The 72,089-nt window shown below is 37.7% G+C and overlaps 1 protein-coding gene across 11 annotated transcripts; it reads right to left on the bottom strand.

Annotated features, from left to right (window-relative positions):
• Nucleotides 1-16,652: 16,652 nt before the first annotated feature.
• On the bottom strand, nt 16,653-67,536 carry RRAGB (Ras related GTP binding B). Of its 11 annotated transcripts, none has more exons than XM_027096750.1 (11): nt 66,859-67,516; nt 66,003-66,036; nt 62,865-62,964; nt 58,426-58,509; nt 56,436-56,502; nt 30,770-30,992; nt 27,985-28,080; nt 25,697-25,819; nt 19,267-19,358; nt 18,094-18,209; nt 16,653-17,189 (listed from the first exon to the last, which is right to left on the bottom strand). In XM_027096750.1, exons 1-11 carry the CDS (start codon nt 66,948-66,950, stop codon nt 17,092-17,094), a joined length of 1,125 nt encoding a protein of 374 aa, XP_026952551.1. In that variant the 5' UTR covers nt 66,951-67,516; the 3' UTR covers nt 16,653-17,091. The 11 variants fall into 11 exon arrangements, 10 of the variants coding, with proteins under 10 accessions (XP_026952551.1, XP_026952557.1, XP_026952558.1 ...); XM_027096756.1 differs by having other exon boundaries at nt 16,660-17,189; nt 67,453-67,518; XM_027096757.1 differs by having other exon boundaries at nt 16,660-17,189; nt 67,472-67,490.
• Between the last annotated feature and the right edge of the window lie 4,553 nt (nt 67,537-72,089).

The following is a 72,089-nucleotide window of genomic DNA, read 5'->3' as shown; positions in this document are numbered from 1 at the left end:
TTTACTTTGAAGGTGTGATCAGGGAAACCTTCATAGAGCAGGGTGACACCTGAGCTGAGCCATGAAGGAAAAGCAGGAGGTAAAGCCAGATGAAGACTGAGGGAAAGGGAGTTTCAGGAAAAGGTGAGTTATAAGGCATGGAAGATCATGCTGTGTTTATGAAAGTGCAAGCTATCCAGTATTGCTGGAGTATAAACTGGGAAGCAATAAATGCAAATAAATAAAGCAAGAGAAGTATGAAGGGGCATAATACGCCATGAGAAAAAGCTTGAACTTTATCTACCAGGTAATGGGAAGACATTGCAGAATTTTTAAAAAATAAGTAGCAGAATGAAAAACAAAAGTATTTCGGAGGGCTATACTTGGAGAGGAAAATCAAGCCTGGAAGCTGGGTTACAAGTTAGGAGGCTAATGTAGTAGGACAGGTGAAGGATTACGAAGGTCTCAAGCAAGATAGCAATAGTAGGAAGAGAGAAATATTAGGAAATCCAAATGGGATGGTTTAGTGATTGCATGTGGGAATAGGAGAAACAAAATAGAAATGCCTTCATGTTTTTTACTTTTTTGGCATTCCTAAATCGATGGTTAACCTGCTAACTGAGAGAGGGAAAGCAGGAGTAGGAGTTGGAAGTTTCAGTTCTGGACATGTTGAATTTAAGCTGTGGTATGTCCAGGCAGAAATGTCCAATAGAAGTTTGATATCTTAGTCTGGATCTCATAGGAGAAATGAGGGCTGGACATATAAATTTGTGAATCATCATCAAATACATAAGCACATATAGTTGTGCAGGTTGTGTACTATGCATGGTGCTTGGTTGAGGGGCTCACTTGAGGCTGAAGTTCAGTCCACATGCTGCACACTAACCTGTGCACTCCAACAAAAAACTAACTGCCTAGAGGAAGATGTGATTTTTTAAAAATTGGCACAATATTGTTATTCACTGTCCAAGCATTGTGCCCACAGCAATGGGTCCACAAGAGGGGGGACCTTTTTTCATATTCTCACGAAGGTGCCATAAACATTAGTGGCAGCCCTGAACTTATTGATGGTCATTAAAGCTGTGCAAGTGGAAGAATTCTTCCAAGGATAATTTGCATTTCAAGAAGACCAATGAGCTGAGGATGAAACCTTGAAAAAAGCAGATATTAAGGCAATTGGTAGTGGAAGTGGAATAAATGAGTAAATAAATATTTGGTGAATGAATGAATACATTAATGAATGAATGAAATAAACAGAAAAATGATGAAAGAGGTCTAAGATAAACAAGAAGATATTTTATAATCTGGAAACAAGATAATTTCCAAATGCATGTGGTAAAGCTAGGGGGTGGGTCCGTGGATGTCTGTTACCTTATTTTCTATATTTTCTTTCTTGTTTGACATATATAATCAAAACATATAGATTTATAAATTCTGTTACATATTATGAAGATATCTTGTAAGATAAGACTAAAACTGTTACTTGTTTGCATTTTTTTCACATTATCTGTTAAAATGTATGCCTCCTCCAGTAACTCACTGTGAGCTACTTGAAGCCAGAGCCTTGTCTTGATCATCACTGTATCCATGGAACCTAGAAGAGTATATGGCATAGAGCAGGCACTCAATAGTGTTTTTTGCGCAAATAAATGATTACCCTTAGTGTCCAGCACAGGGCATCACACAGAATAGACTCTCCAAGAGTGCTTATTAATTGTGCAATTGATTGAGTCAATAAAACATGCTTCTTTTTCTTAAGGGCTCAGGTGAATGAGAAACTCTCTTTCTCCACTATGGTAGGATCATTGTTCTTACATGTGCTGATTCAGGAGTCAAAACACATCAGAATCACCATAGACCCAGACTGGCTGTTATCCCAAATTAGTGAGTGATAAATGTATGGAACATGAAGAAAAGGTACTCTTGTCTGGCGTGTATTGTCATACTTCCTACTTTCCAGAAAAATATTTCTAGACCTGGACAGAATTCACTGAGTACATACTGATGCCAAGAGAGAAGATTTAGATACGTTAAAGGTGAAGTTATTATAGAGAATTTCAAAAAATAAAACAATATTTTCTGGAGATTGGTGCTCCTAGGATTAGTAATTCTTCAAGATAGGTTAGAAGATTTTACTTGTTCATGTTAGCAAAAACCCTCCCAGTCAGAGAACTCACTTTTGTTTATGTTGCTTTGATATTCCCTTTCTACTAAATTGAAGCGGATGCCCATAGCTTATCAGAAGTCAATTCAATTTAACTTCTTAATGATTTTTAAAGAGTTTACTCTAGTTAGTGAAAGGTTTGGCCTGATGCTGGGTATATATATAGTGGATGATTGGGACTTACCTTCACTTAAACTTAAATTAATCTTGGAGAGGGAGAGAGGATGGGGTTAATTGCTCTGAATCATGGGTGAAGTTCTTGAGGTTACCCTTTTCCTTTTTTGAGATGTGTGTGTGTTGTGTGAGTGCATGTGTCTGCACCTCTGTCTTGTTGCTGGGCATTTCTTGGTCTACTTTTGTCTTTTTCTTGTTGGTTAACAGCTCGTTATGGTTGCTACTACTTCCTTATCAAAACCTGGGTCAATGAAACAGAGTGCTCAGAGGGGCATGTATGTTTTACGAGCTCAACTCACTCAGATTCAGGCTGAGGCTGGAGAAGGAGAAAAAACCTTTCCTCATATCACAATCGCCTGAGCAAATCATGGGTGCTGAACCTATAGGTTCCTCTGCCAACCTTTGAGAACACTTTACAAGGGCTTTATGCCTCTCCTGCTCCTCTGGGGACACATAGGCCAATCCTCTGCTTAAGGCCAAAGCAGTAGCATAAACAGCACTGAGTTTTCCTGGCACTTGCTCCTCAAGACTGCATGACCTTCTTGGCAGGTATAGTCCTCCTCTGAACATAAGCTGCTTTCAGACCTAGACCTGAGGCCCACAGCAGTGTGAGATGCAAGGCTAAGAGTTCATATTTCTTCTTGAGTGGGGATCCTTAACCTGGAATCCATGATTGGGCTTTAGGAAATTACAGATCCCATGAAACTGAAAAAATACTTTTTATTTGTGTACATTTTTCTAGGTAGAGAGTCCATGACTTTCATCAGATCATCTAAGGGAGTCATGACTCCAAAATATTAATGATCGCACATCTAGGGAAAGGGCAAGGTGGCGAGGTACAACAGCAGTAATGGAGTGGAGTTTGGAAGAAAGGATTCCACATTTTGGAGGAAAGATTTTTTCTTTTAACATCTTTATTGGAGTATAATTGCTTTACATTGTTGAGTTAGTTGTTGCTGTAGAACAAAGTGAATCAGCTATACATATACATATATACCCATATCCCCTCCCTCCTGCATCTCCCTCTCACCCACCCCCCAACCCACCCTTCTAGGTGGTCATAAAGCACCTAGCTGATCTCCCTGTGCTATTCGGCTGCTTCCCACTAGCTATCTATGTTCCATTTTGTAGTGTATATATGTCCATGCCACTCTCTCACTTCGTCCCAGCTTACCCTTCCAAATCCCCGTGTCAAGTCCATTCTCTACATCTGCATCTTTATTCCTGTCCTGCCCCTAGGTTATTCAGAACCATATATATATATTTTTTAGGTTCCATATATATGTGTTAGCATATGGCATTTGTTTTTCTCTTTCTGACTTACTTCACTCTGTATGACAGACTCTAGGCCCATCAAACTCATTACAAATAACTCAGTTTCGTTTCTTGTTATGGTTGAGTAATATTTCACTGTATATTTGTGTCACATCTTCTTCATTTATACATGATATGATCTTTATGATTTCTTTCCTTCTGCTAACGTTGGGTTTTTTGTTGTTCTTCTTTCTCTACTTGCTTTAGGTGTAAATTTATGTTGTTTATTTGAGATGTTTCTTGTTTCTTGAGGTAGGATTGTATTGCTATAAACTTCCCTCTTAAAACTGCTTGCTGCATCCCATGGGTTTTGGGATGTCGTGTTTTCATTGTCATTTGTTTCTAGGTATTTTTTGATTTCCACTTTGATTTCTTCAGTGATCTCTTGGTTATTTAGCAGTGTACTGTTTAGCCTCCATGTGTCTGTATTTTTTACAGTCTTTTTTCCTGTAATTGATATCTAGTCTTATAGCATTATGGTCGGAAAAAATACTTGATACAGTTTCAATTTTCTTAAATTTACCAACGCTTGATTTGTGACCCAAGATATAATCTATCCTGGTGAATGTTCCATGAGCACTTGAGAAGAAAGTGTATTCTCTTGTTTTTGGATGGACTATCCTATAAATATCAAAAAAGTCCATCCTGTTTAATGTATCATTTAAAGCTTGTGTTTCCTTGCTTATTTTCATTTTGGATGATCTGTCCATTGGTGAAAGTGGGGTGTTAAAGTCCCCTACTATGATTGTGTTATTGTCAATTTCCCCTTTCATGGTTGTTAGCATTTGTCTTAGTTATTGAGGTGTCCTATGTTGGGTGCATAAATATTTACAACTGTTATATCTTCTTCTTGGATTGATCCCTTGATCATTAGGTAGTGTCCTACTTTGTCTCTTGTAATAGTCTTTGTTTTAAAGTCTATTTTTTCTGATATGATAATTGCTACACCAGCTTTCTTTTGATTTCCATTTGCATGTGATATCATTTTCCATCCCCTCACTTTCAGTCTTCATTTGTCCCTAGGTCTGAAGAGGGTCTCTTGTAGACAGCATATATATGGGTCCTGTTTTTGTATCCATTCAGCCAGTCTATGTATTTTGGTTGGAGCATTTAATCCATTTACATTTAAGGTAATTATTGATATGTATGTTCCTATTACCATTTTCTTAAATTGTTTTGGGTTTGTTATTGTAGGTCTTTTCCTTCTCTTGTGTTTCCTGCCTAGAGAAGTTCCTTTAGCATTTTTTGTATAGCTGGTTTGGTGGTACTGAATTCTCTTAGCTTTTGCTTGTCTGTAAAGGTTTTAATTTCTCCATCAAATCTGAATGAGATACTTTCTGGGTAGAGTAATCTTGGTTGTAGGTCTTCCCCTTTCATCGCTTTAAATATGTCCTGCCACTCCCTTCTGGCTTGCAGAGTTTCTGCTGAAAGATCAGCTGTTAACCTTATTGGGATTCTGTTGTATGTTATTTGTTGCTTTTCCCTTGCTCTTTTAATATTTTTCCTTTGTATTTAATTTTTGATAGTTTGATTAATATGTGTCTTGGCTTGTTTCTCCTTGGATTTATCCTGTATGGGACTTTTTGTGCTTCCTTGACTTGACTATTTTCTTTCCCATATTAGGGAAGTTTTCAACTATAATCTCTTCAAATATTTTCTTAGTCCCTTTTTTTGCTCTTCGTCTGGGACCGCTATAATTCGAATGTTGGTGCATTTAACGTTGTCCCAGAAGTCTCTGAGACTGTCCTCAATTCTTTTAATTCTTTTTTCTTTATTCTGCTCTGCAGTAGTTATTTCCAGTATTTTATCTTCCAGGTCACTTATTCATTCTTCTGCCTCAGTTATACTGCTGCTGATTCCTTCTAAAGAATTTTAAATTTCATTTATTGTGTTGTTCATCATTGTTTGTTTGCTCTTTAGCTCTTCTAGGCCCTTGTTAAACGTTTCTTGTATTTTCCCCATTCTTTTTCCAAGATTTTGGATCATCTTTACTATCATTACTCTGAGTTCTTTTTCAGGTAGGCTTCCTATTTCCTCTTCATTTGTTTGTTGTGGTGGGTTTTTACCTTGCTCCTTCATCTGCTATGCATTTCTCTGTCTTCTCATTTTGCTTAACTTACTGGGCTTGGGGTCTCCTTTTCGCTGGCTGCAAGTTCATATTTCCCATTGTTTTTGGTGTCTGCCCCTAGTGGGTTGGTTCAGTGGGTTGTGTAGGCCTCCTGGTGGAGGGGACTCGTGCCTGTGTTCTGGTGGCTGAGAGTGGATCTTGTCTTCCTGGTGGGCAGGACCATGTCCGGTGGTGTGTTTTGGGGTGTCTCTGAACTTATTATGATTTTAGGCAGCCTCTCTGCTAATGGGTGGGGTTGTGTTCCTGCCTTGCTAGTTGTTTGGCATAGGGTGTCCAGCACTGTAGCTTGCTGGTCGTTGAGTGGATCTGGGTCTTAACGTTGAGATGGAGATCTCTGGGACAGCTTTCACCATTTGATATTATAAGGGGCTGGGAGATCTCTGGCAGACTAATGTCCTGAACTTGGCTCTTCCACTTAAGAGGCTCAGACTTGACATTCGGCCGGAGTACCAAGACCCTGTCAGCCACTTGGCTCAGAATAAAAGGGAGAAAAAAAAGAAAGAAAGAAAGAAAATAATAATAAAATTTAAAAAGTTATTAAAATAAAAAAATTATTAAAAATAAAATAATAATTAGAAAAAGGAAAGAAGAGAACAACCAAACCAAAAAATAAATCCACCAATGATAACAAGCTCTAAAAACTATACAAACAAACCAGAAAAGAAACAGACAGACAGAACCCTAGGACAAATGGTAAAAGCAAAGCTATACAGGCAAAATCACACAAAGAAGCATACACATACACACAGAAAGAAAAAGGAAAAAATGTACATTTTAAAAATAAAGGAATAAAGCAACCAAATCAATAAACAAATCTACCAATGATAATAAGCTCTAAATACTAAACTAAAAGAAACATAAAAGCAGAAACAAATTAGATGCAGAAAGCAAACCCCAAGTCTGCAGTTGCTTCCAAAGTCCACCACCTCAATTTTGGGATGATTTGTTGTCTATTCCGGTATTCCAGAGATGTAGGGTACATCAAGTTGATTGTGGAGATTTAATCTTCTGCTCCTGGGGCTGCTTGGAGAAATTTCCCTTTCTCTTTGTACAGCTCCTGGGGTTCAGGTTTGGATTTGGCCCCGCCTCTGCATGTAGGTCGCCTGTTCTTTCTCAGGCAGGATGGGGTTAAAGTAGCAGCTGATTAGGGGTCTCCAGCTTACTCAGGCCGTGGGGAGGGAGGGGTTTGTAATGCAGGGTGAGCCTGTGGCAGCAGAGGCTGGCGTGACATTGCAACAGCCTGAGGCATGCCATGTGTTCTCCCGGGGAAGTTGTCCATGGATCACAGGACCCTGGCAGTGGCATGCTGCACAAGCTGCTGGGGGTGTGTGGATAGTGACCTTTGCTTGCACACAGGCTTCTTGGTGGCTGCAGCAGCAGCCTTAGCATTTCATATCTGTGTTTGGTTTCCATGCTGATAGCTGTGGCTCACGCCCATCTCTGGAGCTTGTTTAGGCAGTGCTCTGAATCCCCTCTCCTCTAGTACCCCAAAACAATGGTCTCTTGCCTCTTAGGCAGGTCCAGACTTTTCCCGGACTCCCTCTAGCTAGCTGTGGCACACTAGCTCCCTTCAGGCTGTCTTCGTGCAGCCAACCCCAGTTCTTTCCCTGAGATCTGACCTCTGAAACCCCAGCCTCAGCTTCCAGCCCTCACCCACCCTGGTGGGTGAACATACAAGCCTCTCAGGTTGGTGAGTGCTGATCAGCAGCGATCCTCTGTGTGGGAATCTCTCCGCTTTGCCCTCCGCACCTTTGCTGCTGTGCTCTCCTCCGTGGCTCTGAAGCTTTCCCCCTGCCACCCCCATTTCCACCAGTGAGGTGGCTTCCTAGTGTGTGGAAACTTTTCCTCCTTCACAGCTCCCTCCCAGAGGTGCAGGTCCCATCCCTATTCTTTTGTCTCTGTTTTTCCTTTTTTCTTTTGCCCTACCCAGGTATGTGGGGAGTTTCTTGCCTTTGGAGAAGTCTGAGGTCTTCTGCCAGCATTCAGTAGGTGTTCTGTAAGAGTTGTTCCACATGTAGATATACTTTTGATGTGTTTGTGGGGAGGAAGGTGATCTCCACGTCTTACTCCTCTGCCACCTTGAATGTCCCTGTAATTTATGTTATATTAATCAGGTACTAGCAATATTGATTGAAAAATTGTTCTCAACTACTCTCAATGCCTTTTTTGCTTTACAAGTGTTTTGTTTAGTTGCACATCATTTCTTTAAGACCCTAATCCTAAGTATTTGGGGTTACATAAATAAGTAAGGCACAGTTTCCACCAATGAGCAGCTGAAGTTCTGGTGGGAAAGATATAAATACCTCATTTCAATATAACTTGGGAAGCACAATGCTAGAGACATGTAGCAGGTGCTGTGGGAATTCCCATAAAAGGATAGGTTCAACGAGTTAATGAGATAGATGTTATTAGCCCAGATTATCATATGAGGAAATTGAGGCTTGAAGAGGTTAAGTGACTTGCCCTTTACCTCTCAGTGGCATGACTGAGCAGTGCACTAGGACCCAGGTCTTTTGACTACAAATATAGTCCATTTTTTTCCCCTTGTGTCTATAGAAATGTTGCTATTGACAGGAAAGCAGTGTCCAGGTGGTAAAACAGGTAAGTGTGTTATCAGTGTGATAATAAAGTCTTTATATATTTTTCTCTTTAGAAATAGCTGTTGATCATATTAACTCAGAATGAGAGTGGAGGGGAAAAGTTGAGGCCTAGGGCAGTTCCTCAGTTTTAAAGGTACAATGTAAGCCCTTCCTTACCTCATCTTTTATCAACAGTTCTTTTTAGGGATCTACCAGAGTTTCAGGCCTCATTAACTGCATGTTGTTTATTATCCAGATCTTTATAAGCACTTTAGATAACTTAGGTCTCAGCATAATATTTTTAATTTAACTATGGAAATATGAATGTGTATCTCTACTGCCTACTGCTGAAGTAGAAAGAACATTCAAATGGAAATTGAAATTAAAAAAAAATCTCACTCATCAGCACCAATTAATTAATCCCCAGATGAATAATTTTGCAACACACACTTGCAAACTGCATTGTGAAGTTATAAGGTTGGATCACCAACCTGAGACCAATCAACTGAGAGTTGTCTAAAGTTGGTAGTCTAAGTCAGATGGAATTGTGAAACCAAATAGTACTTGATGTATATTGTTCACTGGAAAAAAGAGAGTTGTTTTATTAGCTGAATATTATGTCTCCTTAAAATGTATTCCAAGAAGTTGTCTGATTTTAGAACATTATATGTAATGAATACATACCAAATCCTCTATTTTGAAATAAAGAGATGTAAAAGTATATTAGTAGAAAAACTGATTATAATTTCAAAAATGCTGAATTAGTGTTTGAAGACTATTGGTTTTGGTGGGGAACTAAGTAATTACCTTGCCTGTGTTACACACGTGTCTGACTTAAGTATGGCAGTAACATTTCCTGGGACTTCATTTAAGAGCCATGACAATTACTTATACTTCAATTAAGTTCTCTTAATGAACATTTGAGAACTATCATTCCCCATGGACTGCTTTAGGTGTTTTAGGATATAACAGGGAACAAGACAAAGTCCCTGTCCTCAGAAAAGTCACAATTTAGTGGGATAGACAAAACATAAACAAGTAAACAAAAAATGTTTATTACCATTTCAGATAGTGATACGTACTTTTTAAAAGCTGAAAAACAGGGTAAAAGGCTAGAGAGTAACAAATGGGAGTGGAGTTATCTTTCAAAGTCAGAAAATATTTCTCTGAGGAAGTGACATTTGAGCAGAGACCTGAATGAAAAGAAGGAGGAAGGTAAGAGAATATTTGAAAAAGGAGTGGTCCAGGCAGAGGGAACAAGTGCAAAGCCCTGATACATAGGCAGGCTTAGCATATTCAAAGAACAGCAAGGAGAACAGTATGGATGGAATTCAGCAGGCCAAGGGGAGAGTGGTATGAAATGAGATCAAAACATGTCATGTAAGTCCCTGTAAGTCTTATTAAGCAGTATTTGTACTGTGTGATGACAGGCCATCTGAGAGAATTTTTGTTTATTTTTGTTTTGCATATGTGTGTCTCTTTTACTTTTCTCTTTAATTAAAATATATTTATTATGGAAAGTTTCAAATATATACAAAAGTAGAGAGAATAATATAATGAACCCCTTACACTCATCACCCAGCTTTAATAATTATCAAGTCATCAAGTCATGGCTTCTCTTGTTTTATCTATACACCTACCTACTCCCCACACAACTTCAGATAATTTTGAAGCAAATTTCACACTTACTATCATTTGGCATTTATGTCTGAAAGGTAAGGACCATCTGGAAGTTTTATACAGGGGAGTGTTAAGTAAGGAAGATTACTTTGGGGATGAAACAAAATCATATAAGTAAAGAGCCCATTACATAGTAGGTGCTCTCAAAATAGCAGTTATTATCACTATTACTCTGGCAGGATGCTGATGAAGTTGCAATCTTGAATGAGATTGAGACCAGAATGACCAAGAAGAGTAGAGACAGAACTGAGGATCAGATTGTGGGGGGGGGGAAGCCAGCCAGGAGCAAGGTATGGTAGAATAAGGATGGATATGGATAAGGTAAAGGAGCTATTGCCAGCATGGCTATCAAATCAGAGCCAGGTCTGTAGAGAGCCACAGAGAGTCAGGCACACCTCTGAGCTAAGCTCTCTCACTACCACAAGTAGTATCTCTGCTCATGTGAAGCCTTAAGAAGGCTAGTGGCCCTGTCCAGGCTCAATATTGCCAGAGATTTGTAGGGACTCCAATGCCTCATGACATTTCAGTGGTACAGAACTCCAGTTTATGGGGAGTTAATCAAGTCATCTCCCCCTTAACATCCTCCTGAGTCAGGTATTCCAGCTTCATCTCACTATGGATCTACCAACTGAATGAACTTTTATTATTGCTGTTATTATTATTATTTACTATTGTTGAGTACCAAATATACACCAGGCATTGTTAGGGATCTTTAGGTACATTATCTCATCTCCTCTCATTCTACATACAGCCTTGTGAAGCTGATGTTGTTACTACCATTTTATTGATGAGGAAATTGAGGCTGGGAGAGGCTAAGAGACTATCCAAAATAATCCACCTAGGAAGTAAACACCTGGTCTGAATTTAATGCCCAATCATTTACTTCTACACCAGGATACCTTAGAGAAAAGTCACTGTCTTTCATATTCGGACATCTAGGTAGTTCTTGGCAACCTGAGCCACTGAAAATTGCACCCCACCTATCCCCTTGAGTCGGTGGAAGAAGGAAGACAAGACATCTGCTCTTGGGGTTTTCAGACCCCAGTCCCTGAGAGTTCTACCTAAGAAAGCATGGCTGGAGGCAGAGAAAGTGTCTGGAGTGGAAAAGTATAAAGTATGCATGATCTTGGCCATCCTTTTCCTCGTAGATACCAATGAGAATAGCCTCAAAGTAAGACGATGTCTCCTTACCTCAGATTATGTCACAAAGTGTGAAAAGAACTGATCTTATTCTCAAAGGTCCACAGCAGCAGAATGCCTTTATGTTGCCCAAAGTTTCAGGATGTATTTTAGCAGTCTGGCTCAGAAAAACACCAAGCAGCTTGCTCAGGAATTTGAACCCTGCCTCCAAAGGAAAACCTAAAAAAAAAGTCTGACTATACAACAATCTAAAAGCTAGTAACTAGAGCTAGATTTATTCTTGACCTCAATTAATCCAGCCAGCATTGCTTGCTCCCTCTCTAGGGGCTGTCTAGAATGGAAGCTTTATTCATTCATTCATCAACTATTTATCGAATGCTTATGACATGTCAGGAATTGTCCTATATTGTGGAGTCAGTGTGGAAGGAAAATAGACATGTTTATACCCTCAAGGAGTTTCCAGTATTGTGGGAAAACCTGTTTTTGCGAGCAGACTGTCTGTCTTCTTAACCACGTCTAAAACAGCTGAATATACAGGGCTTCTCAGTCAATGCTTACTAGCATATGAAGGGAAATTGGAACTGATACCCTATGGGGCTATTTAGATTAAATCTCATCTAGAGATAGTGTGTCTGTCCAGTTCTATCTACCTTATTCTGAAGTTCCTGAGTAATACAAGGTGCAGATATCTCCTTCTCTAAAATCTGTTCTGCTACTCAGGCAGTACAGCAGGAGAGGTTAGTGGCACACACTAGATGCCTAGATTCAAGTCCAGGCTCTGTCACTCACAAACCATGTGAGTTGTAGGCCAGTAACCTAACCTCTCTGTGTCTCAGTTTTATCATATATAACAGTACCGAATTAGTGGAATTTTAAGGACAAAATGAATTAATATATATTAACAATATAATTAATATACTTAAATAATTGATTAAATAATTAATATAAATATTTAGAAGAGTGCATAATATATGGTAAGCAATCAATAAATGTTGGAAAGCATAATTGTTGTTCTGGAGCTACAATGAAGGGAGCTACCAAAAGTTAGTTGTTTTCAATTGAGCTACTCCAAAGAAATTCAGTTTCCTGTTTTTTATGGGGTGAGAATTTGGCTACTTTCTCTTCTACACTGAGTTTGGTCTTTCCAGTTTCAAGAAGTGCTCAAGAGGAGCATATATGTGGTGTTGAAAATAGATTATAAATGAGGCAATCTTTCACTCAGAAGCTGCTGGTCAGACTTTGAGAAATTTCTTTTGGGATGAGACCAGCCTAAGGAAGAAATTCTTCAGGAGTTATGAAAAAATACTTCCCTGGACATTGCTGCCATCCTCTTTTCTTCCCTACATAACTATACTTCTTGAAGCAGTTGTCACTGCTTTGCTTCATCACCATCCACATACTCTTCAGGCCCAGTGAGTATGGTTTCTGCCTCCTTCACTCCAATGTAACCACTTGTGACAACACAGACTGACCTTGAGGACATAATGCTATGCAAGATGTTAGAGAAAGACAAATTCTGTATCATCTCACTTATATGTGGAATCTAAAAATGTCGAACTCATAGAAGCAGAATAGCATGATGGATGCCAGGGGCTGAGGGGTGTGGGAAATGGGGAGATTTTAGTCAAATAGAACAAATTTCCAGTGATAAGATGAATAAGTTCTCGGGATCTAATTACAGCATGGTGGCTATAGTTAAGAATACTGTATTGTATACTTAAAACTTGCTAAGAGAGTAGATCTTAAGTGTTCTTTACCAGAAAAATAAAAGGTAACTGTGTAGGGTGATGGATGTGTTAATTAACTTGATTGTGGTAATCGTTTCACAATGTATTTGTATATTAAATCATAATGTTGTACACCTTAAAAAAACATCACATTGTACAACCTACACATATACAATTTTTATTTGTCAATCATACCTCAATAAAGCTGGAAAAAAATGCTGATTATGTTCCACTAAATCACATGCAGTGAGGACATTTACATGCAATGAGGCTGGAAATTTTGTTAGTGAAGACTGCAGGAAGACCCTGACTGATTTCCTGCTTTATAAGGAAGTCAGGAATTTAAGTGGGAAATCATAAGCTGGCCTTTGCAAAATATTGCTGTGGGAGATCCAAAAGAGTTACAAACTTTTTCCCTCCTATTTTTAAAAGGCCTCAGAGAAGTAGAGGCTATAACTAACTGCTCACAGTAGTCCAATTCTTGGGGAAAACCCACAAATACTGAAAAACTACTTAGATTTGACCTAAATCCTTCAAGCTAGAGATTTGTTTTCTTCCCCCTCCTATTCGACTCTGCTTTTCACTGCCAACTGTGGTAAAGCTTCTTATTCCATGTGGCAAAGCCCCAATGAAAACAAGAGTAATACAGGTTCACAAGCATTTGGCTTACTATTTCCATAGTAGCCAACACAGTGGTAGTCTCACAGCTAGGTACCATACCTGGATGCACCTCAAACTCTCCATCCTGAGAAGGCCCTTAAATTCAGGAAGGCCATACAATTTCAAGGTTAAGTTTAAGTGCACAAGCTCTGGAGTTAGAATACCTGAATTCAAATCCCAGCTCTACCACTACTGTTTAAATGTGGGCAAGTTTTTTACTTCTCTGGGCCCAATTCCCCCATCTAAAAAGTGGGATAGTGATAGTACTTACCTAATGGGGTTCTTGTAAAGACTAATGAGACAATCCTTATAAAGCATTTACAACATGACACTTAGTAAATACTGAACAAAAGGTAGCACTGTTTTCATTTGCAACCCACCTACATTTTCATGATATACTATTAAGTTAGCAAATAAAGCTGGTTGAAACTGGAAAAAGTTAGGTCCCTACACAAATCACTAACCATATTCTATGCTAGCAATGGTTTCCATTTGCAACACATTACTTATGAAATAGGAGCTACCTAGTCATTGCTTTTATCTAAGACAGTGTTTTACAAGCTTTTAGATTACTTTGAGAATCAGTGGTCTGATTTATATATATCTTTTTTTACCTCTTTTTTATATGTATCTTTTTTTAACCTCTTAACGTGTTTATTTTTTTAACATCTTTATTGGAGTATAATTGCTTTATAATGGTGTGTTAGTTTCTGCTTTATAACAAAGTGAATCAGTATGTATACATATATCCCCATATCTCCTCCCTCTTGTGTCTTCCTCCCACCCTCCCTATCCCACCCTCTAGGTGGTCACAAAGCATGAACTGATCTCCCTGTGCTATGTGGCTGCTTCCCACTAGCTATCTATTTTACATTTGGTATAAACTACATATATCTCATTTGGTATAATGCCTTCAACTTATCCTTACAAACCTGGTGAGCACATGTTTTCCCACTCCTGCTTCCAGGTCTACATTTCGTCTTCTTTTCCTTAAAGCAGTGGTTCCCAAAATATAGTCTGTGGACCAGCAGGATCAGTATCAGCAACACCTGGGAACTTGTTAGAAATGTAGATTCATGGACCCCACCCGAGACCTACTGAATCTGAAACTCTCAGTGGTAGCAGGTGGGACAGCAGTGTGTGTTATTATTACTATTTTTTTTTTTTTTTGCAGTACGCGGGCCTCTCACTGTTGTGGCCTCTCCCGTTGCAGAGCACAGGCTCCGGACGCACAGGCTCAGCGGCCATGGCTCACGGGCCCAGCTGCTCCGCGGCAAGTGGGATCTTCCCGGACCAGGGCACGAACCCCTGTCCCCTGCATCAGCAGGCGGACTCTCAACCACTGCACCACCAGGGAAGCCCAACAATGTGTGTTTTAACAATAACCCTCCAAGTGGTTCTTATGCATGCTCAAGTTTGAGAACCATTGCCCTATCCTACTGACACAGCTAACATGACCTGTAAAAAGAATCAGTTCATTGTATCACTGATCTCGTAATTTCTACACCTCTGGTTTTGATTTCTTCTAACTCATTCTGTGTACATGCCTTCACTGTCCACTTGTGTTTACTTCAGTTTCTAAGCAGCTCCATCTTTGGACAAATATCTCAAAATAGTTTTTTTTTTTTTTTTGTCTTCAGTGGCAAAGACGACCGGCTGCTCATTACCATAAGGATTAAGTCAAATCATAACCTTATTTTTCTAACCTTTCATACTTTTATACGTCCTCTAAGTCCAAGTTATAACTAGAATCTGAGAAAGGGCTGGACCAAGAGTAAACAGAGTAATTATATAACTTTTATTTTTTTTGTGCTTATCTAATTGAATATATTATCTATATCTATCCACCTTCCAAAATACAAAAAAAACACTTTCGGGTGTTTTCCTTCAAACCTCACCCCAGATAGAGGATAAGGAGAACATGCCAAATCATTAGTCACAGAACAGACCGCCCCCCCCCCCCACACCCGCCCGGTTCATTTGCTCTTTTCATTTTCCTATATGTTACTAGGATAAAGAATCTGGAACACCTACTTAAAAAACTCTCCTTCTGTAGAAGATTAATACAACTGTTGATAAAATTAGTCCAATGAGATTCTTTTAAGAATTGATATTTTTAATCTACATAATGTTAAACTGCCTAAAAAACAACATGTTCTTTGTTGCTCAGTAAAAACTCTATCTCAATTGGGGACAATAAGATGGGGAAAGGTGAGGTTCTGGCAGTCTGGAAGAAGTTTCTTTATGACATAGAGACAAGAAAATTGAGATGAGTCTACTCTGCTGTAGATTCCCTAAATGCTTTTGTGCTCTGTTTCAGTTCTATGGAAACTGAAAAAGGGCTTTGAGTAGTTCTAGTCAGTGTTGTCAAGCTCCATTCCTCCTAGTTCACAATGCCTCATCTTTTCCTTAGGGGATGAAGTCAAATAAACTCCCAGCCTGAAAGAGGTTTTTGTTTGTTTGTTTGTTGTTTGTTTTTTTTGTTTTTGGCCTCTCCCGTTCGGAGCACAGGCTCTGGACGCGCAGGCTCAGCGGCCATGGCTCACGGGCCTAGCTGCTCCGCGGCATGTGGGATCTTCCCAGACCGGGGCACGAACCCGTGTCCCCTGCATCGGCAGGTGGACTCTCAACCACTGGGCCACCAGGGAAGCCCTGAAAGAGGTTTTAATACTACTTAACTAGTATAATGAAGGCACATCCCACCAGGTGTTACGGAATATATAAAACTAACCATTCCTGGACCTCATAGAAAGAAGACTTACATCTCATAGACACTATTTTCCCTCAACTTTTTATTCATTCCTTCTCCAGTTGCATCCTGAAATAGACTTTCAGTACACCTCAGGCCTGGATTACTACCACAGTTTCTCCGACTGCCATCAGTCAGCCTATAGGTTAACTTTCTTTCAACATTCCTTTGTCGTTTCCTATCACATTGTACCAAAACTCTTCTGCCTAGCTTTAAGGCTATCATTTGGCTCATCCTTCCTATCCAACTTTATTTTGTACTATTTCCCAAATAGAAGGTCCCCTTCCCCTAGGATAACTGAAATTCATTTGCTCTTTCTTAGGGAAAAGTTGAAGAAACAAGGAAAAGAAAAACAGACACTGACATCCCTAACAGCAAAAGTTTATTTACAATTGTAGTTAAGGAATATTTTTAATGCATGCTGAGAAAACAGTAATATTCCAAACGTATAGGTTACTCTCTGGTAAGGAATACAAGATGACGCTGGGAAAGGCTTTGGCATACACAACAACTGGAACCAGGTTAACAGAACACCTGCACTATTAGAACGTTGTTATCAGAACACTTATATATCACCTATTTATATGTCACACCAACTTCATAAACAGCTCATCTTCTAACTCCTCACTGGCTATTTGAGTAAATAGCATTCAAGGTTAAACATTAAGACTGGGGAGTAGGGAAGAAATACAGAAGTGATAAGCATCACAACATTTCAGAGCCTATATATACTAATACAACATTAAGATTAAGAAACAGTATTCCAATTTTTTTCTGAAACAGTATTTGGCAATGTTTTAGCGCATAAGAAGACACTGCTTTGGTCCATCCACTCTTTCCAGCTTTTCAAAGTGTTTCCTGGCATTGCGGATATTGATCAGAGTAGCTGCAGAAGCTGAGGGTGGGGTAGGGAAGATAACCAACAGACTAAGTACAAGCAGCCAAAGGAATAATTGACTAGTAAAAACAAATAAACAAAAGAGAGCCAAATCCCTCAATGTATGTCACAGAGAACATAAGTCCCAAGTTAACCAGAGTTTAATTTTTCTGAATAAATAAAAGATTTGTTTATATTCTAAACACAGTATTTTCAAAATAAATTTTCAAACTCTTTTGGTTTGGAGCTAATAGTAAAAAAGAACATTATCTTATGTTGTATTCTAATATTAACCTAAGATAGATAACTTAAGAGATAATTTAAACTTCTGGGAGCATCCTGGAAATACTGCTAGAACCTTTATTTCAATGGTTGTGATGGATATGGCTATTATGGCATGGAAGCACCAAATATCTCTCTTTATGCTCATAACAGAAATATGGGAGTATGGTACTTAGGAATATACAATGACATATAAAATGGTTCAACATTTAATAGTTCAGAGCTTAGATTGACTGGTCTTTTAAAAATCTACCCCACATGGAGCATAAGTCATACATTTGGGTTCTTTTTCTTTAAAATCCTTAGATGTAATAACTATACGTAAGTAATTTTTAAAGTTCCCATGAAGAAGATATAATACCCTAGAGTCTAAATTATCTTTAAGTTTCAAAATATGTCTATTAAATAAAAAGTATTTACCACTAGTACTAAATTTTTTTTTCATTGTGGTAAAATGCACACAAAATGAAATTTACCATTTTAACCATTTTCAAATGTATAGGTCAGCGGCATTAAGTACATTCACAGTGTTGTGCACTACTAAATAGCTTTTCAGTATCTTTAATAATGTACTACCTCTAGGGAAATTAGTTTAAAAAATACGTGGCTTTGAACCTATGTCGGCTAAGTTTAAACTTACGAATGGATGGATCAGACATCACGACCATCACATAAGTGTTGGATGTAAAGATGTCAATGAAAGCAGCAAAGTTAGAGTTCCTGACTTCCATGCTCTGGAAAGAGGCAGCCAGCTTGCTATAGGAGAAAGGAGAAAAGTGAGTAAAGAACGTAAAATAATAGCAACATAAGACATTCTTATTTTTCACGTTAAATATTTTCATAGCATTATATCTCAATCCACCACCTCATTAAGACAGTTAATCACTAACCCACTTTGCTTTCCAAGGAAACTCTAATGACAAATTTAACACGTGCTGGAAAGTGACTTAGAAAGTGGATTAGGACTTGATACTGACTGTGAAATGAAAAGTGGGCTTAGACCTAGATTCATATTAAAAATCATGTTACCAAAGATTTCTCTAATATTTAAGTTTATTCAGTTGAAATTTCCCTATCATTGAGATTAATAACTGTATCTTTTGAATGTTAGTTATGCTGAAATTCTAGAAATGATCCCATTTCTTTGAAAACAAAAAGGGTAATGATATTTATATGCCATTTGCTATTTCTTCTTAAAAATGTTAGAATAAACATGCCAGAAAGTCTCAAAGTGTGCTATGACATAAAAGGGAAAAAAATTACACTTATTCTATTGTCTGGGCATCAAAGTTTTACCAGGATAAGAATTTTGATTATTAAATCTTTACTAGATTATGATGTTCAGCCATTCCTTCTTCCTATATTCACAATGCTAAGATTCAAATTGTATTTAAACAAAGCTGAGACAATATGATCAGATATTTCTAGACTCTCTACTTTGTACCATTCTTGAATCAGTCCCTCACTATTTTAATTACCGTAGTTTTATAGTAAATCTTGGTATTTGGTAGGGTAAATTCTCCTTTCTTGTTTTTCAAAACTCTCTTGGACATTTTCTGTTTATTTTTTTCCCAAATAGTATCAAACATCTTGAAGGGGTACTCTGCTTAGATATTTTTCATATGCTTCTTCTGCATCAGTTGACTTTGCATTAAAGATGTCTTTCACTTCTGTCAACTGTAGGCTCCCTTAGAGTTTAGCTTTATTTTTAATATAAAGAAGAATATAGAAGTACAGTCTACTATAGTTATTTGAATCTCTCAAAAAATGACAATTTGTTCCAGAGATAAATACATCACATAAGATCTCTTACCTGCAGCTCAGCTTAAATTGCTTAATAATGTTGCTGATTTTCTCAAATCTGTGGACATCACGCTGTTCTTTACATTGATAGTGAGAAATCACCTATGAAAAAGAGCAATGCCCTTTAAATTCATGCAGCGTTGTCATATCACCCTCTACTACTCTTCAAGGCAATACATTTGTCAGTCTCTTGGTCACCCTGATTTTCAGGGTAGACTTGGCACCTGGCTTTACTGCCTCTATTCCTCTGTCCCATATCCTGTTAACATCTGCATAATTTCAACATCCCTACGGATGACCCATCCAGTACTGTTTGGTTATAAATTTATTAGATCATTTAAGTATTGTATTATCTATTTTGGTTCATTGCTGTCCTTTCTCACTTACTTTAATCATTAAATATTCATCTTATTTCAATTTTTTCAAATTATTTCTAATTTTTGATTCAAAAAAAGTGCAAATCAAAAAGGAAAAATAAAAATTCTTAGCTGTTTTTTTAAAAATATTTTATTTATTTATTTATTTTGGTTGTGTCGGGTTTTAATTGCAGGCACACAGGATCTTCGTTAAGGCATGTGGGATCTTTTCGCTGTGGCATGCAGGCTCTTCGTTGCGGCACTCAGGCTTCTCTCTATTTGTGGCACGTGGGCTCCAGGGCATGTGGGCTCTGCAGTTTGCAGCATGCGGGCTCTCTAGTTGAGGTGTGCAAGCTCAGTAGTTGTGGTGCACAGGCTTAGTTGTCCCGTGGCACGTGGGATCTTAGTTCCCCGACCAGGGACTGAACCTGCATCCCCTGCACTGGAAGGTGGATTCTTTACCACTGGACCACCAGGGAAGTCCCTCTTAGCTGTTGCTGAGGTGTACTTAATGTATTTAATTTTAATGAAGTCTATAACCAAGTGGTTTTTGGTATCATATTTAAAAATCTTAACTGAACGATTCTGACCTCTGAGGATTTACTATTTATAAATGAACCTATTCATGATGGACACCAATGCCAGCTGAAAATACTTCCCCTCACACTTTCAGATTAATAAAACCACACAAGTATTTCCCATAGGCTGATGTAAAGTTTCTAGTAGGAAGCAAAACTGAGTCATTTGCCAGAAGAAAATTCACAGGGCAATTCCCTGAAACCATGTGAAAATTTCAAAACATAATTCCTAGACCAATGGTGGAATAGGTTCCTGTTGATTGACTTCAAGAGCTATAGTGAAAATGGTCAATCACAACGAAACTTAGTCCTCAAGAGAAAGCAAAAGCTACTTGTCACTGCCAGTGAAAAACAGAGTTTATATTAGGTTAACCTCTATGATCATGTGCGGTAGATGTGGCAGGAGAATACTGCTGAAGCAGGATTCTACCATGCCACATGTCTCAAGATAGACAGAAGAGCTCACCTGCTTGTTGCTATTACCACTAGCAGGAAAGACAGGGCTCAGGGTAGTGAACTTCCAAGCAAGTGATCCCTGCCTATGGGCTGAGGCAGAAAGACACTCTAGTTAGGACTCCTTGCCTCAGCTGTACCAGTTAGCAGGAAGGATGACTCCCAAATATGCTACCATTAAAAATAATGTTTCCACAAAGGAAGGAGAAAAAAATTGCACTTTGAATTCTCTGCCCTCTGTTGGCTGCAATAGCAAAAGAAATCAACGTTAAACAGTTTGCCAACTGTATGCTAAACTTTGTGCTAGGGCTTAATGCTACCTTGTCCCATTTTAATCCACACAATAAACCTATGATATAGATATTATTATCTCCATTTTATAAAAGGGGAACCAAACTCAGAGAGATTAAGATATGTGTCTACCATATATATGCTGTCTACAAGAGACCAACTTCAGATCTAGGGCCACATACAGACTGAAAGTAAGAGGATGGAAAAATGCATTCCATGCAAACAGAAATCAAAAGAAAGCTAGAGTAGCAATACTCATATTAGACAAAATAGTTTAAAGAATGTTACAAGAGACAAAAAAGGACACTACATAATAATCAAGGGATCAGTCCAAGAAGAAGACATAACAATTGTAAATATATATGAACTCAACATAGGAGCACCACAATATATAAGGCAAATACTAACAGCCATAGAAAGAAAAGTCGACAGTAACACAATCATACTGGGGGACTTTAACACCCAATGTTCATCAATGGAAAGATCATTCAGACAGAAAATCAGTAAGGAAACACAGGCCTTAAATGACACATTAGGCTAGATGGACTTAATTAATATTTAGAGCATTTCATCCAAGAGCAGCAGAATACACATTCTTCTCAAGTACACATGGAACATTCTCCAGAATTGATCACATGCTGGGCCACATAGCAAGCCTCAGTAAATTTAAGAAAACTGAAATCATATCAAGCATCTTTCCCAAACACAACGCTATGAGATTAGAAATCAACTACAAGGAAAAAGCTGTAAAATACACAAACATATGGAGGCTAAACAATATGCTACTTAACAACCAATGGATCACTGAAGAAATCAAAGAAATCAGAAAGTACATAGAGACAAATGAAAATGGAAGCATGAGGATCCAAAACCTATGCGATACCCCAAAAGCAGTTCTAGGAGGGAAATTTACAGCAACACAATCTTGCCTCAGGAAACAAGAAAAATCTCAAATAAACAACCTAAACTTACACCTAAAGCAACTAAAAGAAGAAGAACAAACAAAACACAAAGTTAATGGAAGGAAAGAAACCATAAAGATCTGAGCAGAAATAAATGAAATAGAGAGAAAGAAAACAACAGAAATGATGAATGAAACTAAAAGCTGGTCCTTTGAAAAGATAAACAAAATGGATAAACCTTTAGACAGACTCATCAAGGAAAAAAGGGAGAGGACTCAAATCAATACAATTAGGAATGAAAAAGGAGATGCTACAACAGACACCACAGAAATACAAAGGATCATGAGAGATTACTACAAGCAACTATATGCCAATAAAATGGACAACCTAGAAGAAATGGACAAATTCTTAGAAAGGTACAATCTCCCAAGACTGAACCAAGAAGAAACAAAAAATATGAACAGATCAATTACAAGAATGAAATTGAAACTGGGATTAAAAAACTCCCAACAAACCAAAGTCCAGGACCTGATGGCTTCACACATGAATTCTATCAAACATTTAGATAACACCTATCCTTCTGAAACTATTCCAAAAAATTGCAGAGGAAGGAACACTTGCAAACTCATTCTATGAGGTCACCATCACCCTGATAACCAAAACCAGACAAAGATACCACCAAAAAGGAAAATTACAGGCCAATGTCACTGGTGAACATAGATGCAAAAATAGTCCTCAACAAAACACTAGTAAACTGAATCCAACAATACATTAAAAGGATCAGACCCAATGATCAAGTGGGATTTATCCCAGGGATGAAAGGACTTTTCAATATCCCCAAATCAATCGGTGTGATACACCACAGCAACAAACTGAAGAATAAAAACCATATGATCACCTCAATAGATGCAGAAAAAGCTCTTAAAAAATTCAACACCCATGTATGATAAAAGCTCTCCAGAAAGTGGGCACAGAGAAAATTTACCTCAACATAATAAAGGCCATAAATGACAAACCTACACCTAACATCATACTCAATGGTGAAAAGCTGAAAGCATTTCCTCTAAGATCCGGAACAAGACAAGGATATCCACTCTCACCACTTTTACTGAACATAGTTTTGGAAGTCCTAGCCATGGCAATCAGAAAAGAAAAAGAAATAAAAGGAATCCAAATTGGAAAAGAAGCAAAACAGTCTCTGTCTGCAGATGACATGATACTACTATACGCAGAAAATCCTAAAGATGCTACCAGAAAACTACTAGAGCTCATCAATGAATTTGGTAAAGTTGTAGGATACAAAATTAATACACAGAAATCTCTTGCATTTCTATACACTAACAATGAAAGATCAGAAAGAGAAATTAAAGAAACAATCCCATTTACCAGTGCAGCAAAAAGAATAAAATACCTAGAAATAAACCTACCTAAGGAGGCAAAAGACCTGTACTTCAAAAAACTATAAGATGCTGATGAAAGAAATCAAAGATGACAAAAACAGACAGAAAGAAATACCATGTTTTTGGATTAGAAGAATCAATATTGTCAAAATGACTATACTACCCAAGACAATCTACATATTCAATGCAATCCCTATCAAATTACCAAGGGCATTTTTCACAGAACTAGAACAAAAAATCTTAAAATTTGTATGGAGACACAAAAGACCCTGAATAGCCAAAGCAATCTTGAGAAAGAAAAACGGAACTGGAGGAATCAGGCTCCGTGACTTCAGACTATACTACAAAGCTAAAGTCATCAAAACAGTATGGAACTGGCACAAAAACAGAAATATAGATCAATGGAATAGGATAGAAAGCCCAGAAATAAACCCACGCACCATGGTCAATTAACCTATGACAATGAAGGCAAGACTATATGATGGAGAAAAGACAGTCTCTTCAATAAATAGTGCTGGGAAAACTGGACAGCTACATGTAAAAAATATGAACATTCTTTAATACCATACACAAAAGTAAACTCAAAATGGATTAAAGACCTAAATGTAAGACTGGATACTCTAAACTCTTAGAGGAAAACATAGGCAGAACACTCTGACATAAATTGCAGCACGATCTTTTTCAATCCACGTCTAGAGTAATGGAAATTAAAAAACAAAAAAACAAGAAACAAATGGGACTTAATTAAACTCAAAAGCTTTTGCACAGCAAAGAAAGTGCAAAGACAACCCATAAAATTGGAGAAAATATTTGCAAATGATGTAGCAGACAAGGGATTAATCTCCAAAATTTACAAACAACTCATGTGGCTCAGTATGAAAAAAAACAAACAACCCAATAAAAAAATGGGCAGAAGACCTAAATAGACATTTCTCGAAAGAAAACATACAGATGGCCAGGAGGCATGTGAAAAGATGCTCAACATTAGTAATTATTATAGAAATGCAAATCAAAACTACAATGAGGTACTACCTCACACCAGTCAGAACGGCCATCATCAAAAAGTCTACAAACAATATATACTGGAGAGGGTGTGGAGAAAAGGGAACCCTCTTGCACTGTTGGTGGGAATGTAAATTGATACAGCCACTGTGGAGAACAGTATGGAGGTGCCTTAAAAAACTAAAATTAGAGCTACCATATGATCCAGGAATCCCACTCCTGGGCATATATCCAGAGAAAAACATGGCTTGAAAGGATACATGCACCCCAATGTTCATTTCAGCCCCGTTTACAATAGCCAAGACATGGAAGCAACCTAAATGTCCATCAACAGATGAATGGATAAAGATGTGGTACATATATACAATGGAATATTACTCAGCCATTAAAAAGAATGAAATAATGCCATTTGCAGCAACATGGATGGACCTGGGGATTATCATACTAAGTGAAGTCAGACAAAGAAAGACAAATATCATATGATATTGCTTATATGTAGAATCCAAGAGAAATGATACAAATGAACTTGTTTACAAGACAGAAACAGACTCACAGACTTAGAGAAGGAACTTGTGGTTGCCAGGGGCGAAGGGTGGGGGTAGGGATAGATTGGGAGTTTGGGATTGAGATGTACACACTTCTATATTTAGAATAGATGGCCAACAGGGACCTACTGTACGGCATGGGGAACTCTGTTCAATATTCTGTAATAACCTAAATGAGAAAAGAATTTGAAAAAGGATACATGTGTATGTAAAAAACAAAAAAAGCAATAAATGTGTCTAAAATCATGAAGCACTGGTAGAGCTCAGAAACCAAAATTACTTACTGTGAGCTGCTCTTAGAGCTATATTTATTAAGCTGATCAGCAATTACTTAAGTGGTGCTTTGTGACAGCTCAAGCCAATTTTTATTAGTTATTTAAAAATTTTACTTATAAATATAATATTGGGTTTTGCCTACCCCCTCATGGCCAAATACACAGTAGGTGCTATTATCATCGTTAAGCCGAATTTATAAGAAAAATAAAAACACCAACATACCTCTTTGCCCTTTCACCTCCCCATCTGAACTCTTAGCTACGTCACTGAGTTGACCATTACATCTCTTCCATGTTAAAAGCTTTAAACTCAAAGAAAAATACCCATCATTTCATAATAAAAGTCAATAGGAAATAGGAATTCTTTAACACAAATGAACAATTATTCACAAAAATAATCTAAACTCTATAGTAAGGCTTACCTGCAAACATCTAAGTTTTACTAATTACTAAAGATCCACGCACCAACGAACTTCTTTCAAGTTACTTGCTGACAATACTACTTTACAAATAAGGCTATGCATGGTGAAGTAATGACAAGAGGGAAAAAGGTTCTTTCTCAAAGTGGCAACATATTCTCCATTGCTGAATAGAAGAAGGTGAGTGTGAAGTACATCTGCAGAGCAGAAAGTTCTCACCAGAAAAGTGGCTCTCTCAAATAGAAGCACTTCATCAGCCTCAATAATTTCAGCAAAATTCCTTAGGTTCATTTCCAGCTGCTGAACATTGGGAATCAGCTGATAAACAATGCTGGACCAAGCCTAACAGAACAGAAGCACAGTGTAATATTACTAACAGGTAGCCAGTCCAGATCTTTGCAAATGAGTAAGTATACTATAACATACAGACAGCAAAATATGGTGATAATTGAGTCCCAAACAAATTCTGGCAACAAGTATAACACAAACGAAGTGAGAAAATGAAGATAATATTTGATTTTTATCCTTCAGTTGGATTTTTTAAAGTTTCAAACACTTTTGTAAAATACTTCTTTCCATTGATAATTAAAAATAAACAAATATTTAATTCCATCATATTACCTTAGGGAAGTTGAAAACTCTGATATACTGGGCTAAAGAACTTCTAATCCAGCCATTCAAACAGATATGTAAGTCCAATAGTGTAGATTGCTCTAAAGATCAGAACCTAATAATGCTATATTTAACATACATCTAACAATCAATTTTATGAAAATATCAGAGCCACGTAGAAAAATGGCCCCTCCCCTCAATGGGATAACATACAATAGAAATTACAAGAGAAATTAGTGGCATTATCATTCCAAAAGGCTTATTGTCAGCTTTATAAATTATTGATCCAATTGAATTAAAAACAGTCCACTGCGTGTTTGCCTAAAACTGACTTCATCCAGAGGAGTATGACTAAAATAAGGAGTTGAAATTAACCACACCCTCCCTCTATTCTCTTAAGGCTCTTTTATTTGAATTTTCATTATAATATTTCTTTCAATTTTGCTCCAATTTGTCTGGTAAGGTGTACAATGTTCTTCTCTCCCCTACTAGAGGGCAGGAACCTGGTCTTAGCCATCTGTGCGTCCAACAGCATCAAGCAGATTGCAATGAGTGCTTTTAGAATAAAACGTAATATAAAAATTTATGTCAGCTCTATGCAATATTGATGTAAGAGAGAGTAGAGCCATGTCTCTGTTCCAATTAGTTTTATTACTTAGGCATGGGGGTTCAGGTTCCAAGTTCCCAGGTCGGTGTTAATGTCACTGCTGAATTTACCTTGGAGAAGGCACCAAAGCTAACCACAGCAGAGACATTGTCACTCACAGCAGTGTTGTGATTAGCCAATTGTCTTTGGTCGTGTTATGTATTGCCATCCTTCACACCGCAGTTGGTTCTTATCAGTGCGTCATGTCCATCCTTATTCACGGTTACCTGTTCTATGGGAATAAGGCTTTGAGAGAAATTCGGCCCAAATTAATCTAGAACAGTATTTCCTAGATAGGTATCTCAAAATGATCTGTTATTAGAGCGAGGCTGGGTCAACATATTGGGGAAAAAATGAATTAGTTAAAAAAATAAATCAGTGGCTATGTTTAAAGTCCAATTGTTTTTCTCCTTGGCAAATCAGGTTTCTGTGCTTTTGGTTGTAGATACTTGTCAGATGGAGTTGATACTGAGGCTGTAGCTACAAGTCACAGAGAAGGATGCTTTCCTTCCCAGACTTGTCAATGGATACCAGAAGCAGTCTGACCACAGGAGGACCCAAAAGGAGCCAGTCTTTCAAATCACTAAATCAGTGGGAGAAAGGGAGGAAGCAGGATAAGGAGCCTATGTACCAATAAGGTAATTTCAGTTTCATCCATAACACAGCTATTGTTTGTAACCTCTACAACTACTACAAGCAGTGTGGCATCCATTCCATCAATGGGAACAATCTCTCTGGTTGAAAGAATGCTAGTCTCTAATTTGGCATGAAAGTTGAAGCTATCATACTCTAGAAATAACATATCCCATTCTAAGACTCCCTTCTCCAATCTCTCCCCTAAATATTGTTCTTCTATTGCCATCCAAACTTAGGCAGACTAGCTTATATCCTGTAGAGGTACCTGAATATTAGATACAATTCCAGTCAGCACTGAGACCACAACAGGTCAAAATGGATGATGGTCAGTGAAACCTCTACTGTCATGAAGATCTGTATCAAATTAATCAGGACCAAACTGGGTTAATTCAGTGTGATCTGGTAGGTATGTCGACACAATCTAAGATCAAAACCAAAATTTCTTAAGGTTAAATTGGGTATTTTTCAAACAATTTATTGTAGATTATTTCTTCTTTTGGTTCAACACATCTAGATGGCTATGAAAGAGTTTAAAATCTTTTAGTTTTGATAATACCCTTCTAGCTTTTTTTTCATGCTCTTTAAATGAGAGAACTCAGGGAAACATACACACCTTATAGAGAGTTTCATCCCAGATAGATGTTCGGAAGCAAGAACATTCCAATGGGCGAGACAAACGCCTCAGATCTTCTTCTCGCTCTTTAAAAATCTGAAGTAAATAGACCAACATACTGATCAGCATATAACTAACAGCTCTCCTCTCTCACTGCAAGATCTGAGGTGTAATATTTTAGCATATTTTAAACAGGGGCATTTCGTTTTTCCTCAGGGGAATTTTTAAATGTGTACGTTACTTTACAGACTAGGATGGCAGAAATGATTTCAAGTCAGGTCTACAAAGTACAATGGCTACTAGAATTCTTAAGGACTGTGCTGCTTGTTTTGAGTACTCACTGAGAATACTATGCTGAAAAATAAAATTTACCGTACAGAGGAATCTTAATAAAATACATCTAACATTCCAAATAATCCAATCTGGGTCATTTTTAAGATATGCATACCAATATCAAGATTTTATAAATCAAAATACTTCAACTTTTTGTAGATATCTTACTCTCATACACACATGCATACACATATATTATTTCTGTATGGACTGTATTTATTTGGCTACATAGATATAACAACCCCTTACACACAAATATCTATTCTTCTTGGCTATGTATCTATCTATATATATGCCCATATATACATGGAAAAATATCTATTTATACAAATATAAACACATACACAGATATTTTCCAGGACTGGGTGGGCTTATAGTGAATGCACTGTTCACACTGTGATGGATAATTTTATGCAACAACTAGGTTAGGCCACAATACCCATTTGGTTAAACACCAATTTAGATGTTGCTATGAAGGTATTTTTTAGATGAGATTAATATTTAAGTCAGTGGATTTTTAGTAAAGCAGATCCCCCTCCATAATATGGGTAAGCTTTATATAACCAGTTGAAGGCCTTAAGAGAAAAAGACTGCCATTCCCCAGGAAGAGGGAATTCTGCCTTCCAGACTGCCTTCTGACTCAAGCTGCAACAAGGGTATCTAGCCTATCAGTCTGCCCTGCAGATTTCAGACTTGCCAGCCTCCACAATCATATGAGTCAATTCCTTAAAATTAATCAGTCTCTCTCTTATTCTCACTCTCTCTCTCTTTCTCTCTCTCTCTCCACACACACACACACACACACACACACACAAACACACACTTCTTATTGGTTCTGTTTCTCTGAGGAACCCTGACTAATACACACACATAGAGGGAAACACCTATCTTGCTTGAAACTGATATTCAGGGAAGCACCCTAGCCATTTTATTCCAAAACCTCCAAGTCTGAAAGTTTAATGAAATAGAGTATACTTTTCTTAATTAAGCTTAAAATCCCACAAAGAACATTAATGTATCTTTGGGGATATTTACATAAGCATTTAGAAAACAATATGTCGATCACTAAAAATGACAAGTAATTTAAAAATCCATAAGGAGGTCATTTATTGGAATGCTCTAAGTTTTTCTGTTGCAAATTGGGCCAGGGAAACAAAACAAAAAACAGTAATAACAAACCCCTCACAAGCTCAAGATCAAGCTACATAAAGAATTTTCTGCTGAATTAAAACAGAATTGATATTTAGTGAGAGGGAGAAGGAATTAAAAAGAATACTCAAAAGTCCTTTTCAGAGTCAAATACGGAACCCTGTCAAGTGGTTTCTGAAAGCCTGTAAGCTAACCTAGAAACACCAAAACATACTCAAATACTGGAACACTGAAGGCAATCCTGTAACTAATTACGGGAAAAAAAAGTATTCCTGCCCACAGTTATTACCAAAAAATTCTTAAGTTATAGGGGATCCTTAGACTCCTAGGTTCCAACCCAAAGAGGAACTGTATTCTTCTACATCACCAGTATATTCTAAAACTGCTTTCCTCAACTTTACCCTTGGAAATAGAGGATCTTCTCTTTCAGCTTAGACTTTAAAATCCAATCCTCTTATTTTATATGGAGCAAACTAAAGCTAGACTCTATTTGTGACTTGCCAGTCCTGGGGTATCATAGCTAGCTAGGGGTTTGCCCTTTCTACTGTGTCTTTTCTTGTTTAAATTTATGTGTACTAACTCCCATGCTAGAAAAGAAGATAAATATACCATATCAGTGCAATTATGAGGGCCTTGGCATTGTGCCTAACAGTATAGTTGGCATTTGAATTGGTGCATACCAGTTTTCTAGGTCAACCTAGTGACAGCTATGACCTTTCTTTATCTCACCCCTGGTGGGTCTTCTAGCCTTGAAAATAACTGCCTGCTCTGAAGGACAGTAAAACAGTGGTATCAAATATATTTTAAAAGTACATAAAGCTGCTTAGTGATAACACAGTCAGGATCCTTTCCTAAATTTGAAAATTATTTGCTAAATGAACATTATATTTCCCTTACCATGGAACATTTGTTTATAAGTGTTTTTTTGTTTGTTTTTGTTTTTGTTTTTTTTGCGGTACGCGGGCCTCTCACTGCTGTGGCCTCTCCCGTTGCAGAGCACAGGCTCCGGACGCGCAGGCTCAGCGGCCATGGCTCACAGGCCCAGCCGCTCCACGGCATGTGGGATCCTCCCGGACCAGGGCACGAACCCGCGTCCCCTGCATCGGCAGGCGGACTCTTAACCACTGCGCCACCAGGGAAGCCCTGTTTATAAGTGTTTTTAAAAACAAATGTCAACTTTAGTTTGAAAGCTTATGCTGAGATTTTTTTTTCCTAAAAAAGAATGGTACAAATTTACCTATATCTCTACAGAAGTCTACAAAGTATGTCAATTATTTGGTGCACCACCCATTCTATTTCTTACCAGGTCTCGTTGATCCTCCTGTACCAGATCCATTTTATGCACCAAGCAAAAGATTTTGGCATCTGGAGAATTCTGTAGAATGGCCTCCAGGCATGACTGGTAATAGTGCATGTCCTTTTCCAGTTCGCGGCTTTCCACATCAAAGACATAAATCAGAACCTCCACATTACGGAAGATGTTGTCTCGTTGGCTGGTGAAATAATTTTCCATGAAGGTGTCCTGTCTAGTAGGAAAAAAAATCTAGGTAATAAGCAAGTCATCACTTAATCACTCCTATTTACGATCTATTTTTGTTGGCTTAATCAGTGTGAAAGATAATCCTAAAGCTTCAAATTAAAGGGAAAATGATAGCAAATTAGGATGGCCTCACCTTCTTACTTCTTAAGCACATCTAGTGCCACCTTTTGCTCCTCTCCTTGTGTTCCAAATATACTTTGACCTTCCCTCAGTTCTAGTGGCCCATGGTCTATCCACTGAGGGGCCTTTACACATGCTTTTCACTCTGTCTCACATGCTATCCCCTTACTTTTATACATAATTAACTCCTACTTGTTCCACTGGATTTCAGTTCAATTCATACTTCCTCACAGAAACTATCCCTGACCTCACTGACTTGGGCAAATCTAGTCACCATAGGCAATTATACTAACACATTGGTTTTATTTTTAACACTCACCACAAGTGTGATATTATACATATTTGTGTGAGTTTTTAATTAATGGCATTCAATCCCCTAGATGGCAAGCTCCATGAAGGTAAGGACCATGTCTGTTACAGTTTGACATTGTTTCCCAGCTTTTAGCACAGAGCTTGCCACAGAGTAGTTGCTCAATGAATATTTACTGAATAAAAAACTAGTCAAACACTCTAAACTATATGAAAATGGCTCCAAGTTAACATTTTAGCAGAATGTTGCTCTTTGCTCCTTAGGCTGTGTGCTGCTTCCCAAGAAATTCTCAATTGCCAGCTGGATAGATGAATACAGTAGTGTTCTGTCCTAAACAAAAAAATCAAGGGGTGGCATCAACAACATGGTGGAATGAAAAGCTACCTCTGTCTCTCCCCTTCAATCTACAACCAGTAAAACATTCACAACTCAACAAAGGTACTTTTGTCCAACACACCAGGATGCTAGAGAATTCCACACACCTGTACATCTAAAGATGGATGGACTGGAACAGACAGAGGAGGCAGAACTGAAGGAACAGTAGAGGTAGTGCCTATAATCCTGGCCCTCTGGCCATGGCAGCTAAGCCTGTAGCCCCAGAGAACCTGGTAGCAGCAGAGCAGACAGCACACACAACACCAGCCTCCTGGCTGCAGTGGCACCCATGGCCACATCTAACTGTACATCTGTGGGAATGGGGCCTGCGGCCCTGTCCCTCCAGCCACTGAGGTGCCCAAGTCTCCCGTTCCTATGCTCTCCCACCAGCAGTGGCAGAGCCTAAGAACCTTAGAAAACCAGATAGGGAAGAGGCACTGGTATGACCCTGGCTTCCCCCACCCCTTCCCCCTGCGGTGCCTGAGCCTGTGAGCCTGTGACTCAGAGGATCCTGGAAGCAAGGGAAGAACCCACCATCCAGGTGAACCAGGCAGCTTCTGCCAGTGACAAAGGCAGAAGCAAGGTGCCAATGACCAAGAAAACACCAGAAGTGATCATGAGAGTTGGGACAGGGGGCACACCTCTGACAGAGGCAGCTCAGGTAAGAGAAACCAAAAACTTGTGCTATAGTACCACCTATGGAAAAAGAAAAGACCCCTAATTTCTAACTTGTCTCACTTCACATGCTCTGGCAGAAGGAAGTACCATGAAGAAGCACAGTAACACCGCACCACAAAAAGAAAATGACAATTCTCCAGAAACCAAAGTTAAAGTCACATAATAATGTGATCTGATAGAGAATTTAAAATAGCTGTCATGAAGAAATTCAACAAGCTACATGAAAACTCAGAAAGGCACATCAATTAGCTCAAGAATAAAATTAATAAACAGGAATGCTTTACCAAAAAGGTTGAAACTAAAAAAAAGAACTAAAATTCTGGAGCTGAAAAACTCAATAAATGAGATAAAGAATGCATTAAAAAGCACTGGAAATAAGGCAGACCATATGGAAGAATCAGTGAGTGTGAAGACAGAAATCTAGAAAAGATACAAGTAGAAGAGGAAAGAAAAATAAGATGCAAAAAAATGAGGAAATTCTACAAGAACTATCTGACTCTTAAGTAGGGCAACATTAGGATAATGGACATCACCGAAAGAGAAAAGAGGGAGAAGGGAGCAGAGAGTTTATTTAAACAAATAATAGCTGAGAATTTCCTAAACTGTGGAAGGAACTGGATAGACAACTCCATGAAGCTAAAAGAACACGTAATTACCTCAACGCAAAAAGACCTTCTCCAAGACACATATTAAAACTGCCAAAAGTCTATGACAAACAATTTTGTAGGCAGCCAGGGAGAAAAAAATGGTAAACTACAAAGGAACCTAAATTAGGCTATCAGCAGATTTCTAAGCAGAAACTCTATAGGTCAGGTGGGAATGGAATGACATTATCAAAATACTAAAAGATAAAAGTTGTCACCCAAGAATACTGTATCCACCAAAGTTATCATTCAGATATGAAGGAGAAGTAAAGACTTTCACAGACAAACAAAAACTGAGGGAGTTCATCAACACTAGACCTGCCTTACAAGAGATGTTGAACAGAGGTCGTACACCAGAAACAAAGACAAAAGTACACAAAACTTGGAGAAAGGTGATAGACAGAAAGAATCAGAAAATTGCAACTATTTATCAGAAAAGGTTCTTAAACTCTTTATTACAGTATAAAGATTAAAAAAGGGAGAAAATGCAGAAAAAATAACTATAGCTATTTCAATTTGGTAACAAACTTACAATGTAAAAAGGGAACGTTTGAGACAACAAAAACACAAAAGGGGAAGAGGAAAACCATACAGTTAAATGAAGATAAGATGCTATCAGCAGAAAAAACTATTTATCTATGTGACATTTGATACAAACTTCATGTTAAGTACAAAACATAAATCTAGAACGGAGATACAAAACAAAATGAGGAAACTGAGAAAAATACCATAGAAAACCACCAAACAAAAATGGAAGACAAAAACGCAAGGAAAAAGAAACAATGAGCCCGTCCTTATGAAAGGGAAGTTGGAGACTGAGTTGGTCACCACATTGGGACACTCCTGGCAGGGAAGCAGCACAGAAATGACCATGTGGCTGACAGGGTCTTGGTGTTCCACCTGGGTGTTAGGCCTGAGACTCAGAGGTGGGAGAGCCAAGTCTAGGACATTGGACCACCAGAGACCTCCCAGCCCAATTTAATATCAAATGGTGAAAGCTCTCACAGAGATCTCCATCTCAACGCAAAGACCCAGCTCCACTGAACAACCAGCAAAATACAGTGCTGGACACCCTATGCTAAACAACAAGCAAGTCAGGAAAACAAACACAGCCATTAGCAGAGAGGCTGCCTAAAATCATACAAAGTTCACAGACAACCCAAACCACACCACTGAGCATGGCCCTGCCCAGCAGAAAGACAAGATCCAGTCCCACCCACGAGAACACAGGTACCGGTCCCCTCCACCAGGAAGCCTACAGAAGCCACTGAACCAACCTCACCCACTGGGGGCAGACACCAAAAACAACGGGAACTACGAACAGGCAACCTGCAAAAAGGAGACCCCAAACACAGTAAGTTAAAAAAAGAAAAGAAAAGACAGAGAAAAATGCATGAGATGAAGGAGCAATGTAAAAACAAACCAGACCAAACAAATGAAGAGGAAATAAGCAGTCTACATGAAAAACAATTCAAAGTAATGAGAGTAAAGATGATCCAAAACCTTGGAAACAGAAGGGAGAAAATACAAAAAACCTTTCACAAGGACCTAGAAGAATTAAAGAGCAAACAAACAATGATGAACAACAACACAATGAATGAAATTAAAAATTCTTTAGAAGGAATAAACAGCAGAATAACTGAGGCAGAAGAATGGATAAGTGACCTGGAAGATAAAATAGTGGAAATAACTGCCACAGAGCAGAATAAAGAAAAAAAAATGAAAAGAATTGAGGACAGGCTCACAGACCTCTGAGACAACATTAAACACATGAACATTCGAATTATAGGAGTCCCAGAAGAAGAGAAAAAGTAAGGGTCTAAGAAAATATTTGAAGGGATTATAGTTGAAAACTTCTCTAACATGGGAAAAGAAATAGTCAATCAAGTACAGGAAGCACAGAGAATCCCATACAGGATAAATCCAAGGAGAAACATGCAAAGAAACATATTAATCAAACTATCAAAAATTAAATACAAAGAAAAAATGCTAAAAGCAGCAAGGGTAAAGCCACAAATAATAATACAACGGAATACCCATAAGGTTAACAGCTGATCTTTCAGCAGAAACTCTGCAAGCCAGAAGGGAGTGGTAGGACATATTTAAAGTGATGAAAGGGAAAAACCTACAACCAAGATTACTCTACACAGTAAGGAACTCATTCAGATTCAATGGAGAAATTAAAATCTTTACTGATAAGCAAAAGCTAAGGGAATTCAACACCACCGAAACAGCTTTACAACACATGCTAAAGGAACTTCTCTAGGCAGGAAAGACAAGAGAAGGAAAAGCCCTACAATAACAAACCCAAAACAATTAAGAAAATGGTAATAGGAACATACATATCAATAGCTACCTTAAATGTAAATGGATTCAATGCTCCAACCAAAACACAGAGACTGGCTGAAGGGATTCAAAAACAAGACCCGTATATACGCTACCTACAAGAGACCCACTTCAGACCAAGGGACACATAAAGACTGAAACTGAAGGGGTGGAAAAAGATATTCCACGCAAATGGAAATCAAAAGAAAGCTGGAGGAAGAATTCTCATGTCAGACAAAATACAGACAAGAGACAGACAAGAAGGACAAGAGACAAGAATACAGACAAGAGACAAAGAAGGACACTACATGATGATCAAGGGATCAATCCAAGAAGAAGAGAAAACAACTGTAAATATTTATGTACCCAACATAAGAGCACCTCAATACAAAAGGCAAATACTAACAGGCATAGAAGGGGAAATTGACAGTAACACAACAATAGTAGGGGACTTTAACACCACACTTTCACCAATGAACAGATCATCCAAAATGAAAATAAATTAGGAAACACAAGCCTTAAATGACACATTAGATAAGATGGACTTAATTGATATTTATAGGACACTCCATCGAAAAACAACAGAATATTTTGTTCTCAAGTGCTCATGGAACATTCTCCAGGATAGATTCATATCTTCGGAAAAATCAAGCATTGGTAAATATAAAAAAATTGAAACCGTGTCAAGTATCTTTTCCAACCACAATGCTATGAGACTAGGTTTCAATTACAGTAAAAAAAAGAAACTAAAAAATACAAACACATGGAGGCTAAACAATACACTACTTCATAACCAAGAAATCACTGAAAAAAATCAAAGAGGAAATCAAAAAATACCTAGAAACAAATGACAATGAAAACATAATGACTCAAAACCTATGGGATGCAGCAAAAGCAGTTTTAAGAGGGAAGATTATAGCAATACAACCCTACCTCAAGAAACAAGAAACATCTCAAATAGAGAACCTAATGTTACACCTAAAGCAATTAGAGAAAGAAGAACACAAAAATCCCAAAGTGAGCAGAAGGAAAGAAATCATAAAGATCAGCTCAGAAATAAATGAAAAAGAAATGAAGGAAACGATAGCAAAGATCAATAAAACTAAAGGCTGGTTCGTTGAGAAGATAAACAAAATTGATAAACCGTTAGCCAGACTCATCACGGAAAAAAGGGAGAAGACACAAATCAACAAGATTAGAAATGAAAAAGAAGTAACATCTGACACTGCAGAAAGACAAAGGATCATGATTGATTACTACAAGCAACTATATGCCAATAAAATGGAGAACCTGGAAGAAATGGACAAATTCTTAGAAATGCACAACCTTTCAAGATGGAACCAGGAAGAAATAGAAAATATAAACAGACTAATCACAAGCACTGAAATTGAAACTGTGATTAAAAATCTTCCAACAAACAAAAGTCCAGGACCAGATGGCTTCACAGGTGAATTCTACCAAACATTTAGAGAAGACCTAACACCTAACCTTCTCAAATGCTTCCAAAATATAGCAGAGGGAGGAATACTCCCAAACTCATTCTACGAGGCCACCATCACCCTGATACCAAAACCAGACAAAGATGTCACAAAAAAAGAAAACTACAGGCCAATATCACCGATGAACATAAATGCAAAAATTCCCAACAAAATACTAGCAAACAGAATCCAACAGCACATTAAAGGACCATACACCATAATCAAGTGGGGTTTATCCCAGGAATGCAAGGATTCTTCAATATACGCAAATCAATCAACGTGATACACCATATTACCAAATTGAAGGAGAAAAACCATATGATAATCTCAAAAGATGCAGAAAAAGCTTTCAACAAAATTCAACACCCATATATTATAAAAGCTCTCCAGAAAGCAGGCATAGAGGGAACTTACCTCAACATAATAAAGGCCATATATGACAAACCCACAGCCAACATTGTTCTCAATGGTGAACAACTGAAACCATTTCCTCTAAGGTCAGCAGCAAGACAAGGCTGCCCACCTGCACCACTACTATTCAACATTGTTTTGGAAGTTTTAGCCACGGCAATCAGAGAAGAAAAGGAAATAAAAGGAATCCAAATCAGAAAAGAATAAATAAAACTTCCACTGTTTGCAGATGGCATGATACTATACATAGAGAATACTAAAGATGCTACCAGAAAACTGCTGGACCTCATCAATGAATTTGGCCAAGTTGCAGGATGCAAAATTAATGCACTGAAATCTCTGGCATTCCTATACACTAAGAACGAAAAATCTTAAAGAGAAATTACAAAAATACTCCCATTTACCACTGCAACAAGAAGAATAAAATACCTAGGAATAAACCTATCTAAGGAGACAAAAGACCTGTATGCAAAAAACTATAAGACACTGATGAAAGAAATTAAAGATGATACAAAGAGATGGAGAGATATACCATGTTCTTGGATTGGAAGAATCAACACTGTGAAAATGAGTTTACTACCCAAAGCAATCTACAATTCAATGCAATCTCTATCAAACTACCAATGGCATCTTTCACAGAGTTAGAACAAAAAATTTCACAATTTGTATGGAAACACAAAAGACCCTGAAGAGCCAAAGTACTCTTGAGAAAGAAAACCAGAGCTGGAGGAATCAGGCTCCCTAGCTTCAGACTATACTACCAAGCTACAGTAATCAAGACAGTATGGTACTGGCACAAAAACAGAAATACTGATCAATGGAACAGGACAGAAAGCCCAGAGATAAACCCACACACATATGGTCACCTTATCTTTGATAAGGGAGTCACGAATATACAGTGGAGAAAACACAGTCTCTTCAATACGTGGTGCTGGGAAAACTGGACAGCTACATGTAAAAGAATGAAATTAGAACACTCCCTAACACCAAACACAAAAGTAGACTCAAAATGGATTAAAGACCTAAATGTAAGGCCAGACACTATAAAACTCTTAGAGGAAAACATAGGCAGAATACTCTATGGCATAAAACACAGCAAGATCCTTTTTGACCCACCTCCTAGAGAAGTGGAAGTAAAAACAAAAATAAACAAATGAGACCTAATGAAACTTAAAAGCTTTTGCACATCAAATGAAACCATAAAGAAGATGAAAAGACAATACTCCGAATGGGAGAAAATATTTGCAAACAAAGCAGCTGACAAAGGTTTAACCTCCAAAATACAGAAGTAGCGCATGCAGCTCAACATCGAAAAAACACACAACCAAATGCAAAAATGGGCAGAAGACCTAAATAGACATTTCTCCAAAGAAGATATACAGACTGCCAACAAACACATGGAAGGATGCTCTAAATCACTAATCATTAGAGAAATGCAAATCAAAACCACAATGAGGTATCATGTCATATGCATCAGAATGGCCAACATCAAAAAATCTACAAACAGTAAATGCTGGCAAGGGTGTGGAGAAAAGGGAATCCTCTTGCACTTGTGGTGGGAATGTAAATTAACACAGCCACTATGGTGAACAGTATGGACGTTCCTTAAAAAGCTAAAAATAGAACTACCATATGACCCAGCAATACCACTACTGGGCATATACGGAGAAAACCATAATTCAAAAAGAGACGTACCACAATGTTTACTGCAGCACTATTTACAATAGTCAGGACATGGAAGCAACCTAAGTGTCCATCAACAGATTAACGGCTAGAGTAGATGTGGCATATATATACAATGGAATATTACTCAGCCATAAAAAGAAATGAAACTGAGTTATTTTTAGTGAGCTGGATGGACCTAGTCTGTCATACAGAGTGAAGTCAGAAAGAGAAAAACAAATACCATACGCTAACACATATATATGGGATCTTAAAAAAATGGTTCTGATGAACCTAGGGGCAGGACAGGAATAAAGACGCAGACGTAGAGAATGGACTTGAGGACATGGGGAGGGTGATGGGTAAGCTGGAACGAAGTGAGCGAGTAGCACTGACATATATACACTATCAAATCTTGTACAGCAGAAATTAACACAACATTGTAAAGCAATTATACTCCAATAAAGATGTTAGAAAAAGGAAACAATGATAATATAGAGCAAGCAGAAATCAGAAGATAAAATGGCAGTACTAAGTACTCATCCATTAATAACCACCCAAAATGTAAATGAACTGAATTCACCAATCAAAAGACACAGAATAGCTGGAGAGGTTATAAAACAATACTCAACTCTGTGCTGCCTCCATGAGATTCACCTCAGCTCTATAGGCTAAAAGTAAACAGACAGAAGGTGACTGTCTAAGCAAATGTCAGTGAAAAGAAAGTGGGTGTAGCCATACTCATATCACACAAAATGGACTTCAAGCCGAAAAAGGGTAGTAAGAGATAAAAATGATATAACAGTGATTAATATGGGAGCACCAAAATATATAAAGCAATTATTAACAGAAGAAAACAAATTGACAGCAATGTGATAATAGCAGGGAAATTTAACACCAATACCCCACTTACATCAATGGACAGATCATCCAGACAGATGGCCTTAAATGAAGAAAACACTGGCCTTAAATGAAATATCAGACCAGATGGATTTGATAGATTTGTACAGAACATTCCATCCAAATGCAGCAGAATACAACTTTTTCTGCACATGGAACTTTCTGAGAGATAGACCATATGTTGTAACACAAAACAAGGCTCAATAAATTTAAGAAGACTGAAATCATATCAAGCATCTTTTCTGACAATGGTATGAAACAAATCAACCACAAGAATAAAGCTGGAAAAATAACAAATATGTGGAGACTGAACAACATGTTACTGAACAATATTGGGTCAATGAAGAAATCAAAGGAGAAATCAAAAACTACCTGAAGACAAATGAAAATATGACATATCAAAATCTATGTGATCCAGCAAAGTGGCACAAATAGGGAAGTTTATAGTAATACAGGTCTACCTCAAGAAACAAGAAAAATCTCAAATAAATAACTTTATACCTAAAGGAACTAGAAAAAGAAGAACAAAGCCCAAGATCAGTAAAAGAAAGTAAATAACAAAGATCAGAGCAGATATAAATGAAATAGAGACTAAAAGGACTAGAGAAAAGGTCAATGAAATTAACAGTGGGTTCTTTTGAAGAATAAAAAAACCTGACAAACCATTAGCTAGACTCACAAAGAAGAAAAGAGAGAAAATCCTGATTAAAAAATCAGAAACAAAAGAGAAGAGTAACAAAAGATACCACAGAAATACAAAGGATTATAAGAGAATACTATGAACAGCTATATTCCAACAAATTGGACAACCTAGAAGAAATGGACAAATTCTTAGAATCATACAACCTTCTATGACAGAACCATGAAGAAATAGTTTGAATAGACTGATCACTAGTAAAGAGATTAAAACAGTAATCAAAAAGCTACCAAAAAACAAAAGTCCAGGACCACATGGTTTCACAGATGAATTCTACCAAACATTCAAGGAAGATTTAATACCTATCCTTCCCAAACTACTCCAAAAAACTGAAGAGAAGGGAACACTTCCTAACTCATTTTATGAGGCCTACATTACCATGATACCAAAACCAGACAAAGCCAACACACACAAAAAGAAAATTACAAGCCAATATCTCTGATGCACATAGATGCAAAAATCCTCAATAAAATAAGAGCAAACCAAATACAATGCATTAAAAGCATCATGCACCATGATCTGGTGGGATTTATTCCAGTTATACAAGGATGGTTCAACACCTGCAAATCAAGCCATGTGATATATCACATTAACAAAATAAAGTATAAAAATCATGATTATCTGAGTAATTGCAGAAAAATCATTTGACAAGATTCAACACACATTTATGATAAAACTCTCAATAAAGTAGTTATAAAAAGAATGTACCTCAACATAATAAAGGCCATATATGAAAAACCCAGAGCTAACATCATACTCAATGGTGAAAAACTGAAAGCTATTCCTCTAAAATCAGGAACAAGACAAGAATGCCCACCCTAGCCACTTTTATTCAACATAGTATTGGAAGTCCTAGTCAGAGCAATTAGGCAAGAAAAGGAAATAAAAGACATCCAAATTGGAAAGAAAGAAGTAAAACTGTTACTATTTGTAGATGACATGATTTTATATATAGAAAATCCTGAAGTCTCCACCAAAAAAAACTATTAGAAATAAGAAACAAAGACATTAAATTTGCAGGATATGAAATCAATATACAAAAATCTGTTGTATTTCTATACACCAATAATGAGCTAGTAGAAAGAGAGATTAAGTAAACAATACCATTTGTAATTGTGACAAAAATAATAAAATACCTAGGAATAAATTTAACCAAGGAAGTAAAAAAGAACTGTACACTGAAATCTATAAACCAATGATGAAAGGAATTGAAGAAACAAATAAATGAGAAGATATTCTCTGCTCTTGGATTCGAAGAATTAGTATCGTTAAAATGTCTCTATTACCCAAAGCAACATAAAAACTGAATGCAATCCCTATCAAAATTCTAACAACATTTTTCACAGAAATACATCAAATAATCCTAAAATTTGAAATTTTTATGGAAACATAGAAGATCCCAAACAGACAAAGCAATCCTGAAAAAAAGAACAAAGCTGGAGGTACATCACTCCCTGATTTCAAAATATACTACAAAGCCACAGTAATCAAAACTGAATGGTATTGGCAGAAAAACACACACAGAGCAAGGAGCAGAATTGAGAGCCTAGAAATAAACCCATGCATATATGGACAATTAATTTACAACAAAGGAGCAAGAACACACAGTGGAGAAAGAATAGTCTCTTCAATAAATGGTGTTGGAAAAAATGAAGAGTGACATGCAAAAACGTGAAACTAGACCAATATCACACCATACAGAAAAAATAACTGAAAATGGTTTAAGGACTTCAACACAAGATTTGAAACCATAAAACTCCTAGAAGAAAACATAGGCAGTATGGTCTTTGATATCAGTCTTAGCAATGTCTTTCTAGATATGTCTCCTCAGACAAAGGAAACAAAAGCAAAAATAAACAAATGGGACTACATCAAAATAAAAAGCTTCTGCATAGCAAAAGAAACCGTCAATAGAACAAAAAGGCAACTTACTGAATGGAAAAAGGTATTTGAAAATCATATATCTGATAAGCAGTCAATATCCAAAATACATAAAGAATTCATACAAACTCATCAACAACAAAACAAGCAACCTGATTAAAAAATGGGAAGAGCAGGGCTTCCCTGGTGGCACAGTGGTTGAGAGTCCACCTGCCGATGCAGGGGACATGGGTTTGTGCCCCGGTCTGGGAAGATCCCACATGCCGCGGAGTGGCTAGGCATATGAGCCATGGCCGCTGAGCCTGCGCATCCGAAGCCTGTGCTCCACAACAGGAGAGGCCACAACAGTGAGAGGCCCACGTACCAAAAAAAAAAAAAAAAAAAAAAACTGGGAAGAGCAGCTAAATAGAAATTTTCCCAAAGATATACAGATGGCCAACAGGCACATGAAAAGTATGGAAATGTAAATCTAAACCACAATAATATACCGACTTACGCCACTTAGATTGCCTATTATCAAAAAGGCAAGAAATAACAAGTGTAGAAACAACAAGTGTAGAAAGGGGAACCTTCATATGTTGTTTGTGGGAATGTAAATTGGTGCAGCGACTATGGAAGAAATATGGAGAGTCCTCAAAAATAAAAATTATGGACTTCCCTGGTGGTGCAGTGGTGAGGAATCTGCCTGCTAATGGAGGGGACACAGGTTTGATCCCTGGTACAGGAAGATCCCACATGTCATGGAGCAACTAAGCTCATGTGCCACAACTACTGAGCCTGCACTCTAGAGCCTGTGAGCCACAACTACTGAAGACCTCATGCCTAGAGCCCATGTTCCGCAACAAGAGAAGCTACAGGAACGAGAAGCCTATGGATCACAAAGAAGAGTAGCCCCCACTTGATGCAACTAGAGAAAGCCCGTGTGCAGCAACAAAGCTGAAAAAAAATACATAAATAAAATGTAAAAATACATCAAGAATAGAACTACCATATGATCCAGCTATCCCACTTCCAGGTATTTATCCAAAGAATATGAAAACACTAATTTGAAAAGATACATGCACCCCTATGTTCACTGCGGCATTATTTATAATAGCCAAGATATGGAAACCACCTAAGTGCCCATCAAGAGATGAACGGATGAAAAAGATACGGTATCGGAGGAGGAGCTTCAAGATGGCAGAAGAGTGAGATGCGGAGATCACCTTCCTTCCCACAAATACATCAAAAATACATCTACATGTGGAACAACTCCTACAGAACACCTACTGAACTCTGGCAGAAGACCTCAGACCTCCCCAAAGGCAAGAAACTCCCCATGTAACTGGGTAGGGCAAAAAAAAAAAAAAAAAAAAGAAACAACAGACAAAAGAATAAAGATGGGACCTGCACCAATGGGAGGGAGCTGTGAAGGAGGAAAGGTTTCCACACACTAGGAAGCCCCTTCGTGGGCGGAGACTGCGGGGAGCAGAGGGAGGAAGCTTTGGAGCCACAGAGGACAGCGCAGAAACAGGGGTGCGAAGGGCAAAGTGGAGAGATCCCGCACAGAGGATCGGTGCTGACCAGCACTCAGCAGCCCGAGAGGCTTGCCTGCTCACCCGCCCCAGCGGGTGAGGGCTGGGAGCTGAGGCTTGGGCTTCAGAGCTCAGGACCCAGGGAGAGGACTCAGGTTGGCTGCATGAACAGAGCCTGAAGGGGCTAGTGCGCCACAGCTAGCCGGGAGGGAGTCCAGGAAAAAGTCTGGAGCTGCCAAAGAGGGAAGAGACTTTTTCTTGCCTCTTTGTTTCCTGGTGCACAAGGAGAGGGGATTAAGAGTGCTGTTTAAAGGAGCTCCAGAGATGTGCGCGAGCCGCAGCTAACAGCATGGACCCCAGAGACAGATATGGGACGCTAAGGCTGCTGCTGCAGCCACCAAGAAGCCTGCATGAAAGCACAGGTCACTATCCTCACCTCCCGTCCTGGGAGCCTGTGCAGCCTGCCACAGCCAGGGTCCCGTGATGCAGGGACAACTATCCCAGGAGAACACATGGCACGCCTTAGGTTGGTGCAACGTCATGCTGGCCTCTGCCGCCACAGGCTAAACCAGCACTCCGTTCCCCTCCCTCTCCCATGCCTCAGTGAGCCAGAGACCCCGAATCAGCTGCTCCTTTAACCCCATCCTGTCTCAGCGAAGAACAGAGGCCTTCAGGTGACCTATAGGCAGAAGCAGGTCCAAATACAAAGCTGAACCCTGGGAGCTGTGCGAACAAAGAAGAGAAAGAGAAATTTCTCCCAGCAGCTTCAGGAGCAGCAGATTAAATCTGCACAATCAACGTGATGTACCCTGCATCTGTGGAATACCTGAATACACAACGAATCATCCCAAATCGAGGAGGTGGACGTTGGGATCAACGATGTATATATTTTTTTCCCTTTTTCACTTTTTGTGAGCGTGTATCTGTATGCTTCTGTATGTGATATTGTCCTAGGTGTCTGTCCGTCCATTTTTTTTTTTACTTTAAAAAATTGTTTCCTTAATAATTATTTTTTATTTTAATAACTTTATTTTATTTTACTTTACTTTATTTTACCTTATCCTCTTTCTTTTTTTCTTTCCGCTTTTTCTCCCTTTTCTTCTGAGCCGTGTGGATGAAAGGCTCTTGGTGCTCCAGCCAGGAGTCAGTGCTGTGCCTCTGAGGTGGGAGAGCCAACTTCAGGACACTGGTACACAAGAGACCTCCCAGCTCCACGTAATATCAAACAGCAAAAATCTCCAGAGATCTCCATCTCAATGCCAAGACCCAGCTCCACTCAATGACTAGCAAGCTACAGTGCTGGACACCCTATGCCAAAAAACTAGAAAGACAGGAACACAACCCCATCTATTAGCACAGAGGCTGCCTAAGATCATAATAAGGACATAGACACCCCAAAACACACCACCAGATGTAGGCCTATTCACCAGAAAGAAAAGATCCAGCCTCCTCCACCAGAACACAGGCACTAGTCCCCTAGACCAGGAAGCCTACACAACCTACTGAACCAACCTTAGCCACTGGGGACAGACACCAAAAACAACAGGAAATACGAACCTGCAGCCTGTGAAAAGGAGACTCCAAACAAAGTAACTTAAGCAAAATGAGAAGACAGAGAAACACACAGCAGATGAAAGAGCAAGGCAAAAACCCACCAGACTTAACAAATGAAGAGGAAATAGACAGTCTACCTGAAAAAGAATTCAGAGTAATGATAGTAAAGATGGTCCAAAATCTTGGAAATAGAAAGGAGAAAATAAAAGAAATGTGTAACAAGGACCCAGAAGTAAAGAGCAAACAAACAGTGATGAACAACACAATAAATGAAATTAAAATTTCTCTAGAAGGAATCAATAGCATAATAACTGAGGCAGAAGAACAGATAACTGACCTGGAAGAAAAAATAGGGGAAATAACTACAGCAGAGCAGAATAAACAATGAAAACAATTGAGGACAGTCTCAGAGACCTCTGGAACACCACTAAATGTACCAACATTCGAATTATAGGGGTCCCAGAAGAAGAAGAGAAAAAGAAAGGGACTGAGGAAATATTTGAAGAGATTATAATTGAAAACTTCCCTAATATGGGAAAGGGAAGAGTTAATCAAGTCCAGGAAACACAGAGAGTCCCATACAGGATAAATACAAGGAGAAGCATGCCAAGACACATATTAATCAAACTATCAAAAATTAAATCCAAAGAAAACATATTAAAAGCAGCAAGGGAAAAACAACAAATAACATACAAGGGAATCCCCATAAGGTTAACAGCTGATCTTTCAGCAGAAACTCTGAAAGCGAGAAGGGAGTGGCAGGACATATTTAAAGTGATGAAGGAGAAAAACCTGCAAACAAGATTACTCTACCCAGCAAGGATCTCATTCAGATTTGATGGAGAAATTAAAACCTTTACAGACAAGCAAAAGCTGAGAGAGTTCAGCACCACCAAACCAGCTTTACAACAAATGCTAAAGGAACTTCTCTAGGCAAGAAACACAAGAGAAGGAAAAGACCTACAATAAAAAACCCAAAACAATTAAGAAAATGGTAACAGGAACATACATATCGATAAGTACCTTAAATGTAAATGGATTAAATGCTCCAACCAAAAGACACAGACTGGCTGAATTGATACAAAAACAAGACCCGTATATATGCTGCCTACAAGAGAACCACTTCAGACCTAGGGACACATACAGACTGAAAGTGAGGGGATGGAAAAAAGTTATTCCATGCAATGGAAATCAAAGGAAAGCTGGAGTAGCAATACTCATATCAGATAAAATAGACTTTAAAATAAAGGATGTTACAACAGACAAGGAAGGACCCTACATAATAATCAAGGTATCAATCCAACAAGAAGAGATGATAATTATAAATATATATGCTCCCAACATAGGAGCACAACAATACATAAGGCAACTGCTAACAGCTATAAAAGAGGAAATCGACAGTAACACAATAATAGTGGGGGACTTTAACACCTCACTTACACCAATGGACAGATCAACCAAAATGAAAATAAATAAGGAAACAAAACCTTTAAATGACACAATAGACAAGATAGATTTAATTGACAGTTATAGAACATTCCATCCAGAAGCAGCAGATTACAATTTCTTCTCAAGTGCACACGAAACATTCTCCAGGACAGATCACAACTTGGGTTACAAATCAAGCCACAGTAAATTTAATAAAACTGAAAGCATAGCAAGCATCTTTTCTGACCACAATGCTATGAGATTAGAAATGAATTACAGGGGAAAAAACGTAAAAAACACAAACACATGGAGGCTAAACAATACGTTACTAAATAAACAAGAGATCACTGAAGACATCAAAGGAGCAATTAAAAATACCTAGAGACATATGACAATGAAAACACGATGATTCAAAACCTATGGGATGTAGCAAAAGCAGTTCTAAGAATGAAGTTTATATCTATACAAGCCTACCTCAAAAAATAAGAAAAATCTCAAATAAACAATCTAACCTTACACCTAAAGGAACTAGACAAAGAAGAACAAACAAAACCCAAAGTTAGCAGAGGGAAAGAAATCATAAAGATCAGCGCAGAAATAAATGAAATAGAAACAAAGAAAACAATAGCAAGAATCAATAAAACTAAAAGCTGCTTCCTTGAGAAGATAAACAAAATTGATAAACCATTAGCCAGATGTATCAAGAGAATGAGGGAGAGGACACAAATCAATAAAATTAGAAAAGTAAAAGGACAAGTTACAACAGACACCACAGAAATACAAAGCATCCTGAGACTACTAAAAGCAACCCTTTGCAAATAAAATGGACAACCTGGAAGAAATGGACAAATTCTTAGAAAGGTATAACCTTCCAAGACTGAACCAGGAAAAAACAGAAAATATGAACAGACCAATCACAAGTAATGAAATTGAAACTGTGATTAAAAATCTTCCAAAAAACAAAACTCCAGGACCAGATGGCTTCACAGGTGAATTCTATCAAACTTTTAGAAATGACATAACACACATCCTTCTCAAACACTTCCAAAAAATTATGGAGGAAGGAACACTCCAAAACTCATTCTATGAGGCAACCATCACCGTGATACCAAAACCAAACAAAGATACTACAAAAAAAAGAAAATTACAGACCAATATCACTGATGAATATAGATGCAAAAATCCTTAATGAAATACTAGCAAACAGAATCAAACAAAATGTTAAAAGGATCATACACCATAATCAACTGGGATTTATCCCAGGGAGCAAGGGTCCTTCAATATATGCAAATCAATCACTGATATACAACATATTAACAAATTGAAGAAGGAAAAACCATATAGTCATCTCAATAGATGCAGAAAAAGCTTTTGACAAAATTCAACACCCATTTATGATAAAAACTCTCCAGAAACTGGACATAGAGGGAACCTACCTCAACATAACAAAGGCCATATACGACAAACCTACAGCGAATATCATTCTCAATGGTGAAAAACTGAAAGCGTATCCTCTAAGATCAGGAACAAGACAAGCATGTCCACTCTCACCACTATTATTCAACATAGTTTTCGAAGTCCTAGCCACGGCAATTAGAGAAGAAAAAGAAATAAAAGGAATCCAAATTGGAAAAGAAGAAGTAAAACTGTCACTGTTTGCCGATGACATGATAGTATACATAGAGAATCCTAAAGATGCCACCAGAAAACTACTAGAGCTAATCAATAAATCTGGTAAAGTTGCAGGATACAAAATTAATACACAGAAATCTCTTGCATTCCTATCCACTAATGATGAAAAGTCTGAAATTGAAAGTAAGAAAACACTCCCATTTACCACTGCTGCAAAAAGAATAAAATACCTAGGAATAAACCTACCTAGGGAGACGAAAGACCTGTATGCAGAAAAGTATAAGACACTGATGAAAGAAATTAAAGATGATACCAACAGATAGAGAGATATACCATGTTCTTGGATTGGAAGAATCAATCCTGTGAAAGTGACTTTACTACCCATAGCAATCTACAGGTTCAATGCAATCCCTATCAAATTACCAATGGCATTTTTCTTAACCAGAACAAAAAATCTTAAAATTTGTATGCAGACGGAAAAGACCCCGAATAGCCAAAGCAGTCTTGTGGGGAAAAAAACAGAGCTGGAAGAATCAGAGTCCCTGACTTCAGACTATACTACAAAGCTACAAGTAATGAAGACAATATGGTACTGGCACAAAAACAGAAACATAGATAAAAGGAACAAGATAGAATGCCCATAGATAAACCCATGCACCTGTGGTCAACTAATCTATGACAAAGGAGGCATGGATACACAATCGAGAAATACAGTCTCTTCAATAAGTGGTGCTAGGAAAGTTGGACAGTTACATGTAAAAGAATGAAATTAGACCCTAACACCATAAAAGCAGCAAGGGAAAAGCAACAAGTAACACACAAAGGAATACCCATAAGGTTAACAGCTGATCTTTCAGCACAAACTATCCAAGCCAGAAGGGAGTGGCAGGACATATTTAAAGTGATGAAGGAGAAAAAAGCTACAACCAAGATTACTCTACCCAGCAAGGATCTCATTCAGATTTGATTGAGAAATTAAAATCTTTACAGATAAGCAAAAGCCAAGAGAATTCTGAACCACCAAACCAGCTTTACAACAAATGCTAAAGGAACTTCTCTAGGCAGGAAACACAAGAGAAGGAAAAGACCTACAATAACCAACCCAAAACAATTAAGAAAATGGTATTAGGAACATACATATCAATAATTACCTTAAATATAAATGGATTAAATGCTCCAACCAAAAGACACAGACTAGCTGAATGGATACAAAAACAAGACCCGTATACATGCTGTCTACAAGAGACCCACGTCAGACATAGGGACACATACAGACTGAAAGTCGGGGGATGGAAAATGATATTCCATGCAAGTGGACATCAACAGAAAGCTGGAGTAGCAATTCCCATATCAGACAAAAAAGACTTTAAAACAAAGACTATTACAAGAAACAAAGAAGGACACTACATAATGATCAAGGGATCGATCCAAGAAGAAGATATAACAATTGTAAATATTTATGCACCCAACATAGGAGCACCTCAATACATAAGGCAACTATGAAAAGCTATAAAAGGGGAAACTGACAGTAACACGATCTTAGTAGGTGAATTCGACACCCCATTTCACCAATGGACAGATCATCCAAAATGAAAATAAATAAGGAAACACAAGCTTTAAATGATACATTAAACAAGATGGCCTTAAATGATATTTATAGGACATTCCATCCAAAAACAACAGAATTCACATTCTTCTCAAGTGCTCATGGAACATTCTCCAGGATAGATCATATCTTGTGTCACAAATCAAGCCTTGGTACATTTAAGAAAATTGAAATCATAGCAAATATCTTTTCCAACCACAACACTATAAGAGTACATATCAATTACAGGAAAAAATTCTGTAAAAAATACAAATACATGGAGACTAAACAATACACTACTAAATAACCAATAGATCACTGAAGAAATCAAAGAGGAAGTCAAAAACTACCTAGAAACAAGTGACAATGAAAACACGATGACCCAAAACCTTAGGGATGCAGCAGAAGTAGTTCTAAGAAGTAAGTTTATAGCAATATATTCCTACCTCAAGAAAGAAGAAACAGCTCAAATAAATAATGTTACCTTACACCTAAAGCAATTAGAGAAAAAAGAACAAAAAACCCCAAACATAGCAGAAGGAAAGAAATCATAAAGATCCGATCACAAATAAATGAAAAAGAAATGAAGGAAATGACAGCAAAGATCAATAAAACTAAAAGCTGGTTCTTTGAGAAGATAAACAAAATAGATAAACCATTAGCCAGACTACCAAGGAAAAAATGGGAGAAGACTCAAATCAACAGAATAGGAAATGAAAAAGGAGAAGTAACAACTGACAACGCAGAAATACAAAGGATCATGAGAGATTACTTCAAGCAACTATAGGCCAATAAAATGGACTACCTGGAAGAAATGGACAAATTCTTAGAAATGCAGAACCTTCTGAGACTGAACCAGGAAGAAATAGAAAATATGAACAGACCAATCACAAGCACTGAAACTGAAACTGTGATTAAAAATCTTCCAAGAAACAAAAGTCCAGGACCACATGGCTTCACAAGTGAATTCTATCAAATATTTAGAGAAGAGCTAAAACCTACCCTTCTCAAACGCTTCCAAAATACAGCAGAGGGAGGAACACTCCCAAATTCATTGTACGAGGCCACCATCACCCTGATACCAAAACCAGACAAAGATGTCACAAAAAAGGAAAACTACAGGCCAATATCACTGATGAACATACATGCAAAAATCCTCAACAACATACTGGCAAATAGAATCAAACAGCACATTAAAAGGATCATACACCATGATCAAGTGGGGTTTATCCCAGGAATGCAAGGATTCTTCAATATATGCAAATCAATCAATGTGATAAACCATATTAACAAATTGAAGGAGAAAAACCATATGATCATCCAACAGAGGCAGAGAAAGCTTTTGACAAAATTCAACACTCATTTATGATAAAAACCCTGTAGAAAGTAGGCATAGAGGTAACTTTCCTCAACATAATAAAGGCCATATATGACAAACCCACAGCCAACAGCGTCCTCAATGGTGAAAAACTGAAACCATTTCCACTAAGATCAGGAACAAGACACGGTTGCCCACTCTCACCACTCTTATTCAACATAGTTTTGGAAGTTTTAGCCACAGCAATCAGAGAAGAAAAAGAAATAAAAGAACCCAAATCGGAAAAGAAGAAGTAAAACTGTCACTGTTTGCAGATGACATGATACTATACATAGAGAATCCTAAAGGCTACCAGAAACCTACTAGAGCTAATCAATGAATTTGGTAAAGTAGTAGGATACAAAATTAATGCACAGAACTCTCTGGCATTCCTGTACACTAATGATGAAAAATCTGAAAGTGAAATTAAGAAAACACTCCCATTTACCACTGCAACAAAAAGAATAAAATATCTAGGAATAAACCTACCTAAAGAGACAAAAGACCTGTATGCAGAAAATTATAAGACACTGATGAAAGAAATTAAAGGTGATACAAATAGATGGAGAGATATACCATGTTCCTGGATTGGAAGAACCAACATTGGGAAAACGACTATACTACCAAAGCAATCTACAGATTCCATGCAATCCATATCAAACTACTAGTGGCATTTTTCACTGAACTACAACAAAGAATTTCACAGTTTATATGGAAACACAAAAGACCCCGAATACCCAAAGCAATCTTGGGAAAGAAAAATGGAGCTGGAGGAATCAGGCTCCTGGACTTCAGACTATACTACAAAGCTACAGTAATCAAAACAGTATGGTACTGGCACAAATACAGAAATATAGTTCAGTGGAACAGGATAGAAAGCCCAGAGAAAACTCCACACACATATGGTCACCATATCTTTGATAAAGGAGGCAAGAATATACAGTGGAGAAAATACAGTCTCTTCAGTAAGTGGTGCTGGGAAAACTGGACAGCTACATGTAAAAGAATGAAATTAGAATACTCCCTAACACTATACACAAAAATAAACTCAAAATGGATTAAAGACCTAAATATAAGGCCAGATGCTATAAAACTCTTAGAGGAAAACATAGGCAGAACAATCTATGATATAAATCACATCAAGATGCTTTTGACCCACCTCCTAGCGAAATGGAAATAAAAAAAAATAAACAAATGGGACCTAATGAAACTTAAAAGCTTTTGCACAGCAAAGGAAACCATAAACAAGACAAAAAGACAACCCTCAGAATGCGAGAAAATTTTTGCAAATGAAGCAACTGAAAAAGGATTAATCTCCAGCTCATACACCTCAATATCAAAAATCAAACAACCCAATCCAGAAATGGACAGAAGTCCTAAACAGACATTTCTCCAAAGAAGATATACAGATTGCCAACAAACACATGAAAGAATGCTCAACATCATTAATCATTAGAGAAATGCAAATCAAAACTACAATGAGATATCATCTCACGCCAGTCAGAATGGCTATCATCAAAAAATCTAGAAACAATAAATGCTGGAGAGGGTGTGGAGAAAAGGGAACCCTCTTGTACTGTTGGTGGGAATGTAAATTGGTACAGCCAATATGGAGAACAGTATGGAGGTTACTTAAAAAACTAAAAATAGAACTACCATATGACCCAGCGATCTCACTACTGGGCATATACCCTGAGAAAACCATAATTCCAAAAGAGTCATGTAACAAAATGTTCACTGCAGTTCTATTTACAATAGCCAGGACATAGAAGCAACCTAAGTGTCCATCGACAGATGAATGGATAAAGAAGATGTGGCACATATATACAATGGAATATTACTCAGCCATAAAAAGAAACGAAATTGAGTTATTTGTAGTGAGGTGGACTGACCTAGATTCTGTCATACAGAGTGAAGTAAGTCAGAAAGAGAAAAACAAATACTGTATACTAACACATATATATGGAATCTGAGGGGAAAAAATGGTCATGAAGAACCTAGGGGCAAGACAGGAATAGAGACACAGACCTACCAGAGAATGGACTTGAGGATATGGGGAGGAGAAAGGGCAAGCTGGGACAAAGTGAAAGAGTGGCATGGACATATATACACTACCAAATATAAATCAGATAGCTAGTGGGAAGCAGCCGCATAGCACAGGGAGATCAGCTCAGTCTTTGTGACCACCAAGAGGGGTGGGATAGGGAGAGTGGGAGGGAGGGACACAAGAGGGAAGAGATATGCGGACATATGTATATGTATAACTGATTCACTGTGTTATAAAGCAGAAACTGACACATCATTGTAAAGCAATTATATTCTAATAAAGATATTAAAAAATGTACATTAGTAAGTGAAAGAAGCCAATATGGGGATTTCCCTGTGGTCCACTGGTTAAGACTTCATGCTTCCAATGCAGTGGACATGGGTTCAATCCATGGTCAGAGAACTAAGATCCCACATGCTGTGTGGTGCAGCCAAAAAGAAAATAAGGAAAAAAAAAAAAGACGCCAATATGAAAAGGCTACACACTGTGTGATTCCAACTTTATGACATTCTGAAAAAGTTAAAACTATGGAGATTTTAAGAAGATTAATGGTTGCCATGAGTTAGGGTGGAGGGAGGGATGCATAGGCAGAGCACATATGATTTTTAGGGCAGTGAAACTACTGTGTATGATACTATGATGGTGGATTCATGTCATTACATATTTGTCCAAACACATAGAATGTGCAATACCAAGAATGAACCCTAATGTAAACTATAGACTTTGGGTAATAATCATGTGTCAATGTAGGCTCATCACTTGTAACAAATGTATCACTCTGATGGGGAATGTTAATAATGGGAGAGGCTATGCACGTGTGGAGACAGGGGGTAATGGGAAATATCTATACTTTTTTTTCAATTTTGTTGTGAATCCAAAACTGCTCTAAAGAAGTAAAATACTGTACTAGGAAAAAAAAAAAGATGTGGTATCTATATACAATGTACTACTACTCAGCCATAAAAACAATGAAAACTTGCCATTTGCAACAACATGGATGGATCTTGAGGGTATTATGCTAAGTGAAATAAGTCAGATGGACAAAGACAAATACCATATGATCTCACCCATGATATAAAAAAACAAACAAACAATAAATAAAATAAAACAAAAACAAACCCATAGATACAGAGAACAGAGTAGTGGTTACCAGAGGGAAAGGGGCAGCGGGGAGGGAAGAAAGGGTAAAGGTGGTCAACTGTATGCTGATGAATGGATAGAAACTAAATTTTTGGTTGTGAGCATGCTGTAAAATATACAGAAGTAGAAATATAATGTTGTACACATGAAACTTATGTTATAAACCAATGTTACCTCAACAAAAGTTAAATCTTAAAAACTAGACAAAAATAAAACAACTAAATAAATAAAGGAAAGAAAAAAGATTATATTTACTTTGAAGGTTTTTGTCATAGCCACCAAATACTGTGTATGTTAATCTACTATGGTGTAACTTTCAATGCTTTGCTCACTGTGTGGTACGTGGTAGGTGATCAATAGATGTTTGCTGAATGAGTGTTGAATAGATTTCTAGAAAACCAGAATAATCAGTGAACTGGGGTGGGGGTTTCTGGTGAATTTAATTTTCTACATTTCTGAAGGCTATCCTGAAAATCTATAGATTTTCTTTCCTACAGGAAAGAATCTAGCATGAAACCTGGCATATAGCATGCTCTCAATAAACAGCAGTTCTTTTAAAAAAAATCATGAACCTAGCTTCTAGTCCTATAGTTTGGTATTAAGTAGCTGTGCCTTATCTGTAAAAATGACAATAACGTTAGTGCCTAAAAGCAAAGGACTTGAACTAATCTCTTGACACAGATTACAGAATTGGAAGCAATGATACTGAGGAAGGATTTACATGGAGAAAGCTACTTGGGTGTTATCCATCTGCTAGCAATAAGGAAGTCATTTTCTTATTTGTTATTCTTTCAACAAATATTCATTGAGCACCTACTCCATGGCTGGCTCTATACGAGGAGCTGGGAGACACTGAGCTAATTATAACATTCATTTATTTTGTAGGTACTCTTGAGATTATATACATACATATATATATATATATGTATATAATGTATATATTATATACACACACATATATATAATCTTAATCATCAAAACCACCATACGAGTTGGTACTATCATTATTCCTATTGTACAGATGAAGAAACTGTAGCTCAGAGAGTTTAAATGATCTATCCAAGATAACACAGCTAACAGAGCTGAGATACAAACCCCAATCTAACTCCATAGCTTAGGCTCCTAACCACTGTGCACTACATATTGCTGCTTCAGTACAGAGATGCAAGGGAGCACCATATGCACAGTGAATGTGTATTTATGATAGGATATTCTGGAAGTGTCCTGGACATGAGAGGAAAAACTGTCTCCTATTCCTCCAACAGTGGGAAACTCAGCTGGAGAACTGAGGTCCAATCAACAGTGCTTAGACTGCCTGGAGATAATTACTGAAATAACAAAGAATGAGGCAGTATGGCGTGATGGCTAAGAGCTCAGGACTGATGTTAGGCCACCTGAGATAGAAACCTAATTTCTTCACCAGAAAAAGAGAAGAATGTTCGATCCCATACTACAGATACCTAGATACAGCTTGTGTGAGTGCTGCTTAAACATGTCACATACAGAGGGCATTTTCACAATGACATGAAAGTCAGAGATCTTTATTTAATCAAGTGCCAATTCTGAAGTAATTTCTATCTAATGTAGCTATTACAAATGATAGTTACTTTAATATATTCTCTGTGCTGATTATACTACATGCCATGATTATTGACATTTGCCTCATGAAGAATTAAGCAGATGGTACTTACCCACCACAGTCCCACAGGTTCAATACCAGGTTTCCCAGAAATCGAACATGAGAATGTTCTACATCAACTGGAAGACAAACATGACAAATCTAGTAATTGTAGCATGCGCGATGAAACTCAAAATAAGCAACGTGCTAACCCATGAAATTTAGAAGGACCAAAGTGGAGTGAAATGCTCAAAGCTACAACAAGAAGGTGATTTTCAGCTTAGTGGTGTGGTTTAGTGGCAAGGTGGGCACCTAAACTACCCTGAGCTACAGAACTGGCTCTCACGTAAGTCGTTTTACTTTTTAGTTGTTTTAGTGCTTAGAGCAGAAACAATCTCCAATTATAATACTGTTAAAATTTCAACATGTAAGACAGAGACATATACCATTTAATAGCTCTTTTCTGACCCATAAACACCCCCCACAAAAAATTTAAAAATTAGAAAAAGACAACAAAAAACAAATACAAAACAAACATAAAACATAACCAAACTTGCTCCCTCTATTGATTTCCTATTTTGGTTAATGACCCTACCATTTTCCCATTTTGAGGGGGTCATTTTTGACTCCTCTGTCCACATTCAATTCATTGCTATTCCTTTGCAATCTCTCTTAATTCCACTCTTTGTTTTACAACCTGCTACTAACATTAAGGAAGGCCCTTACCTTCGCAAGCCTATACAACTACAGTAGCTCCATAATTACCTCCCACCAGGAAGCCTTACTCACTTTACTTCATCCTATAGGCTACTGCAAGATTCATCTTCTTAACACTACTTTGAACATGTCACTCCCCATTCAAAAAACTTTCAATGGCTCCTCCATACCTACACGTGGGGCATTCAAGGTCCTTCAGAATTTGGCTTCCAATCTACCTTTATGTTCCCCAATGATTCACATTAACAAAGCCTTTCGCTCCAGTCCAATTTGGTTTATTCATAGTCCTCCCAAACCCCTCTACCACCCCAACCTCCAACATACCTTACATCAGGGGTCGCAAACTTGCTAATAGGAGCCAGGCCGGTAAACGTACAAGAATGAAGTTGATCATGTATGGAGAGTAAATATCCATCCAAGGGGACGATGGAGTGGGTAGCAGTTACACAGCTCTAGCTCATTTGCCATGCAGGAACGTGGGCTCAGGATTACCAGATCTTTAAATTTTTCAATAGTAGTAGGAAATCCAGATTTTTTATGGAAACTTTTACATATTGATAACTAATTCCAATTTTTCTAAAACATTACATAGGCCAAACAAAACACATCTACAGGCCTTATCCAGCATACGGGCTGCCTGTTTGCGACCTCTGCCTTACACCTCCCTCCCCACCCTTTACTTTGCCTACTGTGTCCATCTGCCTAGAAAGTCCTCCCCACCTTTCTTCCAAAGTCAGATTCATCTTCTACGACCCAGCTTAAATCCCACCTCCTCTAAAAGCCCTACCTGGCCACCCCCACTTACCATCATCACTCCCTCTGAATTCATTTAAACATTTATTAAGCATCTACTCTCTGCCAGGCACTAAAAATCACAAGGAACAATAATGAAAATTCTTATCCTGGAAATTTCTCAAAGTCTAGCAATTATCATCTTTACAATTTATGTAACAGTTAAACATCACACAGTGGTGTTTCTTCTACGACTACCTTGCAGCTGTTGCTTAAATTGACTGCTATCTAACTTTTGTGCAATTTTATCTTCTCATAAACTAGAGCATAAGCAGAAAAGCATTACTTAAAAAAAACATGGACATTGGAGTCAAACAGTTCTTAGTTCAAATACCAGCTCTACCTCTCTGTGTGACCTTGGGTAAGTCACTTAACCTCTGAGTATTAGTTTCCTCTTCTGTTAAAAAAAAGGTGGGAGGCATACTATTGACCTCACATTACTGTGAGGATTACAGGAATTATTATACATCAAGTGCCTGGCACGTAGTAGGTGCTCAAACTACTTCCCTTCTCCCCTTTACTTCCCCCTCCTTGGAAAAGGAATCATATCTTACATGTCTTTGTATTTCCAACAGAGTCTACGAGAGAGTAGGTGCTCAAACTGCTATTAATTTGAAGACTATGTAAACGGTCTAGTACTAAAAAAAAATGGAAAGAAGTGCTACTGAGAAAGGGAAAGACAATAATAAAAGAAGTGACAGGATTCAGCGACTGTTTAGATATGGAGCACATGGGATAGAAATCTGGTTTCTACTCCCATATCATAGAAATTGCTCTCATCAAGTGACCAATGGCCCCATTACCAAATCCAATGGACTTTTTAGTCCTTGTCTTACTTTCTGCAGCATGACACTGTTGACTACTCTCTTCTCAAAAAATTCTCTTCTCCTGGCCTCTGAGAGCATTACCTATAACCTCTCTGGCAGGTCCTCTTTCACAGGCTCCTATTCTTCTTTCTGTCCCTTAAATGCTGGAGTTATTCAGGATTCCATCTTTGGCCACCTACTCTTCTCTCTATGTATTCTTTCCGCCAGGCAAGCTAATCAATTCATATCATCTCATTTACCATTTGGATACTGATAATCCATAAACATGTATCTATAATACAGATTTCTCTCTTCCCTTTCTGAATCATATACTGGACATCTTTACTTGCATAAACCACAAGTATCCCAAACTCAGTGTATCCAAATATAACTCATCATCTGCCCATTCTTCCCACAAAATCTATTCCTCTTTCAGTCCTCCTTAACTCAGTGAATTTAACCAGATGCCTAAGCCAAACACTAAGTTTCATCCTTGAGTCCAGTCTTTCCCCCATCATTCCCCCCAAACCTACCAGCAAGTCATATTGACTCTACCTTTTAAATATCCCAAATCCATTTACTTTTCACCACATCCACTATTACCACCCTAACCCAAGTTAAGCCCCTATAATCTCTTACCTGGTCTACTAAAAACAGTTCCCTAATCTGTCAATCTGTTTCTTCCCTTGCCTCCCTCCAAACTATCCTCTATATTACAGGTATAATGATCTCTCCACAGTGCAGATTTTATTTCATTCTTCTTTAAAAAGAAAAAAAAATAACATGTCTCTGTCTATATATTACTGTATATACCCAGAAAACATAAGGCCAAAAGGATAACCTCAAATTACTAATGGTGGTTGTCCCTAGGAAGTAGGCCTGAGAATGAGGGACAGAGTAGACTTTCTACACTTCTGCAATGTTTGAATCTTTCACAAGTATTACTTTTCTAATTAAAATTGAAAATTAAAAATATTGAAATCTGACCATATTACTTTTCTGTTTGAAACTCTCTAAGGGTTGCCTTCTACCCTCAGTTTAAACAACCTGACTTGGCTTACAGGGCATTTTATGATCTAACCCCCAATTTCTGCCTCCCTCTTTAGCCTCAGGTCTCCTGTAGGGCCCTCTGGCTCTCCTAATCTTCCTGCCCTGCTATCACAACAGCAACTGAAAAGAACCAAGAACAGAGCTTTGGGAAATCACATACACTTACGGGGCAGAAAGAAGAAAATATTCATTTTTTTAAAAGGAAGGGATGGTTAAAGATAAAGGAATAAAACCAGGGTAATAAAGCATTAAATAAAAGCCAAGGGATCAGAGAATTTTGAGAAGGCAGGAAATCTTGGAGCCGTCAACAGTGTTTGAGACTAAAATACTTCATAATCACATTTTTATCGACAAGTTTACTATTCCAACAAACACATTTTAACAGCCCCCTGATAAATGAATACCACCATTCTGTATCCTTACTTCAAATTTCAAAACACAGTACACTCTAAGTTTAACAAAATGAACCTGGACTTTTTTCAGCAATGACAAACTAGAGAAACACTAAAACCTTCAAGGTGATATAATATTTTAGAATAAGTACTCTTTCACTACTTTTAAAGAAAATCAGCAACTTCACAAAAATAGTAAGTAAAAATCAATACACTATATGTATTTTTAATTAGTCTATAAGTTTAGCAAGTAGAACCAAGACCTTTCTTCAGCAATGACAAACTAGCTAGTGATACACTAAAGCATCAGGCCAACATAATATTTTGAAGTATACTTTTATCACCTTTAAGAAATACAGCACTTGCTAACAAAGTATTATTGATAAAGGTCCACTTGAGATATTCTTAAGGTCAAGAGCCTTGTCCCATCCACAGGAGGCTCCAGAAAAACACTTGTTAAAACAAATGGCCTGCTTCATGTACAGGGTTCATATAATTTGCAACATTCTGTTCAGAACTTTTTAACAAATCTGCTAGATTATTTCAAAACTATTAAATAGCTTGACTAGCTCTAAAATTTGGGTTTTAAGACTATTCACCAGACTTAGGTAGTCAATCCACTCTGCTGATTAGCTAAAAACAAAAATATTGATTGGACTAGAAAAAAGTACATCAATGAAATGTGCAGAATTTAAAACATAAACAGAAAGAAGTCTGCCAGGAATTGTGGCTGTAGAACAATGAATAAAGCAGGAGCATAGATTGACATTCTAGCTCTAACACTTATGAGTTGCGTGACCTTAACTTCTAAGTCATACTTTCTTCACCTATTAAAATGAAGTTAATATGAGAACTAAAGTAAATAAAACACCATACAATAAACATTAGCTTCCTCTGATCTACTGAAACCATGTGATTATTAGGTCTAGATATTAAACTTGGAAAAATAGAAAAAAATTAAAATACAAAACAGGGAGAAGTTTGGACAGGTACTTTCTAGAAGGAAGTCTCTTGAGGCACAACAGGCCATAGGACCCTGTCCTGACCAAAATTTTTGATAAATGACTTAGATGAAAACTAGATGAGATGCTTATCAAGTGTACAAACTGCACAAAGCTAGGAAGGATAGCTAACATATCAAATGAGAGAATAAGTAGCTAAAATGAAAATAGGATCCAACCCCTTTTCTATGGATAAGGAAACTGAGGCCCAGTGAGATAGTAACTTGTTCTGGAATTAAGTTAACCTTTCATGGGCTAAAACAATCAAAACTGAACAATTTAATAGAGATAAGCATTTATTCTTAGGTTCAAAATATTAACTTCACAAGAATCAGAAGGAGGATATGTTGTTTTAATAAAAATATATGTGAAAAGGAATTTTCTTTTTTTTAGTATGACTCAGTATGATGAAGGCTGCTCCACAGGAGAGTAGGGGCTAGACTGTGCTAACAGTAGTGTGATGCCTATAGAACAAGAGATGTAACAGTCCTACTCTGCTCTGATTAGACCACATCTTCATTTAAGTCTCATCACTAAAAAAATATAGACATATTCTAACAAGTCCTTAAAAATGCTTCAAAATGATGTCAAACGAGGAATAGATGAAGGAGCTGGAGATATTTAACTTAAGGAAGATAAGATTTGGGAGGCAAGGAATGGCTAGGATAGATTGAGACATTAATCATACTAAAATATTTGCATAGGCTCAAGAGAACAGAAAGGGTACCAGCTAACAATAATAAATGGAAATAGATTCAGGGCTCTAAGAAATAACTTTCTAATCATTAAAGCTTCCCTAATTATGAGTCTATTCTACACTCCAAGCACGTTAAGAACAGAAATGAGGTTCCCTTCTCTTTTGTATCCTAGGTTCTGGAACATAGGGTGTTTTAAAAATGTTTGTTGTTCTTGAAACCAGAGATACCTTATGAAGTAGTGGGTGGCTTGTCCCTAAAAGTGTCCAAGATGCTAGCAACCCAGATCAGGAAAATTTGAAAGCCAGGTAGGGCAATGGTTTCATCACCTAGAGGCCAAGGACCAAGGAAGAATCCAGAAATCCTTAGGTGCTACAAAATGAAAAGGCGTTATAGCCTAAAGACTGAAAGGGTCTCCCAGGAGCATAGATCCACTGAACTGGCAGCCATGGCAGCCCAACTAGCCTATACTAAGAAACCAGATTTAACATTCAAACCATAAAGGGCAAGGAAACATTTCTCAAGTCAAAGCTGTAACTCCAAAGAAAACATCTATATGTATCCAGGAAGAGAAGTAGCAGAGTACAGATCTGGGTAACCTCCCTCTGACAGCCTCCCAAACCCAACAATTTACCTTTTAATGAAGACTAGGACTACTGCTTTATAAAATCTTAGATTTTAATGTTATGCTTGTTAATGCCTATAAATTAATTTCTGTTTATATAATAACTGTTAAAAACAAACACCCTCCCCCTTCTAAAAAGTGAACAAACAAAAGGACCCCTATGCTTGTTGAGAAAGAGCAGGATAAAAACGAAGTTGGACAAGGTTATCCCATTTGGTAAGCAACCTAGAAAGGAAAGAACCTCCCCAAGAGAGCAAGCAGTAGTAACCAGAATTAGGTTACATCCTTCTGAGAAGGAATGAAAAAAAAGGAAACATGCTCAAAAACAAATCTGTCAATCTCTGCATCCCCAAGTTACTGCAACCAAGTGTGTTATGCGAATTATTAAGATCACCTGACTTTACAATAAGATAAAACATCTTACTTGTTGCACCAAGGCGACGTGTGTCTCTTGCAATATAATTTGCAAAGATAATAGACCTCATGCTGGTCTTACCAGACCCACTTTTACCCATCAACAGCACCTAAGGACAAAATGGAAAAAAAGAAAGGAAAGAAGTCAGCGATCAAGAGCAAACCAAGTCTAAAGGGATCTATTTCTCTCTTGCACTTGGTGTTTCACTGAAGTGACAGTACTAATAACATAGAGTGGATACTTATAACTGACTAGTTCTCTGACCCGTGGTGAATGCAGAGGTACCGAGAATTCCAGAGGCCAGCCACTTGCCTGTCATGAGTCACACATTCTCTTGGTGATAGAATCACAGTGAATTTATTATGCTATTAATATATACTATCATGCATTCAGTACTATGTTAGCAAAATATCAACTTGAGAGGAACTCTCATAATGTAATGTTTTATGCACTGAACTATCTGGCAGGGTATTTCAGTATAACTGAAAGCTCTTTCTCCTCCTCAGGATCAACCTGACCACCTCTGCCCTTAATTTCATCCCTTTTACTTACCTTCATGATTTTGTTCCATTAATTACTCTTTTCTTTTCAAGAGCGTCCCATTGCCTACAGGATCAAGTCTTTAAACTACATATAAGACCCTCCTTGATCTGGCTTATCTACTCCTCTGCCCTCATCTTCTGACGCTCCTAGCCTGGAATTTGTTGAGTCCAGCCATACTGAACTGAACTGCTTGTAGTCCCTTTGATTGCTCCAGGTCTTTTTTCATGCTGAACTCTCTGCCAGTAACTTTCCACTCCCTTTTCTTCCTTCAGCTAAGCTCCACTTACCCTTCAAGTCTTGGTTCAGTAATCGTCTCAAGAACTTCTCTGATCCCAATGCCCTAGGCTGGCTTAGATGTATTTCACCTCTGTCTTCCCATGACACTCTTATGACACTGCTAAGACCATAATGCACTGCAGTTTTCCAATTTGTTTTTTGGTCTCTCACAAGACTCTGAGCGCCTGAATGGCAGGGAAAATCCCCTTTGAGTTTTCAGTGCCTAACATATAACAGATGCTCAAAATATGTTCATCAAAAGAATGAGCAAGCTATCAAAACAAAGATATAAAACAAGCAATTTTTTAACAATGGAAAGGGTGAAGGTAAACACCTTCTTGTCAATGACAGCATTTAACGAAGACAGAAAAACACCTATCAAAGATGCTGTAGATTCTTGCACTAGGGGGGAAATTGGGTGAGGTAACTTTTTTTTTTTTTTTTGGTGAGGTAACTTTTAAGAGTCTTTTCTAACTCAAAATTTATGAAATATAATTCCAATTACCTTGATTTTCAAATGAGAGGATACATGTTCTAACTTCAATTCCAAGACATTTTATAAAAATTTCTAATTACAAATATAGGGAGTATTAATAAAAGGGTACTGCACTCAGGCTTAATCTATTTAGCTAGATAACTTTATCTCACTAAGGAAACGTTACTGAGGAGATAGTCTAAGGTTGTTAGAGAAACCTTTTGCTTTTATTCTTTATCATTTACAAATTTCTGGTATTTTTAGGCATCCTTGTTGATAGTAACTTTAGACCGGCTCATCAAGAACATTTCCTTAGCAAACTGAAGTTACATAACTGACTTATTAGATAAAGTTAAGGCTAAATACAGTGTATTTCTTTTTTTTGTTAATTGAAGTATAGTTGATTTACAATATTGTGTTAGTTTCAGGTATACAGCACAGTGATTCATTCTTTTTGCAGATTATATTCCATTATAGGTTATTACAAGATATTGGATATAATTGCCTGTGCTATACAGTAAATCTTTGTTGCTTATGTATTTTGTGTATAGTAGTTTGTGTCTGTTACTCTCATACCTCTAATTTGTCTCTCTCCCCTTTGTAACCACTAGTTTGTTTTCTATGTCTGTGAGTCTGTTTCTATTGTGTATATAGATTCATGTGTATTATTTTTTAGATTCCATATATAAGTGATATCATATAGCATTTGTCTTTCTCTGACTTGACCAAGCATAACATTCTCTAGGTCCATCCATATTGCTGCAAATGGCAATATTTCATTCTTTTTTATGAGCTTTTGTTGTTTAAGAAATCTTACTTTAATAGCTTATGAAAGACTTATCAAGGCTAACTGTATTAAGTACTAATCTAAGTGCTCTACCTGCATTTGCTTGTTTAAAAACTTCATAATAATTCTGAGACAGGTAACCTTATTATCACCATTTTATAAATGGAGAAACTGAAAGCCCAAAAGATTCAGAAACTTTCTCTAGAACTGTGCCCTTATCGATTCTTCTTAAACCCCAAGGTGAGGCACAGTACCATAAGAGCACAAGGGAAGGAGTGTTCAATTCCATTTGGAGAACTCACATGAAACCTAATAGTGATAACATTTGAGTTGGGTTCAACATAAATGTGCAAGCAGAGGCCTGTGTAGTGTGTGTGTATGGCTTGCACAAAATGCAAATTAATTTGTAAACTTGGAGAAAAACAGATTCTGCATGGCTATGATAGGGTGCAAAGGTATGGCTGATGGTTTAGTCAGGAATAGATTTTTTTTTTTAACATCTTTATTGGGGTATAATTGCTTTACAATGGTGTGTTAGTTTCTGCTTTATAACAAAGTGAATCAGTCATACATAAACATATGTTCCCATATGTCTTCCCTCTTGCGTCTCCCTCCCTCCCACCCTCCCTATCCCACCCCTCCAGGCTGTCACAAAGCACCGAGCCAATATCCCTGTGCCATGCAGCTGCTTCCCGCTAGCTATCTACCTTACTACGTTTGTTAGTGTGTATATGCCCATGACTCTCTCTCGCCCTGTCACAGCTCACCCTTCCCCCTCCCAGGAATAGATTTTTAAAGGGCATTCTATGAGATGAAATCTTTTGGATTGTATTCTATGGGCTTCAGGAAGTTACAAAAAGTTCTTAAGTATGTGAATGACTTACTTAGATTTCTATATTAGAAAAATTAAATCTGATAGCAAAGAAGGGGACAAGAGTCAGGGAGAACATGTAGAAGGTTCCTACAACAGTCAAGGAAAGATGGCAGATATGACCACAAATATGCTTCCTGAACAGTAACTTCTTACCTTTACCTTCATGTTTTTGATGTACCTAACATGTCTTACCTTTTTCTTCATGGCTGTATTTGGTAGCACCCACCTGCAGATATAAACCAAAAGACAGAGTTTCCATGATCCAGTTGCCTTAGAAATTGGAATTAACGTAGAGGTGCAAAAGAGCACATTTAGTACAACAGCTGAGTACAGCTGTGTGGGGGACCTCAGTTAGGTAGAGGCCCTCATTTTCCTAAATTATAAAACTGGGTTTATGCTCCCTCTCGCCTAATTATGTGCTCAGGAAATAGCTCCTAGGAAGATTTATTTAGGAATATAAATGAGCCATTAAAATTCAAGATTCAATTTTTTACCTCCTTAAAAAATTTATCAAAGCAATACTTACAAATGCTTTAATAAATCAAACAATATTGTCATATTTGAATACCCTGTTTTTCAAAGTCAGCATATTTCTAAAAATCTTAAGTCCTTCAGCTGTCCTTCCAAGTATTTTACTCATCACAGGCACAAAGTATATAAATTCTCAAATTCAGGTATAAACTGGCACAGAAAGCACTCTCGAGCCACTGATCTCTGCCCAGGAAAAGCCAACCCTCTTCCTAGTCTTCTTATCGTCAACATGATGACATAAAATCTCCTTTATTGACAATTCAAAGCAATTCAGAACTGCCTCCTCAATTAGAACACTTGCCCCTCCCCAGAGTGATATCAGGCCTGTCCTAAGGATTGTTTCTCCCCAGTTAGCAACCAGACCTCTTACTAATTTATCCAATCACCAAAAGCAACCTTATTGGTAAATCGAAAGAATTTATCATAGGTGGGGTATTCTAATTCACAATACTCTCTTCAGTTAGAACGTCCCCCCTGCCCCCTCCCTTCCAGGTTTGACTTAATACCCTTCACCCACCCAAGCGATCCTTCCGGTTCCCCTATGGGAGGATCCATTCTCGTCCCCAGATTCTCTTTCTCCATCTTTTTCTCAGAGTCAGATTCTTCCATTGTGCAACAAGTCCTTTCCAGTCCCTTCTAAATCCGCAGTACTCTCTCTCTTTTTTTTTTTCCTGTTCACCCCCTCAGCCGCCTATTCTCCTTGCCTGCGGCCCTTAGGCCTGCTCTAGTCTTGCCTCCACCTTTGTCCACTGGGGGGCTGCTTTCCCCACCGTTACCTTTACCGCCTCGAACTTGGCCTCAAGGCACCGCCGAGCTGGCCAGCTCAACGGCTAAGTGATTCGGTGATGCAAAGGGAGAGATGGAGGATGAGAAGGAAAGAGGGATGGGTGGGGGGTTCGTTTCGAGTTTGGGCCTCAGGCCCCAAGGTCTCGAAACCCAAAGGGGACTTCACCCGAAAAGAGGTGGGGACGAGGAAGGCGGAGGTGGCATAAAGAACAGACCCGTGCCGTAGGCACTAAGCGATGAATGCCTCAGTCGGCTCGTTTTTCCCGAGCCTGGCCGCCCGGGAGAGTCCGCCGGAGGTTGCGGTGGCTACGACCTAACCACCCACCCTTCACGAGCGCAGGTACCTCACCGCAGCCACCCTACTGCAGGCCAGGGTCACGTGGACACCTGCCGTAAACCCGGAGCTTGTCACGTGACTGCCGCTTCCCTAGGGGCGGGTGGGCTGAGAAGAATACCATAGAGATTGCGCGGAGAAAGAGCGTCGCCTGTCTCCGTCACGTGGCCCGGGCTCTTAACAAAGCCACAGGCTTGGTAGGGCGCTGCCAGCTTGAAGGGGCATTCATTGTAGGCCACCTGGCGCCACGCCCCGCCTGCTGCGGGGAATTAAAGGAGCCGGTTGCAATTTTAGTGCCTCAAAGCTGGCCTTTTTTTTTTTTTCTAACTGCTATTTCATTCACCCTTAACGTTTTTCAGTGGGGAAGGCCTAGCATTGTCTTTTTTTCTCCCTGTTTTTAAAATCTTTGTTTTCCTGGTTTTGTTATTAGCCCCGTCCTTGTAACTGAGCTTGTAATTAAATGAGTTAATATATCCAAAGTGATTACAACTGTGTCTTTCACGTAGTGCTCAATAAAGGTAATTATTGCTGGAATCAGGGATTCATCAGGAAATTTAGGACTTACTTATCTCCCCACTTTAAAACTGAAAGGGAAATGAATTATCATACACCATAGTAAAAGTCAATAGACAAAATCTAGAGTTGATGATTGAAGGACTACTGGTAGGCATATACATACTGTATTTAGATACAGAGACTACAAGAAAAAACGGCTGAAGTAGTTTAAAGGGGTTGCTTCTGGAGAGGGGCAGGAGATAGGAAGTGAGGGGACTGTTGCTTTTCATCTTATTCTCTTTTGTGATATATATATATATTTAAACCACATATATATATTTATATATTTATGTATTTAAACCACATGTACATATTCCTTGAAAAGAAAGGAAAGAAGGACTGGAGGGAGAGAAGGAAGGAAAGAAGGAAGGAAAGGGAAACTGGACAAAAATGGGGTGCTGTCTTGCCCCCAGACATCCCCATTTACCCTCCTATATGATCCTTTCTTACCACAACTGATATGCCTCAAGAAAAATTCATTGTATTCTGACCATGATACCTTAGCCCTATCACTTGCTAAATCTTCTTCCTCCTCTCTACCACCCGATGCCAAACCAGCTCCTGTTCTAATTTTTCCTGTGTGGTGAAAGACCCTGAGTCCCAAACCAGGAAGTCATTTTATTATTTTTTTTCTTCCCGTTTTATTGAGATGTAATTGGCACACAGCACTGTATAAGTTTAAGGTGTACAGCATAATGATTTGACTTACATACACCGTGAAATGATTATCACAATAAGTTTAGTGAACATCCTTCATCTCATATAGATACCAAATTAAAGAAATAGAAAAGAAATTTTTTCTTTTGATGAGAACTCTTAAAATTTACTCTCTTAACAACTTTCAAGTATGACAGCAGTGTCAATTATATTTATCATGTTGTACATTACATCCTTAGTACTTACTTGTCTTATAACTGGAAGTTTGTACATTTTGACAGCCTTCATCCAATTCCTCCTCCCCCCACTTCCCGCCTCGCCTGGCCTCTGTAACCACAAATCTGATCTCTTTTGCTGAGTTTGTTTGTTTAACTCATTCAACAGTGAATTTTTATATTAATGATTTTTCTACCTTAAGAACTGCATATGTACACATTATTTCTCGAAATACAAACTAAGGAGGGTACTAAAAGGAAAAATTATCTCATATTTAGTCAAAACAGAATCACTTTCAAAATTTTGAGTGTACATATGTATACTAGTACATATGCTTTCATATTCTACTTTATATTCATTTGTCACTTATTCAACAAATCTTCATTGAGTGCATATGCTAGGCACTGTGAACACAGGGATCAAGCAATGATCCCTTCTTTCAAGGAGCTTTCAGTCTAGATAGGAAAAAATAAATAAAAAGAAAATTAAACTATAGTGTGATAAGTACTGTAGGAATGGAAAAGGGGGAAAGGAGGTTTCATGAGAAACGTAAAAAATAGTTGGGAAGATTCTCGAAAATAGATGATTCCTGTGATTGGCTTCTTTGAAGAAAATATGGATCAACCATTTAAGAAAGAAAAAGGAATATTACAAGCAAAAGAAGGAGTATTTGCAAAAGCAAAGAAACATAAATTAATATGCTATTATTTAGGTGTTGCAAATAATTTAGTATTAGTAGAGCATAGTGTATAGGAATATGGTAACATATCTAGAAGTCAGGGGCCAGAAACCCACTAAATATTGTTGACATTAGATTTTAATACTGAAGGGGATAGAAAAACACAAAAAGGTTTTAAGTAGACAGCAATGATCAGATTCACATATTAAAGAGATAAATCTGCAGGAGTTTCAAGACTGGGTAAAATGGGTAAAAAGGATGATGACATCAAAGGTAGCTGCAGTGGTCTACATCAGGGGTCCCCAACCCCTGGTGCCAAAAAGGTTGGGGAACGCTGGTCTACATGGTAATAACAAGGGTCCTACTGAGGTATTACCACTGGAGATGGAGCCATGTCAACAATAGAACTGGCAGGACTCAGTAACCAATTGGAAGTCTCTGGCCTAGGGATAGAAGTATTTTATGATGACTTCAAGAGTTCTTGCTTGGTGAAGTGGTTGATGTAGGAAAAAAGAGGATGTGGGAAAGATTTATTAATTATCGTCAGATAAATGCAGTTATGGAAATTTTGAATTTGATGGGCTTACAGTTTTATCCAATCAGATCACTCTAATGAAGAGTTTAATTTGTGGATTTTATCTAAGAGGAAAGACTTAGACTGGAGATAAGCAATTTGTTATTGACAAAAATGTGTATTCTTCTATTTGGGGGGAGTTATATGTTATATATGTCCATTAGATCACCCCTTTGGATTTTTTATGAAGAAAAATATTTATATTTGCTTTGCCAATATTTTGTTTAGGATTGTGTACCTATGTTCTCAAGTAAGGATGCTTTCTTACTTTCTCTTTTTTTGTTGTTCTAGATTATCCTTATCTAATGTTATTATTAAAGTTATGTTTGCCTCATGAAGATTGAGAGATTCTTTTTCTCTCTCTGTGAGGATTATATTAAAATTGGATTATTTATTCTTGGATATTACCATCTCAGGTATTTTCTTTGTCAGAAGATGTTTAACACATTCAACTTCTCTAATGATTTTTAAGACTATTCAAATTTTATATATATACTATATATATTACATATGTGTATATATAATGTACATTATATATATATAGTTATAGGTTTTACATTTATAAAGTTTTATATATACAGTTGTCAATTTTAACATATTGCTTTAAAATGAATAAATCTATTTCATCTAAGTTCTCTAATACACAAGTATGTAATTGTCCGTAATATCCTTTTAATCTTTTTTTAATCTCTGAAATATCTATAGTTAGGTCTCTCTTCCCAACCTTCATGTTGTTTATTTCAATTAAGTCAACAATAAAATTCACAAGCCGAACCAATATACTTTTGAGAATGAAAGGAGATGCCATTACTTATACCATAACAACAGGTGTCACCCTAGAGTATCACAGCAAGATGGGACATACGGCCTCTGGGTGGATATCTAGTTAGCTTCATATTCTTGATATTTGGCAGTGACACTTGTTTTTTATCTGACCTTTCTTTTAATTTAGCCATTCTCGTGGTTGTGCCATGCAAAACGTTTTAATAAAAAATAAAATTAGGCATATCATTTAAAATTAAATATTCAATGCAATGAAAGGATGCTGTTATCCGTATTTTATAGACAGCCTGTTCTAAATACTAATTATTAAATAAGATTATATGTAACTTCTTTGTGAAAATCTATCTATATTACAATTGATAAGAAATGAATAGATAGCATTCATTGAGAATTTACTGTACATGGACCTCATGTAATCCTCATTAAAATATGTGTCCAATATTATCTCCACTTGAAAGACAATAAAACCTGAGGCTCACAGTCACATAGTTGAGAAGTGATGGAACTATGATCCAACTTGGGTCTCTCTGAATTTTTCCAACTCAGAGTTACTATCTAGGATACTAAAAATTCCCATTAATAAGTAAATAATCATTCTATATTCAAAAAATTTTTCAAAATATAATTAGCTGTGAAACTTATCTTTTTTAATATTAAAAAAACTGCCTTTGGTTGTCTTATTAGCATTAGTGAAATAATATTCATTGAAAAATTTTAAGTTATCTATTCCATATTAAGATATACAAATGCCTAGGGATTCTTCCATTAATGTTTGAGAACTTTCAATCACTCATTCATTTAAGCTAAACCTCAGAATGAAGCACATTCTACTGACAGTGCTAAGTAAAGTTCTGACTGCTAGACATACAATGTTGAACTAAAGAGAGACATCTCCCACTTTCAAGGAGCTTTAATTGTAGAGGGAGAGCAGAAAATAATGAAGTAGGGAGAGCAGAAAATAATGAAGTAAGCCAACATATAATGAAATTTAAAGTAGTAATTAGTTCTAGAAATAAATAACATTGAAGTAGTATGAAGGCATAAAGAGTGACCAACAAGGATGTGATCATAGATCAGACCTGAATGAACCAATGGAGAAAGTCCTGTGAAATTCTGTAGCTAGCATGCCAGGCCAGGGGAATAGAATGGGCAAAGGCCTCCCCA

The sequence above is a fragment of the Aethalodelphis obliquidens genome, unplaced genomic scaffold, assembly GCF_003676395.1.
Source record: "Aethalodelphis obliquidens isolate GAN/ISIS:26980383/991018 unplaced genomic scaffold, ASM367639v1 scaffold108, whole genome shotgun sequence".
NCBI classification, from domain to species: Eukaryota; Metazoa; Chordata; class Mammalia; order Artiodactyla; family Delphinidae; genus Aethalodelphis; species Aethalodelphis obliquidens.
The sequence above is the reverse complement of the archived record's forward strand: the minus strand, read 5'-3'. Positions and strand labels throughout refer to the sequence as shown.

Excerpts from the sequence above, each read along its gene's own strand:
- RRAGB (XM_027096749.1), bottom strand. The coding sequence starts at position 66,950 with ATGGAAGAATCTGACTCTGAGAAAAAGATGGAGAAAGAGAATCTGGGG. Across the intron at positions 58,510-62,864 it reads ACGTCGCCTTGGTGCAACAA|TACTAGACCGTTTACATAGT; the intron begins GTAAGATGTTTT and ends ATTTTTTTTTAG. Across the intron at positions 30,993-56,435 it reads AACCTGTGGGACTGTGGTGG|ACAGGACACCTTCATGGAAA; the intron begins GTAAGTACCATC and ends TTTTCCTACTAG.